The 72,089-nt window shown below is 38.0% G+C and overlaps 2 protein-coding genes across 2 annotated transcripts; both read left to right on the top strand.

Annotated features, from left to right (window-relative positions):
- Positions 1–33,759: 33,759 nt before the first annotated feature.
- On the top strand, positions 33,760–45,959 carry CYP71 (cyclophilin71). Its single transcript, XM_087125504.1, has 15 exons — positions 33,760–33,871; positions 33,902–34,156; positions 34,444–34,529; positions 35,323–35,411; positions 35,512–35,751; positions 35,896–36,017; positions 39,237–39,312; positions 39,402–39,509; positions 39,590–39,766; positions 40,402–40,619; positions 42,955–43,087; positions 43,896–44,119; positions 44,548–44,701; positions 44,996–45,152; positions 45,651–45,959. Exons 2-14 carry the CDS (start codon positions 33,999–34,001, stop codon positions 45,077–45,079), a joined length of 1,869 nt encoding a protein of 622 aa, XP_086981630.1. The 5' UTR covers positions 33,760–33,871; positions 33,902–33,998; the 3' UTR covers positions 45,080–45,152; positions 45,651–45,959.
- A 2,215-nt stretch (positions 45,960–48,174) lies between these two features.
- Positions 48,175–49,497, top strand: LOC111777691 (histidine-containing phosphotransfer protein 1). The gene is made up of 6 exons (XM_023657411.2): positions 48,175–48,296; positions 48,376–48,488; positions 48,576–48,644; positions 48,902–48,973; positions 49,047–49,119; positions 49,203–49,497. The coding sequence occupies exons 1-6, from the start codon at positions 48,231–48,233 to the stop codon at positions 49,230–49,232; spliced, it is 423 nt and encodes a 140-aa protein (XP_023513179.1). The 5' UTR covers positions 48,175–48,230; the 3' UTR covers positions 49,233–49,497.
- Positions 49,498–72,089: the final 22,592 nt, after the last annotated feature.

Genomic DNA, 72,089 nt, shown 5'->3' with positions numbered 1-72,089 from the left:
TCGTGCTTCTTTGGGTGTCTTGTCATCCCAAATATGCTCTAACATCTCTTCTCCGATTGTGGTCTTCAAGGCAAACATTGCTTTGCCTACTTTGATTCTCCATTTGTGCATGGCGTTGTTAGAATCATCCTCTGGGGGCGTAGTTTCGCACCCGCCAATGATCTTCCAAAGATCATGTCCTTGTAAATAGGACATCATGCATGTTGTCCACGTGTTGTAGTAGTTGTTGTTGAGTTTCTTGATTCCTCCAACGATTTGGAAATCACCCATCGTGTTGGCTATACCTCAGTAATACCAAACAAGTTCTTTCAACACAAGACTTGCAGAGTCACAGACTACTCACAACACAAAAGAAACTCACTCACTACTAATCTCAAGAAATCGTTTCTGATGTGGAAGATCAGACAGAGCTGCAACCACAGAGCATATTAAGAATTCCAAGAGATCAGATAACTTACACTAACCTTGCTCTGGTACTAGATTGTTGAACACAACTCTCTGTGGGAAACACTCACACACTTTATTAAGACCAATCGAGAAGAGATTTACAAAACACTCGGTAGAAACTACTGCTTGGGATTTCTTGAGACGATCAACTAAGTAGGATGGAGGGGTATTTATACCAGATGTAATAAATTCCTAAAATTTCTCAACCTTTTATGAAGTATTTAAATCATTTTCCTAAATTTATTCCTAAAATCCCTAAATCATTTTCCTAAATTTATTCCTAAAATTCTAAATCATTTTCTTAACATAAATATAGTCACTCTACAATGGTTGGGCTTAACCCTATTTGGTTAGTGATGATATTTTAACACTTCGTGGGTCATATACGAACAAAAACTCCGACATTCACTGGAGTTTTCGGTCTCGCCGATGACCGCATAATTTTTTTTTATCTGATCCATTATCAAATAAACCTTATTAAACATAAAAACTAAATTGTGTGTTGGTTAATATATTAAACTTTCCATTCATAACCTTCTAAACTTTCCCTTCATAATATATAATGCTATCTTCACTGAATATCTTATTTTCTATTATTACTGTTGTATGGAATATATTGTTACTCGACAAAATTTAATGGAGTTTCTTGTCCTCCAATATTTTAATTTTATTTTTAAATTCGATTCACAAAATCTTTCCTCAATCTTCCCTCCTAGCTCTTGATATAAATAGATTTTCATTCTCTAAGCTGACATTCCTCCTCCTCAGTATTTATTTTATAAACATAGATTATTGGCCAATTTTAATTGATTGTTTGCCAAATCCTACAGATTTATAGAATTGCCAACAACCATCTAATTAATTGGAAATGTGAAAATGAGATTTGATTATTAGTAAAATATTGGATAAAGGAAAGAAGATCTATCCTAAATTAATTTATTATAACTATAATTATAAAGGAAAAGAAAATCTGAAATAGGATTTTCCTGTAATAACCCACCAAAATCTCTAAATCTGTATGTTGAAAGCCAAATTACTTTTTCACAAATCTGACAATTGTTGTTTGTCGGTTTCTCCTCTAGTAACTGTTACTTCATGGCGTAAGGATGGGTTGAGGAGAGATAGGGAAGGGATGAGAGATGAGTGGAGAGAAGTGGAGAAAGGTTATCTCTTTTCTTATTTATTTATTTATTTATTATTATTATTATAACTATTTTTTTATAATTATTTTTATTTGTTTATCTATTTATTTATTTATTTATTTATTTATTTATTTATTTATTTATTTATTTATTTATTTATTTATTTATTATTATTATTATTATTATTATTATTATTATTATTATTTGCTATTACAACCTTATACTAAAAATATCTTTTAAGGAATATATTGATTTAAAGACATCCTAGAGTTTTGGTTTGAGTTTAGTAAGATTTATAATATATTGATTTTTTGTATGCTAAAATGAAAAAACATTTTTTATCTAAAAATCAGTATAAATAGTACCATGCAATCCTATCTAGCCCAAAAAAATAATATCATAGAATCATAAATAAACAAATATAAATAATTATAAAAAAAATAGTTAAATAATAATAATAATAAATAAATAAACAAAAAAAACAAGATTTTCCCACTTCTCTCCACTACCTCTCATCCTTTCCCACAGTTATCTCTCCTCAACCCATCCTTTACTCAACTGAAAAAAGAAACAGAAAAACAACGGTCTATTTGAGAAGTAAAATGACTTTCAACCTAAGCAATCAGATTTAGAGAGTTTGGTCAGTTGCTACGGTAAAATCCTAGATTTTCTTTTCCTTTGTAGTTATGGTGATTTAGAGAGTTTGGTCAGTTGTTACGGTAAAATCCTAGATTTTCTTTTCCTTTGTAGTTATGGTTATAAGAAATTAATTTAGGATTAAATCTTATTTCATATTTTACCAGGTCCTGTAATAATCTGATCACATAAATATTAGAGTGCAATGAACTCCGTTAAATTTTGTCTAACATAAATATCAAAATTTTACTATGGCCAATGTAAATTAGAGAAATAATTTTATAGAGTTCAAACTTGGAACTGATGTCATGGGTTCACATAGGTCGACTTGGATTTCAAAGGACGGAATCGAACTTTCATTAAGGATATATTCGTGACAACGATTTAAGCTAACCAGGTAAGTGGCTTTACTATCAGCATGATTATATTTGATGTTGACACGTGCCCGTGGTTCTGCACGTGTCATATATACTGATATGTGTGAATTATCTGTTAATCGGTATGCTTATATTATGTTTATGTTATGTTATAATATGTGAATTGTATGATAATAATTATGGTACAATGTGTTGAAGGATAGATTTGAGATAGGATACGAGAAGGATGCACAAAACGAAATGTAACCATAGGAGTAAGATAAGATCATGAAACGTTAAGGTTAGGTTACAAACCGGAGTGCTATGGATAGAGGAGATTGATGAAAGAATATGGTTAGAGTATGGGTAGAAAGAGATAGGTTTGTGATAGGTTGATAGAACGATAGCGTTAGATACGTTCTTGTGATGATATTACTAAGGTACGTTCACATAACGATATGATTGTGATAGGTATAAGAACGTTAAGGCTATGATAAGTTAGGAAACGATATGACCACGGAGTGTTTACGTCAATGTTTATGATACGATATATTGTGATGTGATGTGTCATGTTTAGATTGTTTTGTGTGACTGTAACGACACAGGAAAGGAAAAGAAAAAGAAAACGAAAAAAAAAAACTCAGTTGCCAAAAAACTCGCGAGTTTTCCAGCGACCGCCAAGTTTCGTGGACCCCACACGAAACGACGGCCACACCTCGCCCAGCCTTCAGCCCACGACTCCCAGCACCTATCAGCATACCTGCAAACAGAGAAAAGAAAGAAAATACGAGAGAGAGAGAGATTTCGGATAAACGTTGGCGAATTTCCAGTTTCTTTGACAGTCCCAAACCACCCGAAAACCGACACCAAACGATCCGTTACCACCACGAGAAGGATCCCTAATGAAAGCACAATAACTCAAGGTACGTTTTGTGCTTTTTCATAAGCGCCATCGTCGGTAACCGAGGTCGAAAAATTGGGTTTTCCTAATCGTTCTTAGATATGTGGTTTTAGGAACTTTTAGGCCGTAAAACTCCCAGAAAAGAAAGAAGGACGACAAATAAAGAGGAAAAGGAAGAAAGAGGACCGAAATCAGCAACGAAAACACCGCGGGAAGGAGAGAGAAAACTCGCTGAAAAATCGGCCGAAGTCGGGTAAGAAGACGAGATCCACGAATCCGGGTCAACCCGAACCAAAAACCCGAGAGAGCCAGCCCATTCTTTCCCTCGGCCTCTGCCTTCGGCCTAGCCCAACTACAACGGCCTAAACCTCAAACCAGCCCAGAAGCTACGGTTCAGTTGAACCAACCTAAGCCAAACCCACGGTCCAATCGAGCCGGGCTGCAACCCAAACACTTGCGGCCCAGCCCAGTAAGCCGAGGCCCAACGATTAGTCTTACCCAGTAGCCTTCTGCAGCCCGCAACCCAGACCACGACTTGAACCAGACTGCGACCAGCGCTTTGACCCGATGCTACCGCACGACGTGGCTCACTCTACCGCTGCCACATGTCACACAGTGGCGCAGGCGGTCCCTCGGCTTAGCTCGACGCAAACAGCTCGGGCTCCCTCCGACGGCTGTTCAGCTCGGCTCACCTATTTTCAGTCTGGTTTCCATTTTTTCGACCCTCCCGGATCTGTTTTCGGCTCTGTTTAAGGTATCCGAGGCCGTTTTAGAGCCGTATTTCACATTTATTGAATTGTTGGTAAATTAAGTGTGAAATACTAACGAAAAGTGGCGAACGGTGTGATAGGAAACAAATCTCGGTAATGTAGGAAGCAGCTCTCACGGAATGGGAGCTTACGTTTACCTATTTAGGGAGTACTTCAGCTAAGGCCAACCAAGTAAGTGGCCTTACTATAGGATAGGCAAAAGATTGTTTGAATTATGATGATGTGTGAGTATGACGTTGTGTTGTGATGTTTGTTAAATGTACGCTAGCCTTGCTATAGGATAGGCTAAAGATTGTTTGAATTATGATGGTGTGAGTATGACGTCGTGTTGTGATGTCTGTTAAATGTCGCTATTTATGTTTCGTATGACGTTGTGTTGTGATGTCTGTTAAATGTCGCTATTTATGTTTCGATGTACATGTTATATTTGATGCACTTAATGGCTTCTATGATGAGTATGATGTATGCATGACGATGTTATTAACATGATGATGTTTTCCATGTTGAACATGCCTTATGATGTTGTTTGCCATATTGCATCATGTCGTTATATCGACATAGGACACAACCTTAAGAGTATGAAAATGATATTAATGTAAATATCTACGAGTACGGGTTACATAGTGTAACCAAGAGATGAGATGTAACGGCCTAGATCCATCGCTAGCAGATATTGTCCTCTTTGGGCTTTCCCTTTCGAGCTTCCCCTCAAGGCTTTAAAACGCGTCTGCTAGGGGAAGGTTTCCACACCCTTATAAATGGTGATTTGTTCTCCTCCCTAACCAATGTGGAACATCACAAATCCACCCCCCTTCGGGACCCAGCAAACTCGCTAACACTCTTTCCTTCCTCCAATCGATGTGGGACTACCCCCAAATCCACCCCCCTTTGGGGCCCAGCGTCCTTACTGGCATACCGCCTCATGTCTACCCCCCTTCGGAGAACAGCGAGAAGGCTGGCACATCGTCCGGTTTCTGGCTCTGATACCAACTGTAACGACCAAAAAATTTCTACTTAATTTAAGGTCGCTGCTATATACGTACCATAAACATTTAATGCAGAAGACTTCATTAAAATTTCCTAAAACATAACCTTTATCTTAAAACACAGCCATGGACTTACATGTTTCGAAAACATCTTTAAAACGATACAACAAAAGACTAAATAAAACGAATAAGAGTTTAATTAAAAACATTATATTCTAGCCTAAGTCTAAGAAAATAAATATCACTATCCTATGCATGTGCCATGGTCTCGAGTTGCGATACCGTCGTCAGCCGTACATGAATGCCTTGTCTTAACCTGAAAAATGTAGTAGCACATGACTGGAGTATTTAAAGAAATACTCAGTAAGTGCCCCACTATTGAGGTTAAATGCAACAATCATATGCAATGAGATGATGAGACCTATCTTTCATTTCGTTTTCCCTACGGTGCTGTCCTAACGGGTAATTTTGGACGTGTACTATATACTCTACACACAACCCATACGTGCGAGTATGGGCTCACCAGCTAGTTCGCACATCGCTAGGCCACTTTCCTTATTTGGTGGGCATACTCTAGGAGCCCCTTAGGCCGAACACCCGCTAGAACTAGTAACCGTCACGGCAGCGCTATGCAAAGCATAACGATCGTTGTTCTGCCATTGGATGTACGCATCTGTACCCTCGTGATGGGATAGGGGTATCCCCCCAAATGCATGAGAACACATTATGCATGAGGTCCCAAAACTTTTTCATTTTCATTATCCTTTAATACAACTTCGCTAGCATTATGTACATATCATATCATTTTTCATATCATATCATTTTTCATATCGTTTCAAATATCGTTCATCATTCATGTTATATCGTTTCTCATTCTTTAGTTCTTAAATCATACATAATTCTAACGGGGTTATATTTCATGCCATTTATCGTAATTTCATGTCATTCATATCATGCTGTATACACACAATTTAAGAGACCTAACATAACGTTCTATGCTTTTAACATAACATTTCATCATATACACATCATACCATGACATATTGCATTACAATGTATAATATCATAAACAAGTCATAACGTAAACACTTCATAGTCATATCGTTCTCTAACTTATCATAGCCTTAACGTTCTTATACCTATCACAGACATATCATTACGTGAACATACCTTAGTCATCTCATCACAAGAACTTAACCTAACACTATCGTTCTATTAATCTATCACAAACCTATCCCTTTCTACCCGTAACCTAACCGTATTCTTCCATCAATCTCTTTTACCCATATCACTCCGGTATATAACCTAATCTTAACGTTTCATGAACGTATTTACTCCTATCGTTACATTTCGTTTTGTGCATCCTTCTTGTATCCTATCTCAAACATATACTTGAACACATCGTACTGTAATTATTATCATACATTTCACACATTATAACATATACATAACATAAAGGAAGCATATCGATCCACAGACAATTCACACATATCAATATATATGACACGTGCAGAACCACAAGGCACGTGTCAACATCAAAATATAACCATGCTGATAGTAATGTCACTTACCTGGTTAGCTTAGGCTGATGTTCCGTCGTTATCCTTAATGAAAGTCTATTGAAATCCAAGTCAACCTATGTGAGCCCATGATATCAGTTTCAAGTTTGAATTTCTACAAAACTGTTTCTCTAATTTAGGTTGACCCGTGTGTTATACTTCATGCGAACGTTAGAGTCTTGAACGTTAGAGTCTTGAACGTTAGAGTCTTTGCCTGAGTTAGGTCTTGAAATATTTATATATGTTTGTTATAGTATTATTTTCATACAAACCATTTAATACTCATTAAAATTTTCCAGATATTCTAGTTTCTCTTACCGTGTTTAATACCTTTTAACATTTTCCAGATAATTTCAATTATATTCACCATCTTCCCTCCTCCCTGTCTCTTACTATGTTTCCCTTCTTTTAATTATCCCTCTCTGTTTGAGTTTGACTTTTAATATCATTAAATAAAATAAAAGGAAAACTATTAAGCTCTCCAAATGCAATATCTCTTTCTACAAAATATCTCTTACTAGCAAAATTTAATCTCAACCTTTTTGTGTTTGTTTTTGTAGGAGAGAAGAAATTCTGATACGTTAAAATCTGTTTAATCCTTTCTTCTTATTTTTTGTTTGTTACCTTTTCTGTTTAATCCTTTCTTCTTATTTTTTGTTTGTACCTTTTCAATTATGTTAGCAATTACTTTTGGCCAATTTAATCGATTCTATTTTGTTTCTGCTATTGATCATGACGTATCTTTGTAACAGGTAAATTGCTTAAATAAAACTAAATAATTGGATAAAAGAGGAAGGAAGAGATTTGAGATATGAAATCTCAAATCTCTCTCCCATGTAAATCTTGATCATCTCTATCAACCCATCTCCTATAAATTTGATGTGAGGCATTTCTATTTTCTACATTTTTGATTTCTGTTACATTTGGCACGAATTGTGAGGTGTGTTGAGAGAGATTATTGGGGAAAAGTGACTACAGCTGTTGGGGGGAGAAAGAGGGCATAATTGTTTTTATTTACTTATTTATTTATTTTTACATAATAATAATTTTTTTGTTTATAATAATTTTTATTTATTTATTGATTTATTTATTTATTTTTGGCTATTACATCATATACTTCTAACACAAACTTTAGTCCTCGAAAGTGTTTTAATCTTGGAACAACTCAGGTTCTTATTCTAAGAGTTCTTTGTTAAGTCCTGAAGTACCACTAAGGAAAAATTCTTAAGAAGTACGCTCTCATTTGTATGGATCATAAACACTTCTTTACATGCATAAATCCTTCCTAAATTCTTTCATAAATTCTTAATGACCACCTAGTTGTTAAGAATAAAAATCATGAAAATGGTGGGAAAGTTTTATAGATGCTATACAAAGAGAGGTGTGAAGTAAGCAGCACATCATACGCTTTCCAAGATCCTTGTACATCCTTGAAGATTGTCCTATTTCATTGTAACTAGATGTTCCAAATGATATAAAAGAATGTTGCACAGATAAGTTTACTTCTATTTTTAAAGGGTTTTAGAAGGCAACATCTCATCAAGTTCCGACAACTCTGTTGGGAGCCAAACTGACACAAATTTTTTTTTAATAATCTCCCATAAACCTTTGTAGCAAAGAGATATCTCCATGAAACGTGATCCTTGTCTTCTAACCAACGTCCTTGGCAAGAAACGTACCTGAGTTTCAGAAACTAAGGATGAAGATCGCTGGACAAAAGCCATTGTATTAATCCTCCTCAAAGAACTAACTTGCAATAATCTTATGACAGAGTTTTAGCAAAGGAAATATATTAATTAGCCCCAACATTCATATGCTCATTTTGTTAATGTTAAGAATATTTAGTAATAAATTATAGTTTACCATATATATTATATTTGATATTTTATTATAAGGCAAATATTAGATATTTGCCTTATTACCATGGGTATCTTTACATTTATTGTTATTTCCATTTATTACTATTTCTATATCATTGTAATTTATTTGATTATAAATAAGATAACTTTCACACCTAAATGGTATGGTGAATTAATCAAACATTCACATGGTATTAGAGCCCTTCTGGTTTAGCAACCTTGATCCTTTCTTTTCAATGGCTTCTGAATCATCTACTATTCTTCTCCACCTGGCTTTGATGCCGCAGGCGCAGTCTCCATGGCTGCCGCAGGCAGAGCCGATTGATTACTCTTCGGCTCCTTTCTTTTGACCTCCAAATCACCCTTTGCCATACTCTCTACATACAACCTCACTTTTTCCAAACATAGCCTCTTTCATTTTCTTCCCAATTTTCCCTTCATCCTTCACATAAATCCTAACCTAAACCTATCAATCTTCTGCAGAGATTTACCTTTCGAATCTGGGCGCCGCACTGGCCTCTTCGCCAACCAAGTTGTCGCTGCCCTTCTCGCCAAAATTGGCTCCTTCGCCCAATGCGGCGACTCTTCTGGCTGCCCTTCTCGCCAAAATTGGCTCCTTCACCCAATGTGGCGACTCTTCTGGCTTCAACATTGTCTTTGTCCCTTGCTCTAGGTTTCCCCTTCTACTTCTTGGGGTTAGACATATTCTCACCAGAGCCAAGGCAGTATTGTCGCTAAGCGACAATCCCTCTTCATGGGTTAAGACATTTTCTCGCCGAAGCCAAGGCAGCATCGCCGCTGAGCGACGATCCCTCTGCAATTTTCGATGGCCAAGAAAGTGTTTCTTTACGCCTCCTCTGAACCAGGTTGTTGACATCTTCACGAAAAGTGTTTCTCAACCTCTTTGAATTTTTCAGATTCAAGCTTCACGTTCGTTCAAATCCGACGTTCAGCTTGCGGTGGGGTGTTAAGGATATTTAGTAATAAATTATAGTTTACCATATATATTATATTTGATATTTTATTATAAGGCAAATATTAGATATACCATGGGTATCTTTCCATTTATTGTTATTTCCATTTATTACTATTTCCATATCCTTGTAATTTATTTGATTATAAATAAGATAACTTTCACACCTAAATGGTGTGGTGAATTAATCAAACATTCACAGTTAACATTTTGTTTATTTGAAGTGCACGACAACTCATGCCTTTCATATTTGCTGTATTTCCAAGTCCATAATATATAAGTTTACTAATGTTCGATTTCGCATTAGAATATCAGTGAGAATACTACTATCCTTATATTTGTTTCCTAATGACATTGGTTGTTATCAATTGTCGGGGGAGAATACCGCTATCCTTGTATCTTTTCCTCTTGATTCATATCCCAAAGTTGTGTTAATCTCTTCCATACTCATCGTTAATATCGTATGAGTCTCATATAAATTTTCATAGTATTTTGAGTCTAAGGTCTTAAAAACATCTTAGAATTCTCATAAGGGTATTTTGGTCATTTACCACCCTAAATCTTCGTTTAACTCCTCAGCATATTCCGATGGCCTTGTAACTTTGTATAATCCTTTCATACATGACATAAGACTCCTCATCAACTTGAATGCTATTGAGAGATCACTTGGTACATAATTATAGGGGCATTTTAGTCATTTTACACATACCCTTGGTTTAGCCCATTATCATATTCTAATGATCACCAAAATTTCATAAATAACCTTATCGCCGTCATATTGATTCTTCTCATAAATTTCATGAGCAACAGAACTCTGGCTCAGACGCTTCATTGACATCAATGTTCATGTGGACACTAAGGTGGGCAAACTTACTCAATTTTAACCTCAAGACCCTCATTTTTTTTTTTTTTCTTTCGTGATGATTTCATCAACTGATCTATAGTTTTATAGTTTCCCACACTACACTGTTCTCCCAGTCAAATTCTCTCAACTTTGGTAAAGGTTCAATGATTGACCTCTTTGCCCATACATCCTCAAAATTTTATTTTTAACAATTGTCCTATAGCCATCATAGGAGGGCACCAAAACTTTTTTTTTTTTTTTCCAACTACCTCTTAATACCAAGGAGGCTTAGCAAAATTCTAAAAATTGGTATTACATGAGCATGATAGATATCCTAGATGCCATAAACTTGGGATACATAAAAATATCCAACTTAAAATTACCGTCTTGATACCTTAACTATGGTAATACCTTTTAACCATGTTGACATTGCTGGAAAGAATTCATTGATACTCTTTCTACAACAATTTATTTATGTTGAGCTTTTTGCAATGCATTTGTGTACGATAAAGAAAATTACCCAACACTTCTAGTTGATTTAGAGGCAATGTCTCACCTCTATAATTCTCGTGTATCCCCAACCCAAGTCCATCTTAAATCATGGTTTCTTAAATTTAAGGTATCTTGACAATCAAATACTAGAGTCCCTCTCCATATACCTTTAAAATTTTGACCATGATCGTAATGCCTCATCTCGAAGCTGTGGCCCATATTTTAAATCACCTCATAACTTCCATAACGGCAGTTGTATTTTTTTTATAAAAAAAAAAATTCAATTCGTATTTAAGGCATGAAAGTTTTATACATCTCACGACTTCCAAGCTGATCTTCCATTAAAGACACTTGTGCCATTGTTTTTTTTTTTTTTTCATACTGATACTTTAATTTCATATTTACATCATATTTATAAAATTTTCTTTCCGTTACTACCACCTTTATCTATAGCATATTATAAGATATTGTCATTTATCAAACTTCCTAGGTCATTTTCATTTTATTTGAAATTACTTACACATCAGTATACGTTGGTTTCCTTTCCATCTCTATGGTCCTACACTAAGTAATTTATCTATGTTCGAGTTGTCTAACTGAAGCATATGACATTTCTTAGCAAAATCATCTTCACGCATACACTAACATTTAGTAGCTTACTAAAACTATAGCTACTCATTCACAATAACAACCTCAGTAAATCAAAACATCATCAATACAACAATTTACATTCACATTCCATGCAAGGTAAAACATAACATATTCTACATTCTAATAAATATAGAATTAAGCCAACAATAATGTAGTAAATTATAATACAATCAATGGTGTAAAAGTCCAATTATGAGTTATATTTTATAATGACCAAGCAATAACAACATACACCATCAACGACATTTCATTTTTTTTTATCTTAAGTAAGACATACCTACGGAGACGGGGCATCAACAGTGGGACCATGGAACATGCCAAGCCTACATCGTAGGCTAGTCTACAAGATTTATAACCTGGCTCTGATACCAACTATAACAACCCTAAATTTTATCTATTTAATCTAAGGTCATTACTATACCTTGAAATGCGGAATTTACATTAAATGAGCTCCTATCATAAATGCGACTTACACTCGCCTTTTACTACCTCGTGAAAAATAAAACGAATAAAAGGGAAAGAAAAGAAAAAGAACAATACTGAAATAATTGTCTTAAACTACCCAATGGTTTATTATACAATTACAATTCAACCTATACTAACATATACTAATGATGCAAACAGAATTCAACCTATACTAACCTATACTAGGAAATGGAAAACAACTATCCTACGTATGTGCCACGGTCCCGGGGTGTACGATGCCGTCGTCGATCTCACATGGGTGCCTTGCCTTTATCTGAAAAAGTAAAGTAGCACGAGGCTTGAGTATTTCTAGAATACTTAGTAAGTGATCCCCTATCGAGGTTATGCAACAATCACATGCAATAAAATGATGAGACCTATCTTTCGTTTCGTTTTTCCTACGGTGCTATCCTAACGGGTAAACTTTAAACGTGTACCATATACTCTATACACAGCCCATACGTGCGAGTATGGGCTCACCAGCTAGTTCGCACATCGCTGGGCCACTTTCCTTATCCGGTGTGATGGAGTTAATATAACACATGCGGAAGCAATTTGGATCTTAGGCACTTTTAGAACATTAATTATAGTATATAACTAGCATGTTCAAAAGTATTAAAACTTAATGAGTTTAGATACTAACCTTTTGTAGTTCAAACTTCTTTTTCCTCACGAACCGGTTTCGAACCACCACTAGTGTCTTCTCCACTATCCTCCGGCCTTAGAACGGGATTGTGGAATCCGGTGAGTGACTAAACTTGGGAGGGATTTTGTATATGTGAAGAGAGTGTTTGTGACAGGTTTTTCTCAAGGTTTTCCACCAAGAAGAAGAAGAAGTTTCATGTACCATGATCACTCTATTTAAAGAGTGATGTTTGCATGTTCATGCAAATTTGAGATCACCAAATTTTGACACTTAAAATTCCACTCAAATGTTTGGGATTATGTAGCAAGCATGCATGTTTGAGTTAACCAAATTTTGACACTCAAAATTCCACTCAAACTTGTGGGTTTATTTGGCAAGCATGCAAGTTTGGTTAAACCAAATTTTGACACCTCAAAATTCCACTAACATGGATTTTTCCATGAAATGAAGTAACATTTTGACTTTCTTCATTTTAATTCAACAATTAATTTGAATAATGAATTTCAAATTAAAGTAACATTAAATGATTAATTAAACTATTTAATTAATATTTAATATTAATTCAAATGCCAATCTCAATAATTCCGACACATAATTGATTATTTAAATATCTTAGATTCTCTCTTTTTGTTTAATTCATAAATAAAACAAAAATGCGGTTAAATATATCGTATATATGTAGCACATATTCCCTAATTTGAATTCGAACACTTCGAACTCACTCGTCACACTATTCTATGGTTTAGTCCGATATGAGCTAGCAGAGGGACCTAATGGACCTATAGATCATGGGCTCCAACAATCCAAGATTAACCGGCTAAACTCATTAACCTTGTTAACCAACATTCGTTAACTACTAGAACACTCCACTATAGCCTAGTAGTTGCACTCCCCTCACTATAGATATATTTCTGTCCATTTGATATAACCATGATTAGTAAGTCGATTCTTCACAGGTTGTTCGTAACTAGAGCTGGGTCAATTTACCGTTTTACCCCTAAAGTTACTTCTTGTTCCTTATGACTCACTGATCCTCTAATGAACAATTGGTTTGTGGTCCAACCAGTAAACTGAATCCCTCTCAGGCCAATGAGAGGGTGGGGCCCCTTGTTCAAGACCTGGAGTCAGTGCTTAAGGGAACTACCTCTCTTCTATCCTAAAAGTGGGTAGGAGTGAATTCCATCTTGCACCCCACATCCCCAGCCATTTCACCTAGTCTTACCCCTGAAATGGGAGGCCTATTGAGTCGGCGAACTAGAGCCACTGTCACCCATGCAAATCTAAGGATAATTCCGAATAAACAGAAGTTCATGGTTAGCTCAGGATTAAAACCGAGTTACCTAGGTTATCGAATGAAAAGAAAATCAGTCTCAATAGTAAACGACATTATAAAGTGAGAGTGGTTTTCTTCATGGTCCGATCTTATGCAATACTCATTGCATAGGACGCCCCCACTCACATGTCTCCACATGTACAATTTAGTAATCACATTGTTTATATCATATACAAAAGTGGGCCGCATCCATAGTGTCCCCAGAATAAGGTACTCAGCCTTATCCTTATACTAAAGATCATTTTGACTATATACTTGAACTTGATCCACTCTTATGTCTCTACATATAGTTCAAGTAATCATACTATAGCCAGAGTGTTCTTAGTTTATTGGATTCAGATTAATGATCTTAAAGTTTACTTTATTCAATAACAATCTTTACTGAATAATTAACAATAATAACGTTATTGAAAATAGAATATCTTTTTGTTTACAAACTATGAGTTTTAGGACATAAAACCCAACATGGTGGGCATACTCTAGGATCCCCTTATGCCAGAACACGTTAGAACTAGTAACAGTCACGGCAGCACTATGCAAAGCATAACGATCGTTGTCCTGCCATTGGATGTACGCGTCCGTACCCTCGTGATGGATAGGGGTATCCCCCTAGATGCATGAACACACACAATGCATGAGGTCCCCATTACTTCTACATTTATCATTAATGAACATAACCCTCTGTCACGTTCCATGCTTACATGTCATTCTCATTTTCAATTTACGTATCATACATATTTCTATCGGGGTTATGTTTCCAGGCAGTTTACTGTATTTCATGTCATACAATTCATGCTATTTACATTCATATATTCCATACAATCATGCCATAATCATTCAAGAACAACATAATGTCACATGCATTACATATCACATCAGACTAAACAGCATACATAGCATACATTCACGTTAACATGATTACGTACTTAAGCACAACATTCTAGCATACAATTTAATGACACGTGCAAATCTACGGGCACGTGCCAACATACAACAAATAACGCATAACCTACGATGGGTGAGCCACTTACTTGGTAGGCTTTAGCCAAAGTACTCCCAAAAATATAAACGTAAGCTCCTAGCTCCTCGTAAACGTTCTACGCTCCTGTTGGTGGTTGGTTCTTATTGGATCATTCAATACCTTCTTTAGTATTTCACAAACATAATTAATTTCCAACTTGAATTTGTGAAATACGACCTTAAAAATGATCTATTTTACCTTAAACGGGGCCGAAACTAAGTTCGAGAGGGTTGAAACGGTGACAAACAGGTCGAAAACAGGTTTCCCAAGCCGAATAAGCCGCCGAGCCGATCAAGCCGCCGGAGTCGAGGGGTGTCGCGCTGCAATGTGCCACGTGGCACAACTAGAGGGCGACACGTGTGCAGCGGTCCCAGGCCGAGGCGCAGGTTGTCGGGTCGCTCGCGGGTTTTTAGGTCACGTTGCGGATGACGGGCCGGCCTGGGCTGAAGGAAACATGTAGGTGGGCTGGGCTGTGCGTGTCGGGCTTTGGACTGGGCTTGCGGGTCTCAGGTCGGTTGGGTTTTTGCTCTCGGGTTGTGGCTGGTGGGTTAGGCCGTAACTGGGCTTACAGGTTTGGGCTGAGGTGACTGGGCCGCGGGAGTCATCGGGTGTTGGACTAACTTACGGTGGTTGGACTCGGTTTGGGTCGCGGGATCTGGACCTCGGGTCGGACTTCGTCTTCTTCACCCGATTGCCTACATTTTTCCGGCGACCTCTCTCTCTCCTCGTTAGCGTCGTTTTGACGTTCTTTTCCCTCTTTTTTTCCTCCGTTCCCGAGTCCCTTTCTCCCCGTAATTCTGTTTTTGGTATTGGTTTGGTTCGTAAAGGCCTCACACTCCCGGATCTGAGAGGGTTCAAAAATTTGACGTTCTGTCTCCCTTGCCGACGGTGTACAACGTGTAGGACTCGTCTAAATCTACTCCTGATGTGTGTAAAGGCTCTGGGATTACTTTTGTTGCGTAAAATGGAGGTTTTGACATCGATTTCGTAGGGTTTGGCCTCGCTGGAGTTTCTTTGGATTTTCTCTGTCTTCTTCGTTTTCACTTATTTTTTTCCTTCTTTGCAGGTGTCTTAGGGTGGCTGAAGGTCGGGATCAAGTTTCCTTGGCGACCTAGACTTCGGCCGCCCTTTGTGGGAAGTGTGCGAACGAAAACTCCAGCGTTCGCTGGAGTTTTCAGTTCTACCGACGACTCCATTTTTTTTAATCCGATCCGTTACATGATACTAGAGGGTTGTGTCAGAAGAGATGTATAATTGGACGTAAAGGGACCTCATGCATATTGTATGTTCATAAGCATAGGGCTACTTTCCCTAGAGATGATGAGTGCGAACGCGCAACGTATGATGAGCGCGAATGCACACAGGTGCGAATGCACACAGATGAGGATGTTCATGAGGTGCATGACATTATGGGGTTCCGTTGACCTCCGGACGTCGCTACAGATTAGCTTGACCAGAGGGTCCAGGGGGTGTGTGAGCGCCCTGGGGATTCACACTCGCATGTGTGAGTCGTGTGTAGGAAAGTACTACACATCCAATTTATCCGAGACTGGAGGTCACCCTTAAGATGATTAGAGATAGGTCCCTAATTCATGATTGCATGTGTTTGCATTAGCATGGCCCCTATAGTGGGGTCACTTACTGAGTATTTCTGCCGTGTGCCATATTGTTTTTCAAGTAAAGGCAAGGCTCCCATGTACGGTGGCATTGTGATCAGAGACTGTGGGGCGTGCATAGGATAGTTGCATATTTAAAATTCCTAGACTTGGTTAGGATTGGTTGCTTGCATTTCATTTATTTAAATTATTTAATTTGTAATTGTTTTTATCTCATTTTGAACTCTAGTATGATGTTTGAAACACGTAAGTCCGGCAGTGTTTTCTAATGTTTTAACGTATTCTAAAGTTTTAAATTTTTCTGCTAATAAAGATGAGCATTCTTAGAGTTATATTCTGCATTAGAGATGAGCATAAGACGTTAGTAGCGACTCTAGATATGTGAAAATTTAGGGTCGTTGCAGTTAATTATGATGTCCCACATTGGTTGGTTCGAATAACGTCCGCGAGTTTCCAATTTTCCCGACGAGTCCCAAACCACTTGAAAACCGATGCCAAACGCTTAGTTATCATCACGAGAAGGATCCCTAACGATAGCACAATAACTCATAGGTATGTTTTGTGCCTTTTCGTAAGTGTCGTCGTCGGTAATCAAGGTCGGAAAATTGAGTTTTCCTAAACGTTCTTAGATCTATGGTTTTAGGAATTTTTAGGCCACAAAACTTCAAGGAAGAAAAGAGGGGCGACAAACAAAGAGGAAAAGGAAGAAAGGGGATCGAAATCGGCAACGGAAACGCCGCGTGAAGGAGAGAGAAAACACGCCAGAAAATTGCGCAGAAGTCGGGTAAGGAAGAAGGATCCATCGAATCAAGGGCAGCCCGTATCGAATACCCAGACCCGAGGCCCAAACCAATCCCAATCCAGCCTACGAAATCGAGGCCCAAATTTCAAACTGGCCTACAACCCAAGCACCTGCGGCCCAGTCCAATAAGTCGATGCCCAACGATCAGTCCAGCCCAGTAGCCTTCTGCAGCCGATGACCCGAACCGAACTGCGACCCGACGCTACTGCACGACGTGGCACGTTTCGCTACTGCCACGTGGCACACAGCGATGCAGGCGATCTCTCGGCTCGGCTTGGCCTCCTTTTGGCAAGGCTCCAGCGACTCCTCCGGCGGCTCCCAACAGCTGTTTCAACTCGGCTTCACAGATTTTAAACCGATTTCCACTGTTTCGTCCCGCTCGGACTTGTTTTCGGTCCTGATTAAGGTATTCGAGGCTATTTTAGATCTGTATTTCACATTTATTGAGTTATTGGTAATTTAATTGTGAAATATTAATGGAAGGTTGTGAACGGTGTAAACCCCGGCAACGTAGGAAGCACCTGTCAACGAACGTGAGCTTACGTTTAGCTAATTAGGGAGTACTTCGGCCAAGGCCAACCAAGTAAGTGGCCTTACTATAGGATAGGCTGAAGATTCTATGAATTATGATGATGTATGAGTATGATATTGTGCTGTGATGTATGTTATATGTACGTTATATATGTTTCGATGCATGACATACATGTTATATTTGATGCACTTAATGGCTTTTATGATGAGTATGATGTATGCATGACGATGTTGTTAATATTGTTAAGAATATTTAGTAATAAATTATAGTTTACCATATATATTATATTTGATATTATTATAAGACAAATATTTAATATTTCACTTCTTACCATAGGTATCTTTCCATTTATTGTTATTTCTATTTATTACTATTTCCATATCCTTGTAATTTATTTGATTATAAATAAGATAACTTTCACACCATTTAGGTGTGGTGGATTAATCAAACATTCTTATGGTATCAGAGCCATTTTGGTTTAGCAACCCGATCCTTTATTTTCAATGGCTTTTGAAATCTTCTACTGTTCCTCTCCACCACCACGGTTGGCTTTGACGCCGCAGGGGCAGTCGTCATGGCTGCCACATGCAGAGCCGATTAATTACTCTTTGACTCCACCCTTTTGACTTCCAAATCATCCTTCGCCATACTCTGTACATACAACCTCACCTTTTCCAAACATAGCCTCTTTCATTTTCTTCCCAATTTTCCCTTCATCCTTCATCCTTCACAAAAACCCTAATCTTAGGATCTTCATCAACGTTCTCTTTGGAAATATACAGAATCTCGATAAGCCCATCGACCTTATGCAGAGATTTACCTTTGGAATCTGGGCACCGCACCGGCCTCTTCGCCAACCAAGTTACCGCCGCCCTTCTCGCCAAAATTGGCTCCTTCGCCCAATGTGGCGACTCTTCCGGCTTCAACATTGTCTTTGTCCCTTGCTCTAGGTTTCCCCTTCTACTTCTTGAAGTTAGACATATTCTCACAAGAGCCAAGGCAGCATCGTCGCTAAGTGACAATCCCTCTTCATGGGTTAGACATATTCTCGCCGAAGCCAAGGTAGCATCGCCACTGAGCGACGATCCCTCGCAATTTTCGATGGCCAAGAAAGTGTTTCTCTACGCCTCCTCTGAATCAGGTTGTTGACATCTTCACGAAAAGTGTTTCTCAACCTCTTTGAATTTTTCAGATCCAAGCTTCACGTTCGGTTAAATCCGGCTCAGCTTGCGGTGGGGTGTTAAGGATATTTAGTAATAAATTATAGTTTACCCTATATATTTTATTTAATATTATTATAAGGCAAATATTTAATATTTCACTTCTTACCATAGGTATCTTTCCATTTATTGTTATTTCTATTTATTACTATTTCCATATCCTTGTAATTTATTTGATTATAAATAAGATAACTTTCACACCATTTAGGTGTGGTGGATTAAACAAACATTCTTAAACATGATGATGTTTTTCATGTTGAACATGCCTTATGATGTTGTATGTCATATTGCATCACGTCGTTAGATCGACATAGGACACAACCCTAAGAGCATGAAAATGATATTAATGTAAATATCCACGAGCACTGTTACATAGTTAACAAAGAGATGAGACTAGACGGTTGTGTCAGAATAGATGTATAATTGGACTTAGAGGGACCTCATGCATATTGTGTGTTCATAAGCATAAGGCTACTTCCCCTAGAGATGATGAGTGCGGACGTGCACCGTATGATGATGAGTGCGAATGTGCACAGATGAGGGTGTACATGAGGTGCATGACACTATGGGGTTCCGCTGACTTACGGACGTCGCTACAGATTAGCTTGACTAGAGGGCCCAGGGGGTGAGCGAGCACCCTAGGGATTCACACTCGCACGTGTGAGTCATGTGTAGGGAAGTACTACACATTCAATTTGTCCTGGACTAGAGGCTACCCTTATAATGATTAGAGATAGGTCTCTAATTCATGATTGCATGTGTTTGCATTAGCATGGCTCCTATAGTGGGGTCATTTACTGAGTATTTCTAGATACTCAGGTCGTGTGCCATATTATTTTTTTAGGTAAAGGCAAGGGCCCCATGTACGGTTGACGGCGGCATCGTGATTAGAGACTGTGGCGCGTGCATAGGATAGTTGCATATTTAAAATTCCTAGTCTTGGTTAGGATAGGGTGTTTGCGTTTCATTTGCAATTGTTTTTATCTTACTTTGAACTCCACCATGTTGTTTGAAACACGTAAGTCCGGCCGTATTTTCTAGTGTTAATGTATTCTGAAGTTTTAAATTTTTCGCTATTTAAGATGAGCATTTTTAGAGTTATATTCTGCATTAGAGATGAGCATGAGACGTTAGTGGCAACTCTGGATATGTGAAAATTTAGGGTCGTTACAATTGGTATCAGAGCTCTAGGTTTTAGATTTTGTATACTAGCCTACGATGTAGGTTTGACACGCTCCATGGTCCCAACATCGATGATTCGTCACCGTCAGGTACGCCTTGAATAAGATAAGAAAGGAGAAACGTTTTCAACTCGCATGCATTTTCTTGTTAATATTGCTGAAATTGTTGTATAATTTAAGTATTTATTAATGAGTATGATATGATGTATAGCATGTTGAGTGTTTACTTCTGTGGCATTATGATGTATTGTATAGTGTGTATATTGTTATTTATTTATGCATAGAATTAAGGCCTTAGGCTTAAGGAACCTTATGTTGGTTTATAGAACCATGCCCAGAGGACGAAAAAGAGGAAGAGGAGACGAGGATGGGGGCGACCCCGTCTTAGAGGAATAAGACGAGGTGTGGCAGTAGAGGGCCCACCTCGAAAAGGATCAGAGGTTGGGTCTGTAACAGTTATGCTGCCCCCAGTCTTACCACCAGTTGCACTACCACCTTTAGCGCCTCCACTACAAGCTGAGCTTCCACCACAAGCTGAACCTCCACCCCAGCCTGCTCTACCTCACCACAAGCTGAACCTCCACCCCAGCCTGCTCTACCACCACAAGCTACACCTGAGGTTGCACCCCCAGCGGCTGGGGTAGATGCTAATACTAAGCTAATGTGTGAGTCTATCCAAGCCTTAATTCAAACCTTGGTAACCACTCAGCAAGCCAATCTACTAGCCAGCCAACATGCCCAGGAACAGGCCCAAGCACAGGCATAGGCACAGGCACAGACACAGGCCGATGCTCAGGCCAACGTCCTAATAAACCTTCCATAACCTATTAGATGTTCAAAATGGATAAATGATTTCAAGAGATATGACCCTCAACAATTCGTCGGTTCCTTAGAAGATCCCATATAAGCCGAAATGTGGATTGCAGCGGTAAAAACCACCTTTGAGACTATGGAGTGCCTAGAGAACCAAAAGGTCGCCTGCGCAACATTCGTCCTACAGAAGGACGCAGAAATATGGTGGAGAGATAACAAAACCCTTCTTAACCCAGAAGGGGGACCTATGAACTGGAAACGATTTAAGGAGACCTTCCTTAAAGAATACTATCCTAAGTCAGAGCGACTTAAGAGGCAGTAGGAGTTCGCCCATCTGGTACAGGGCGGACTCACAGTGGAGAAATACAACCGAGAGTTTAAGAGACTCAAGAGATTTGCACCGTCCATGGTGGACACCAAAGAAAAGATGACAGAGAAGTTTGTACCGGGTCTGGAACCAAGAATCTGCCACATGCTGGAAGCGTTCAACCCAAAGACCTATGAGGAAGCCTTGAAATCTGCCAAGGCTTTAGAGAAACTAAAGGATGATAAACGATGTGAGGAGCCGGTAGTAATTGAGCAGAAGCACCGACATAAATCAAGAGGCTCTAACCGTCCGCCACTAGCACATAGGCACCGTTCTAACAATAGGCCTGCTCCAAGATGGAATGAGCGACACTCTCCTCGACGTACTGACAAGAACCCAGGAATCAAGATGGGGCTAGAGGAAGGATAGAAGTGGGGTGCACTAACTGTGGAAGAATACACGGTGAGAGGTGCATGGCTGACAGTGGAGCGTGTTACAGATGTGGTCAAGAGGGCACATCGCCGTGAACTGCACAGCCAGAAACGCTGAAGCACAACCAAACTCGCCTAGAGTAGTAAAGCAGACGGAACAACCAGCACCACCGTGAGCTCAAGCTAGGGCCTACGCATCTACGAGCAAGGACACTGGGAGGTTCGACGCCTTGGTGACGTGTACACTATCTATTTTAGGTCATTTCGCTTTTACCTTATTTGATTATGGTTTACGCATTCCTTTATTTCTATGCCTTTTGTTATACAAGTAGGGTTTGAGTTAGAACCCTTATTGCATGAAATGTCTGTAAGCACCCCTTAGGGGTAGACTTAGTAGCTTAGGATAGAGCAAAAAATGACCAAGTAATCATAGGAAACCAATCTCTAAGCGTTGATCTGATGGTCGTAAACATGACGGATTTCGACCTCATATTAGGCATGGATTGGTTAGACGAAAACTGTGCTAGTATAGATTGTCGTAAAAAGGAAGTAAAATTTTCACCACCGGTGAGACCTACCTTTAAATTTAAAGGCACAAGTACCAGGATCACCTCTAAGATAGTCTTGATGTTGAAAGCAAAGAGGCTAGTCCAACAAGGCGGATGGGTGATATTAGTGTGTGCAGTAGACATAAGAGGAAAAGAAAATACCCTAGAAAACGTGCCAATAGTAAACGAGTTTCCAGATGTATTCTCGGATGACCTACCTGGAATACCCCCTTCCTGAGCGGTCAACTTCGTCATCGAACTCGAACCGAGAACTGGGCCTATTTCCAAAGTACCCTATCGCATGGCGCCCGTAGAGTTGAAGGAACTCAAGGCGCAATTGCAAGACTTACTAGATAAAGGGTTCATTCGACCTAGTGTATCCCCCTAGGGTGCGCCAGTGTTGTTTGTTAACAAGAAAGATTGATCGATGCGTCTGTGCATCGATTACAGAGAACTAAATAAGAGAACCATAAAGAACAAATATCCTCTGCCTAGAATAGAAGACTTATTTGATCAACTTAGAGAGGCAACTGTATTCTCCAAGATAGATCTCCGGTCTAGTTACCACCAAATTAAGATCAATGAAAAAAACGTATCAAAAACAACGTTTAGGACAAGGTCTCACACGAGTTCGTAGTGATGTCATTTGGCCTCACCAATGCCCCAGCTGTGTTTATGGAGTTAATGAACTGGGTATTCAAGGAATGTCTAGACACGTTCGTAATCGTGTTCATTGACAACATCTTAATTTACTCGAAAACAAACCTAGAACACGAGGACTACCTCCGAAAAGTCCTAACCACCCTAAGAGAGAACAAGTTGTACGTCAAGTTCTCCAAATGTGAATTTTGGTTACTACAAGTCTCTTTCATAGGACACGTGGTGTCAAAGGACGAAATATCTGTAGATCCCACAAAGGTCGAAGCTGTCACAAAGTGGGAACGCCCAACTACGGTAACAGAAGTAAGTAGTTGCCTAAGATTGGCGGGATACTATCGAAGGTTCGTGCAAGATTTCGCTAGGATAGCCTCGCCTTTAACAAAGTTAACAAGAAAAGGGGTACCATTTATATGGAATGATGCTTGTGAGACAAACTTCCAAAACCTAAAAGAGAGATTGGTAACCGCCCCGGTACTCACAGTACCCGAGAGCTTAGAAGGGTATGTGATACATAGTGACACCTCCATGAAAGGACTGAGATGTGTATTAATGCAACATGGCAAGGTTGTTGCATACGCGTCCCGTCAACTAAAGAAATACGAAAAGAACTACCCTACCCATGACTTAGAGTTGGCCGCTATAGTGTTCGTGCTAAAAATTTGGTAACATTACCTGTATGGAGATAAAACTCAAATTTTTATTGACCACAATAGTTTAAAATATTTCTTCACCCAGAAAGAGTTAAATATGAGGCAGAGAAGGTGGTTAGAATTGGTGAAGGATTATGATGTAGATATCCAATACTACCCTGGAAAAGCAAACATGGTCGCAGATGCTTTGAGTAGAAAGACGGTCCACTCGTCGGCCCTCATTACGAGGGAAGTAAGAGTATAAAGAGAATTCGAGCGAGCCAACATAGCTATAGCGTCCGAGGGAGTCATACTACAACTGGCCCGATTCACAGTACAATCTACGCTTAGGCAGAGAGTTATTACCTCCCAACCAGAGAATTCTAACCTACAAAAAGTCTTAGGACAGCTAGACGAAAGTCCAGTAGATGGATTCTCGAAGTCCTCAGATGAAGGACTATTATATCAGGGACGCCTATGTGTTCTGGTAATAGAGGATTTAAGGAAAGAGATATTGACGGAAGCTCACAACTCACCATTTTTCATGCATCCAGGAGGTACTAAGATGTACCAAGATTTAAAACAACATTTGTGGTGGAAAATCATGACGAGGGACGTGGCCGAGTTTGTGAGAAAGTGCTTAGTTTGTCAACAAGCGAAAACTCCTAGACAAAAGGCGGCGGGGTTGTTGCAGCCTCTAAGCATACTGGAGTAGAAGTGGGAAAACATAGCAATGGACTTCATAGTAGGATTACCCAAAATGCCCAAGGGCTATACAGTGATCTGGGTAGTTGTCTATAGGTTGACCAAGTCGGCACACTTCCTACCTGAGAAAGCAACATATACAGTTGACAATTGGGCACAACTGTATGTGAAAATAGTAAGACTACATGGAGTCCTAATGTCTATAGTGTCAGATTGGGATCCACGCTTTACGTCAGCATTCTGGCGTGGACTTCAAAAAGCGTTGGGTACCCGCCTTGACTTTAGTACCGCCTTCCACCCCCAAACAAATGGACAAACGGAGCGTTTAAACCAAATTCTAAAGGACATGTTACACGCTTGCGTACTAGATTTTAAGGGAAGTTGGGATTCCAAACTAAACCTTATGGAATTCTCGTATAATAACAACTTTCAAGCCACTATTGGTATGACACCGTTTGAGGCCTTGTATGGGAAATGGTGTAGGTCCCCACTATGTTGGGACGAAGTAGGCAAGAGAGAGTTAGTAGGACTTGAGCTTGTTCGACTCACCAATGAGGCTGTCCAAAAAATTCGAGCGAGGATGGGTACCGCTCAAAGTAGACAGAAAAGCTACGCCGATGTAAGGCGTAGAAGCTTAGATTTCGAGATAGGGGACCTAGTATTCCTCAAGGTGGCACCTATGAAAGGTGACTTGAGGTTTGGACGTAAGGGCAAGTTAAGTCCTAAATTATTTGGACCATTCGAGATTCTAGAGCGAATTGGTCCAGTAGCGTATAAGTTAGCCCTACCTCCCGCCCTCTCAGGAGTGCATGATGTATTTTACGTGTCGATGCTGAGGAAGTACATTATGGACCCTATCTATGTAATAGGCTACGAACCACTTCAACTCAATGAAGAGCTACGAGGAAAGACCAGTAAAAATCTTAGCCAGAGAAGTAAAAGCCTTACGCAATAGGAACATTGCGTTCGTTAAGGTGCTGTGGCGGAATCACCACAACAAGGAAGATACATGGGAGCGTGAGGACGAAATAAGAGAAAATACCCCGAGATAGTACAAGAATTTGAGACTTTCGAGGACGAAAGTTCTTTTTAGGGGTATATAATGTAATGACCCGGGAAAAAAAAAAAGAAAGAAAGAAAAAAAAAAACTCAATCGCTAGAAAACCTGCGAGTTTTCTGGCGACTGCCAAATTTTATGGATCCCACGCGAAACGACAACTGCACCCTCCTCAGCCTTCAGCCCAAGACTCCCAGAACACCTCAGAATACCAGCAAACAAAGAAAAGAAAGAAAATACGAGAGAGAGAAAGATTTCAAATAACGTCGGCGACTTTCCAATTTTTCCGACGAGTCCCAAACCACCTCAAAACTGATGCCAAATGTTAAGTTACCATCAGGAGAAGGATCCCTAATGATAGCACAATAACTCAAGGTATGTTTTGTGTCTTTTCGTAAGCGTCGTCGTCAGTAACCAAGGTCAAAAAATTGGGTTTTCCTAAATGTTCTTAGATCTGTGGTTTTAGGAATAGTTAGGCCACAAAACTTCGAGGAAGGAAAGATGGACGACAAATAAAGAGGAAAAGGAAGAAAGGGGACCGAAATTGGCAACAGAAACACTGCGGGAAGGAGAGAGAAAATGTGCCAGAAAATTGCGCAGAAGTCAGGTAAGGAAGAAGCATCCATCGAATCTGGGGTAGCTCAAATCGAATACCCAGACCTGAGACCCAAACCAATCCCAGTCAAGCCTGCGAAATTGAGGCCCAAATTTCGAACCGGCCTGCAACCCAAACACCTGTAGCCCAGTCTAGTAAGTCGAGGCCCAACGATCAGTCTGGCCCAATAGCCTTCTACAGCTGACGACCCGAACCAGACTGAACCGGCGCCTTGACTCGATGCCACAGCACGATGTGGCACGTTCCTGTTGCCACGTGGCACACAGCGGCGCAGGTGGTCCCTCAGCTCGGCCTGGCGCAAACGGCTCGGCCTCTATCTGGTGAAGCTCCGGCGATTTCCACCGTTTCGACCCTTCTAGACCTGTTTTCAACCCCGATTAAAGGTATTCGAGGCCGTTTTAGAGCCTCATTTCAGATTTATTGAGTTATTGGTAATTTAATTGTGAAATACTAACGGAAGGTGGTGAACGATGTGATAGAAAACAAACCCCGACAATGTAGGAATCACCTCTCAAGGAACATGAGCTTACGTTTAGTTAATTAGGGAGTACTTCGGCCAAGGCCAACCAAGTAAGTGACCTTACTATAGGATAGATTGAAGATTGATGATGTATGAGTATGACATTGTGTTGTGATGTATGTTATATGTACGTTATTTATGTTTCAATGCATGACGTACATGTTATATTTGATGCACTTAATTGCTTTTATGATGAGTATGATGTATGCATGACTTTTGTTGACATGATGATGTTTTCCATGTTGAACATGCCTTATGATGTTGTATGCCATATTGCATCACGTCGTTAGATCGACATAAGACACAACCGTAAGAGAATGAAAATGATATTGATGTAAATATCTACGAGCACGTGTTACACAGTGTAACAAAGAGATGAGATTAGAGGGTTGTGTCAGAAGAGACGTATAATTGGACTTAGAGGGACCTCATGCATATTATGTGTTCATAAGCATAGGGCTACTTCCCCTAGAGATTATGAGTGCGGACGCGCATCGTATGATGATGAGTGATGACGCGCATGAGCAGTTCGCACATCGCTGGGCCACTTTCCTTGTCAAGCGAGCATACTCTGGAAGCTCCTTAGGTTGAACACCCGTTAGAACTAGTAACCATCACGGCAGCATTATGTAAAACATAATGATCGTTCCTCTCCTCATTGGTGTACACGTTCGTACCATTGTGAAGGCATAGGGCTATCCCCCAATGCATGAGCACACAATAATGCATGAAGTCCCAATATTTTTCCATTTTCAATATCATTTAAATATAACCTTGCTATCGGTTTTCATCCATATCATATCATTTCTAATTTTTCAGTTCTCATATCATACATAACTCTAACAGGGTTATATTTCATGTCATTCATATCATGTTGTATACATACAATTTAGGAGACATAACATAACGCTTCATGCTTTTAACATACCTTAGTCATATCATTACAAGAACGTATCCTAATGCTATTGTTCTACCAATCTATCATAATTCTATCCCTTTCTACAAATAACCTAATCTTATTCTTTTATCAGTCGATCGTGACCCTATCATTTTTATCAATCTCTCATATCCATAGCACGTCGATACGTAACCTAACTTTAACGTTTCATGAACATATCTTATGTTTAGTGCATCCTTTTCGTATTCTATCTCAAACATATCATTGAACACATCGTACCGTAAGTATTATCATACAATTCACATATTATAACATATACATAACATATCATAAGTATATCGATTCACAAATAATTCACACATATCAATATATATGACACGTACAGAACCACATGACACATGTCAATATCAAATATAATCATGCCGACAGTAAGGCCACTTACTTGAGTAACTTAGGCTGATGTCACCAATCTGTCCTTAATAAAAATTTGATTTTGTCGTTGTATCCAAGTCAACCTATGTGAACTCATGACATCAATTTTAAGTCCAATTCTCTGTATTTTATAATGCTCCAATGTTAGAGTTCATGTGAGCATAAAAAAGTTTATCTTAAAATATATATATATCATCACCAGAAGGCATGAAAAGATGCAGCCATGTTTAAAAGTATTCATTTTTGCTCAAACTTAATGATTTGTTATTTTAATTTGGCCTACTTCTTCCTTCTTGTATCCCAAGGGAAATTGATTTAGTTCTAAATATTATTAGTAACTATTTTACCATTTACAGACAGTTCAAAAATGGTAAGAGATAAAAAAGAAATAAATGAAAAATATCTCATTTGCAGAATTACATGGATATTCAAATTTATACATGGAAGGAATGAAAAATAGATTAAAAAAATTTATTGTCATTTATTATACATTGAATAACCAATAAATTAATAATGAAAAACCGAACACTTTCAATATATATACAAACTATCATTTCCATTTTTTCTTCATTTTTTTTTAATAAATTTGATTGATATCTTCCTTTTTAAAATAAATTTGATTGATATATCTGAAATAAAATATGTAAGTTAGATTTTTTTTTTTTTTAAATATAATTTTTTTTCAGTTGTTTTATATATTTTTTCTAAATTTATCAAGATTCTGACGTCGATGTTAACTTCCACTCGACTCTTTCTCCAAAACAGCAACAGTTCGAGAACTCGCTGAACAACAAAACTACCTAGCGAACCACCCACACGTTTTCCCGGCTAACACTCGATTTTTCCGTACTCTCAGACACCCTTGAAAACACAAACAAGTTTGGAGAGCAAAAGTCGTTTTCAAGGAAGGAAAAGAGTTCGAATATAGGAATATAAAAGGTATTTATGACTTTTCCATTAAGGTAGTAACTTCCTGGCTGAAAATTGCACCTTTTCCGGGAATAAATGCATAACATAATATCTTGTCATTTATAGAAATAAAAATAAAATCTTAACCAAATAAGGCAAAAATGGAAAATCTATTACATTATCCCCTCCTAACAAGGACTCTCGTCCTCGAAAGTCTTTGTATCCAGAAAAACTCTATGTAACGACCCGAAATTTTCTACTTAATTGAAGGTCACTAGTGTATACATACCATAAACATTGAATGCGGAAGACTTCATTTAAATTCCATAAAACATAACATTTATCTTAAAACACATCCATGGACTTACGTGTTTCGAAAACATCTTTAAAACGACACAACAAAAGACCCGTAACTTCCCCTACTAGTTCCCAAAATCCTATGTGCCACCTCCCGAGCAATCCTTGGTCATGTGGTCCTCCTTCCACACCGAAAACAGGCTCTTATGTGACTTAAACATTGACCCCAGTGATTTTTCCCACACTTATTACACTTAGGCTTGTCATCTAATTTGTTTTCATGTTCATGACGACGCTTTTGTCCCACTGATGATGCAGGGGTTCCACGAGAACTATCAAGTAATTCCATAGACTTAGCTACTCTTAGGGCGGCAGCGTAAATGGTAGGTGCAATTGCCTCAACAGTGTTACGAATCTTTGTGTCTAACCCCCAGCACAAACCATCTTGCTGTCCTGTAGTCCGTGTTCACCAACTCTGGGGTAAATCGCTTTAGTTTAGAAAATTCTCTAGCATAAGTAGTAACACTACGCCCCCTCTGACTCAATTGAGTGAACTCTTGTTGTTTTCGCAGCTGAACGTCCTCTGGATAATACTCTTTAGTAAAGGCACTCTTGAATTCCGCCCACGAGACTACACCTCGCTTAGGACTAATAATATCACGGGAAGCCTGCCACCACAATTCCGCATCCTCACGCAACATAAACGTAGCACACTCCACCCCTATGGGCCTCAGGGCAGTTGGTCAACCCAAATACCGTCTCAATGGATCTCAACCACATCTGTGCCACAGTTGGATCGTCAGATGTCCCCTTAAATGTTTGAGGGTCACCCCTCTTGAAATCTTGTAGGTACTTAGCTTCCATGGTTGATGTAGAAGCATTTGCTTGATGGTTGACAGTCAAATTTCGTATCACAGCTTGAAATGCATCTACTAGGGCAGTTATAGAGTTTGGTGCGACCTGAGGTGTCGCTGGTGGTGGAAGAGGCTGATCTACAGAACCCTCACGTCCCAAACTCGTCCCCTTCCACCCCTTCCTCTACCCTTAAGCGGGGGTCATCCCCTACGACCGCCTCCTCGAGTCCTAGGTGGCATCTAAATAGTGAACGTAACTATTAAGTCACATACTCCTCTAATAGATTCTATAAACATTTGTAATTATGCAAATCATTCATACATTCAACTATAGCATCATCATAACTAGCCGGCGGTACATGACATATCATAAATCATGCCAACATATAACGCATGTATATCATATCATTCACCACAAAATACACATTCACTACTGCATACATCATTTAACTAAGAAGCTTTATTTCTTAAAAAAGGCGTACCTGACGGTGACGGCGCGTTTGCTGGAGGACCATGGAAGTACGTTAGGCCTACATCGTAAGCTATTCTACAAGATCTATAACCTAGGGCTCTGATACCAACTGTAACGTCCCTAATGTTCTAAATGTTAAGGATATTTAGTAATAAATTATAGTTTACCATATATATTATATTTGATATTTTATTATAAGGCAAATATTAGATATTTGCCTTATTACCATGGGTATCTTTCCATTTATTGTTATTTCCATTTCTTACTATTTCCATATCCTTTTAATTTATTTGATTATAAATAAGATAACTTTCACACCATTTAGTCGTTGTGGATTAATCAAACATTCTTATGGTATCAGAGCCCTTCTGGTTTAGCAACCCTAATCCTTTTTTTTCAATGGCTTCTGAATCATCTACTATTCTTCTCCGCCAGCCCTGCTGGCTTTGATGCCGCAGGTGCAGTCTTCATGACAGCCGCAGGCAGAGCCGATTGATTACTCTTCGGCTCCTTTCTTTTGACCTCCAAATCACCCTTTGCCATACTCTCTACATACAACCTCACTTTTTCCAAACATAGCCTCTTTCATTTTCTTCCCAATTTTCCCTTCATCCTTCACATAAATCCTAACCTAAACCTATCAATCTTCTGCAGAGATTTACCTTTCGAATCTGGGCGCCGCACTGGCCTCTTCGCCAACCAAGTTGCCGCTGCCCTTCTCGCCAAAATTGGCTCCTTCACCCAATGTGGCGACTCTTCCGGCTTCAACATTGTCTTTGTCCCTTGCTCTAGGTTTCCCCTTCTACTTCTTGGGGTTAGACATATTCTCACCAGAGTCAAGGCAATATCGTCGCTAAGCGACAATCCCTCTTCATGGGTTAAGACATATTCTCGCCGAAGCCAAGGCAGCATCGCCGCTGAGCGATGATCCCTCTGCAATTTTCGATGGCCAAAAAAGTGTTTCTTTACGCCTCCTCTGAACCAGGTTGTTGACATCTTCACGAAAAGTGTTTCTCAACCTCTTTGAATTTTTAAGATTCAAGCTTCACGTTCGTTCAAATCCGACGTTCAGCTTGCGGTGGGGTGTTAAGGATATTTAGTAATAAATTATAGTTTACCATATATTTTATATTTGATATTTTATTATAAGGCAAATATCTAATATTTGCCTTATTAGCATAGATATCTTTCAATTTATTGTTATTTCCATTTATTACTATTTTCATATCCTTGTAGTTTATTTGATTATAAATAAGATAACTTTCACACCATTGGTGTGGTGGATTAATCAAACATTCACACTAAACCTAATTAGTGACGTCACCCATGCATACATAATTCATTACGCGGAAGCTCATCGTAAGTAATTAAAATTTAAATAACTGGGCAATAGATCTGATTCTAAATAATTAGATAAAGGAAAAGTGATTCCGACCTGATTTCTTGTAATGCAATTGGATATATGAAAAGAGATCTGAAAAATGACACAAAGAAGATCTTTCTCCAATTAAATCTCCAAGATCTATCTCTCCAATTAAATCTCCAACATCTATCTCTCCAATTAAATCTCTAGCTCTCCGGATAAACCTTGTTGTTGGTATTTTTTTTCTTTTTTTTAATTGTTGCACGAACCACTTATGCATCTTGGATTCTGAATTTTGACTAGTTGAGGAGAGATAGTTGAGAGGAAGGAGGGGTTGGTAGAGAGTAGTTTAGAAAAAATTATTATTTTTTATTATTTTTATTATTTTTATTATTTAATTATTAATTATTGCCATTATTTTTTTTGTACGGTTGTTACACCTGAGATTGTTCCACTAGTGCATACACGGTCATTAGTATTTATTTTGGTCCTCTCATCCAGTTGCTCTAAGTTCTTTTATGAGTTAATGATTACCTTAAACATGCTTTTTATGAATTATACATTTAATGGCCTAAGCCCATCGCTAGCAGATATTATCCTTTCTAGGCTTTTTTTTTTCGGGCTTCCTCTCAAAATTTTTAAAATGTGTCGGCTAGGAAAAGATTTTTCATACCCTTATAAACAATAATTCGTTCTCTTCCCCAACCGATGTAAGATCCCACAATCCACCCCCTTCGAGGCCCAGCGTCCTCGCTGACACTCGTTCCCTTCTCCAATCGATGTGGGATCCCCGGATCTACCCTTCTTAAGGGCCCAAAGTTCTTGCTGACACACCGTCTCTAATTATAAAATGTGACACGTGGAAAAGTTGCGGACTATACAATTATAAAATGACACGCATAAATAAACAAACAACAAAACATAAACATAGGGCGGTTAAAAATGGTTTGAACATGCGGCCATAAGCAAACATCACTTTGGACAAACATGCCCTCTAATGACATGTTGTTTGACCGTGTGATGACATGCCTGGGCCTATAATATTTATGGATATGTCTACTAGTTAGAACTCTAAAAGTTTAGAGACTAGATTCACATTAAATGTACTAATTATGTATTTTGAGGTAAATCATCTAATATCGTTTTTATATATTTTGTTATTTGTGTTGAAAAATAACGCTGGATTTTGCAAAGTTAGAGGTATTTTTAGTATTTCTACAAACTTTCATAACGAGTAATTCTAACTAAGAGCAGGTTAGAAGGATGAATAACTTTTAGATCGAGCTTGAAATCTATGATAGTCACTCTTAAATCCTAAGACAACTCACTCCAGATTAGCTTGATCATGACTCATCCAATAAATCGATTTTAACATCAAACTTAAAGCAATGTTTGAAAGAAAATAACACTCAAAGTGTTTCAAACACAAGATTTTTGTATTCTACCATAATTTCAAACTTGAATATTACCAAGTACAAACTATCAATAAAGCTATTAAATACAAATGGAAGAAAATAAGGAATGACATAAATAATCTTGAATGTAGTTCAACTATCAAAGACAAATGTCTTTGCTTAATCCGAATGTAAAAATTGCGCTCTTCCATACTTAAGCCGTCTACTGATACGAACGTGCTTGTCTTGAATTTCTTAAATCTTGTGATAAAAAATAAACTTAAATTTGAAGGTTTTAGCACTTTGTATTTAATAATTCAAAATTTAAAATCTAAAATGTAAATGTTGGTTAATTTCTTTTTTGTTGCTAATATTAATTAATTATTCATAAAAAAAACCTAGTAAGTATTTTGAAATCAGTTTCAAATAAGTCGAACCCTTCTCACTATTGGTATTGACTATAATCGAACGCTTTGCAGTGGGGAATTGGGCTATCGGGGAACAGCCCGCCTACGCTACCGTCGTCGGCACAAGGTGGTTGGGCACAAGGTGGTTGGGCACAAGGTGGTTTGCTCTGTACATTCTACTTCGCAACCTTCAACAAGCCTATCTTCTCTCTCCGACCTCCCAATTCTGAAAGAAACCCTAGCAGTAGAGGACGATGGAAGAACCCCTCAATGGCAATGTCGATTCGGCACCAGCAATTCCAGAGACCGAGGAAGAAGCGGCCATCGGTCCCGGTCCGGCTCCTCGCTCGCGACTCAAACGCCCGCTCCAGTTTGAGCAGGCCTATCTGGATACCATCCCCTCTGCTAACATGTAATTTTTTTTCTTCCTTTCTTTATAGCTTCAGACCAGTTCAAGCGAGATTATTCATCTTGAACTTTTCTGTTAATTATTGGGTACTTTCATGACTGCTATGCGAAGTAATGGAAAATTTAGGTATTGGGATAACTTAGTTAGCTAAGTTTGGTCGATAATATTGTCGCCTGTGTACGACATGAAAGGTTACTAGAGTTTGAATTAGGACTGATACTTTTTATGGATATTGTCAGGGAAATTGGAAGATAGATAGTATCTCATCCATTCTTGGTTTCCTTTAACAGGTACGAGAAGAGTTACATGCACCGTGATGTGGTTACTCATGTTGCTGTGTCTTCTGCAGACTTTTTTATAACTGGGAGTGTTGATGGTAAAATTCTAAGCATCTTGTGTATGTTTAGTGTTTGTTGTGACTATCATTAACTGATTGAATTATTGATGTGCTAAGACAGAAACATTAGTCCTGTGTAGAATTTCTTTGTTTTAGCCTAAAAAAAAGACCTTTAGGTTGTATTATCATTATCTTTTCTGTTTATCGTCAATAATGGCATAAACTTTATTCTTCTCTCCACCACATATGGCCTTGATTCGTTTCTCAAGCAAAAGATCCTCCTGGGAAGTTTTCTAAAGGAAAGCTAAGTTCTTTTAAAGCTTATATGTGGTAGCTTTTGACGGATTTGAGTAGAAAATGGCTGGATTTTATATGCTGGTGAAAATGAAAAATGTTTACAAGTTTGGTTTTCTTTTGCATGTCCCCTTATATACTTCTCTTAGTTTATGTTAATTGGAGAGTTTATTTTCCTTGTTAATCTCTCTCTCTCTCTCTCTCTCTCTCTCTCTCTCTCTCTCTCTCTCTCTCTCTCTCTCTCTCTCTCTCTCTCTCTCTCTCTTCTCTCTGTTATTCTTTTACTAGGAAGCAAACCATATATATTTACCAACAAGAGGATGCCTTTTGTATTCATGTATTTTTCTACTCTAATTTACTGATTATTTTCTCAATAATATAAATTATAATCTCTTTCTTTTCATCTATCAATGAAAAGTTTGTTTTTTATTAAAAAAAAGGGACAAATGAAATAGTTGCTTATTTATGCCACTGCAATAACTTAACGGTCTCTCCCATTATTTCTTCTCTCTCTCACTCTGCCCCCCACCCCGCATAGGGCATTTGAAGTTTTGGAAGAAAAAGCCTATTGGTATTGAGTTTGCCAAGCACTTCAGATCTCATCTTGGTCCTATTGAAGGCATTGCTGTGGGTTATTCTCTTGCCTTCTGTTTCCAGGCTTCAAATTCTTTTCCTGAGTCGTGTTCTCCAACCATTATCAGTCTCATAAGTTGTTCCGGTTTTGCAGGTTAGCGTTGATGGTTTGCTTTGCTGTACAATATCAAATGATCATTCTGTGAAGATATATGATGTTGTTAATTATGATATGATGGTCATGATACGGCTTCCTTTTATTCCTGGCGCTGCTGAATGGGTCTATAAACAAGGAGATGTTAAGGCCAGGCTGGCTATCAGTGATCGGAACTCAACGTTTGTGCACATATATGATGCACGATCTGGTTCAAATGAGCCTATTGCTTCTCGAGAGGTTTGATTGCATCTTTAAGCATCATAGAAGTAGATGTTTTACTCTTTATTACAAATTAGAATAAGTTACATGCAGGGGGCACGTTTTCTTTTTGGGTGATGACCGTCCAACCTCAACTATTATTATGTTTTATGTTGCTTTCAGATACATTTGGGGCCAGTAAAGGTTATGAAGTACAATCACGTATTTGATGCAGTTATATCTGCTGATGCCAAGGGAATTATTGAATACTGGACTCCTGACACACTCCAGTTTCCAGAAAATGAGTATGTTTTTTCTACATGGTTTTTGATTTTTTTATTGAAACTACATGCTTTTTTTTTTTAGTTTTTATTTATGTTTATGATATAAGAACGTTTTATTACACTCAGTTCACGTATACATATATGTATACGTATATGCATGTGTGTGTATTTTAGTTGAGTTACATGATACATAAATGGTTATAAAGAGGGTTACCTGATAGTCATGGAGGGGATTCTCTGCATGGTGCTGCTATAAAAATAGTGTAATGGCAAAAAATCTTTGTTTGTTTTCACCTTGAAGAGAAATGCTCATTCTTGTTTCTACTGAAGACATGAATTATAGTCATAGGAAAGGAACTTGTCATCGGTGATCAATAGCACTCAACACTTCTTAAATGAAGCATTTGTTTGCATACACATTTGTTTTGAGGTAAATAGGATTGTGTACTGTAGTAGTAGCAACCTCATGATCACATTGGAAGCACATAGGTCGTATAAATCATACAATTATCAAAGCAATTTACTAACACGTAAATAAGGGCAACAAGGTACGTGTTATTCATGCAACAAACAATATCATCCAACCTAGCCTGCAGGTATTCCAATAGTAAATTAGTAAGTTCACTTGCAGTAAAAGTTTAATCGGATGTTCCTAAACCTTCGTAAGCTGACCATCACCTAAGCTCAACCATAATGCGGTTCAATTTCACCTTTGTCGGTCTTAATTGGTAAAAAAAAAAAAAAAAAAAAAACCTTCAAAGAGGGTTCAAAATGGGTATACAAGCCAAAAACAAATGGTTGGAGCTGAGGGAAGTTGGTTGAGCCGATTGGAGGAAGATCTGCTAGAGGGAGCCAACTGCGCGCCATGCACAACCATGTTATTAAGACAATAGGTTGTGACCCCCACACGCACACTAACAAGGTGGTGACCCTCAAGTGGCGCTCATCCGACCATGTGAGGGTCGAGACAAACAAGTACCATGATGCGACCAAGGAGGATGGTGCATCATCCAACACACTAAGAAGAGTGTGCATTAATTAAAGACAAGTTGAGGCATAAGCAAGGTTGGAGAGAGCGAGGCAAAACAAATGTCGAAGACAAGCTCAAAGAGGTTGGATAAGGCCCTAGACCATAACCTCAGAAGTCGAGGTTTTGATATGAGTTTCGGTATGCGGCTTTGGAGTTAAGTTCGTCTATATGAAAGATAAAAGCTCACCAAATTTGGTGTCAATTGCACTCGACGAATTCTCCGCAAGGCCGTATGACTGCTTGCCAAAATCACGTCTACTCTAGAAATATTAGAAATGCCTCAAAATGTACTATGGGGGGACACATGATGTCAGCTCTTCACCATCTCTGGGTCCTATGGCCTAAGCGAGCTACCATGTGGCACATATGTGTGTCACAGTGAGGGTGAGCGTCGCGCGACGAGTGTCTCAGGTGACTTCCTTTGGACTTTCAAGGGCAATGTCAGACGACATGGGTGTGCTGACATTGCGCCCTCGCCCATGTGTTAGAGGTTGGTATATGCATCTGCTATTTGGTATGGAGTCCATAAATGATTTTAGCATGGACACGGGAGGGTCCATACCTTGATAAAACCTGGATGGATGGATGGATGTTCGGGAGACCCCAATAATATGAACGACATATGAGTTCGTTATCGATGAACATGTTCAAGTAAGCTTCGATGGCCGATGACATCCTGGGACTTGCGATGATATCAAGATATGTTGCCGTGTTAATTAGGAACCAAGATGACAAGATGAGATGCGACGTTGCATGTGAGAGACCTTGGCCCCGTGTAGAGGCAAGGTTGAGTCGGATGACTTGGCCAATTGTAGAGGCAAGTTGGATAGAGTCGCAAGATTGAACATGCATACATGGGCGACGTGTATTGCCGAACATGTAAGATCCCACATCGATTGGAGAGGAGAACGAGTGCCAGCAAGGACACTGGCTTCGGACAGGGGCGGATTGTGAGATCCCACATCGGTTGGAGAGGGGAACAAAACATTCTTTATAAGGGTGTGGAAACCTCTCCCTAGCAGACGTGTTTTAAAAACCTTGAGGGGAAGCCCGAAAGGGAAAGTCCAAAGAGGACAATATCTGCTAACGGTGGGCTTAGGCTATTACAGAACAAGCTTAGATTCTGCCTGAATTGTGTTTGGTTGGCGAGCCTAAGGTCCAATGAAGCCACAAAGCTAGGCAAAAAATGTACATGGAGCTTGGGTTCTCCTTATAGCTTGTCATGAGTGTGTCAAGATCATGATGCCACACAGTTAAAAATGTATGATCGTGACACGCCGCATGTCAGGAGATCGACTGGCAACGACTTGGACTCGGCGCAGGTGCATGTGGATATGGGCAAGAGTTTGTGGGCTTGTGATTGGGATGTCGTCTGCCTGCATTCGTGGGCCTGGGTGGACCAAATTGGCCTTTGTGCTTGCTGGGACTTGGCTTTGTAGATCAGGCTGCTGGAGTTTGTGCTTGCGTGGGCTGCTGAAGTGTATGGGCTGTGTATTGCCGAGTTTCGTGGCTGCTGTTTAGGGTTGTGCAGCATGGATCTGGATTTGACTTGACCCCAACCCCGACCTGATGATCCATGGGTCTGTTCTTCTTCACCTAAATATGAAATTTTGATTTTTTTTTTCTGGCAAACATGGTGGTGGCATTTCTGTGGTGGATTTAGGCTTAAACTCCCTTAAAATTGTAGGCAATTCAATGGATGAACGGTTGTTAGAAGAATTGCGGGATGATTCGAGTTAAATTCAAGGTAATCTCTGTGCAAAGAGCTACCACCCCCGGTAAGAAGAGCAAGACTACTTAGAAAGGAAGAAATTTAGAGAGAACTTCTTTCTAGTTGAGAATAAAATGGTTTTGGTGTTATCCCAAAGGTTCTATTTATAGAGACTTTGAAGGCCTAATCTGATTAGAATTCAAATTCAATTTTCAACTCCCGGATAGGATATTCTAATTTTGAATTTAAATTTCCAATAGAAACTTTTAAAGATAATTCCAAATTGTCATAGGATTTTTTTTTTAAATTTTTATGGTTACAATATGTCACTTCTTTTTAGTTATTATTCTTGAATCTCTCTCTCCTTTCATTATTTGAATGGAAAATCCACTGGGCGGGAGGATAATTAACAGTTGTTTTATCATTGCTAGATTTTCTTGTGTTCTTTTGTCTTTCCTACCTAATTCATGTATATGTGTATTTTGTCTGGCTTTTGCAGTGTCAACTTCAAATTCAAAAGTGACACCAATCTTTTCGAAATTGTGAAATGCAAAACAACTGTTTCTGTTATAGAGGTAACATATAGGTGTTACTCTGTACATATAAATGCCTATAACACTAAAGTTGGTATCATCAGGAAATCATTCTTTCATTGTACTTACAGGTCAGCCCAGATGGTAAACAGTTTTCAGTTACATCACCTGATCGGAAAATACGTGTATTTTGGTACCGCACGGGTAAACTAAGGCGAGTTTATGATGAATCTCTAGAGGTAATGTTATGTTACAGTGAGCTTTTTGTAGTAACATTGGTGTTGGTCATTTATGATATTTTTGATCTTTCATTAATTAGTTTGCCCAAGATCTGCAAAGAAGTGATGCACCGTTATACCGATTGGAAGCAATTGATTTTGGGAGGAGAATGGCCGTTGAGAAGGAAATGGAGAAGACAGAAAGTGCTCCAGAACCAAACGCTGTATTTGATGAGAGCTCTAATTTTCTTATTTATGCGACTCTTCTTGGAATCAAAGTAAGATGCCAATGTTGGGTAATATCTGCAATTTTTTTACCACCAGTTTATCTTTCTCAACTCTGCCTGCAGAAGAAATATTTAAATACTTAGTACAACTATGCCAAAATACAAGTTCTATTGATGATAGGACAAATTTGAAGTAGAAACAAAATTTTTCATTGATAAAATGAATGAGACTAATGCTTAAAAGATACTAACTTCACAAGGGAGTGAATATAGAAAACATTAATAAAAATGCATCCCAAATAAGACATAAAACATAGAAGGAGAAAACAACAAGGGCCTGGTGAGAGAAAACCTGATGAAAATTGAATTCTTGCGGAATCAAACCAAATAAAGAGATGAACTGTGCTAGAAACAACTAACCAACCACTAGACTACTCATGCTGGGATGAAACCATCATTTTCTGCAACTTTCTTATATAACTAAGCAAATGCAGGACTGAGACAACCAAAAATGGAAACTCCAATGAACTTCAAATTTCTGGCACAATCCGTGAAGTGCATATCCGAATAGTGATGATAGGGGACGGATGAATATGTATAGATTTAAATCTCCTAAAAAAGTACCACACTTTCTTCTTCTAAAATTTTACCGCTAACTTGTGTGTATGCACGTGCATATATATTAGGTAGTAAACTTGCACACCAACAAAGTTGCTCGAATCCTAGGGAAGGTGGAGAACAATGACAGGTTCTTGAGAATTGCCTTGTACCAGGGTGACAAAAGCAGTAAAAAGGTTAGAAAAATCCCCTCTGCTGCTGCAAATGCTAATGAGAGCAAGGAGCCTTTGACAGATCCCACTCTGTTATGTTGTGCTTTCAAGAAACATCGAATATATTTGTTCAGGTAAATTTCTGGGACATTGCTGTGCAGCCTGCATACATAAATTCTTTTGCGAGTACTTTCAGTTTGTTATGAATAGATTATTCTCATCATATTCATGTTGAAGTTCCACTCTTTTTTTATTATTTATTATTTATTTTTTCCTTTTCTTTTTTGGTTTAACAAACTATTTCATTAAAAAAAGAAGACAAAAGATCAAGCAAAAGTAAAGCTAAAAAGAAGGCCAGACTAAAAGGTGAACAAAACAAAAAGGAATGTTTAAGTGAAACCTTGAATGGTTGGTAATCAAGGGAAAGTAAATGTCTCAAAAGCTGGAAGAAAGAGTTCACGAGGCATTGAAGTGTGTTTGACTCCAAACCTCCTCGCACTTATGATTGATATTGATGAATATTGTTTTGGAAGTGTGTAAACAATGGGTGGACTTTTGATATCTCGCCTGGTGTTAGGCTAGTTACCTCACTCTAGCATGGTGTGCGAGTATGATCCAAATTATGTTGAGGTAGATTAATTGAGAACAGAGACTCAATTGTACAAAAGTTCCACATGTAGACTGTAGAGCATGGTCAAGCTAATATGTTGATGGAAAAGTAGTTGGTCAAGGTAAGGAATATTTTCATTGTAAACCAAACATATTCTTAATTTGTCAAATCAAACATGAAAGACATGAAGCCAGGTCTAGTGGCATCCATACTGACACAGTTTACATATTTGTTGATGGTGGTTGAAAGTTATTTTAAGATGTGTGTTGTATGAAAAGTTAAGAGTTCAATATCATCTATTTTTTAGTTGTTCCTAAAAAAAAAACTCTGGTAGGGATAATAAATCAATTGTGGTGAGTCACAGACTTAAAAAGAGGCAAAGACATTGGGTGTAATGCGATGGAATATGGCTGGAAGGAAACCTTAGGCTTTTAACTGAAAAGTTAATGGGTTGGGATATGGTTTCAAATTTAGCCGAGTATCCTGGCATTTGTGAGCTCCAATTGGTGAGACTGTTGATAAATTTGGTTGTACTTTTTCACTAAGTTAAAGCAGTGTTCCATTTCAAAAGAAAGCTAATAGAATATGAATCTATATGGCACGTGTAAGACCTTGAATTATCTTCCTAGTAGAGAAATAAGTCAATTCATGTAGGTCAAAATGTCAAACGATGTGATATATCAAATTATTAAGGACTTGAATGAATATTTGGTAAAAGAAAGCATGCAGTCTAAGGATGATAGTCTTAATATTGAGGGATATGTGGCTCAATCAATGGTTAGAGATAACATTCCAGTTTATTATTTTGATTTCGTTGAAGGTCTGGTTAAAGTATCGGTATAATTCAATCTGATGGGTTGAAGGTCTGGTTAAAATATCGGAATAATTCAATCTATGGTAACCCATCGGCTTAAGCTTTTGGATTAATTGATGATGTAACATGGTATCAGAGGAGGAGGTACTTTGTTTGAACTCCCATACACACCTTTAATGTCATTTGCTCCCCAATTAATATTGATTTCTAAGTCTTTTACAAATTTCCAAGCCCACAAGTGAAGAGTGCTAAAGTATTGATATAATTAAATTAAATTTACCATGACTCATCCACTTAAGAATTTGGTTGAAGTAGGGAGAGGGGGGAACATGTTGCCTCACTCCTACAGATGACTGGGCTTTCTAGGAAACAACCTCAATCGACTTTTACAATGGAAGTTGAGTGATTACAAAATAAATTGTTACGGAGATTTGTGAATAAATTACCTTTATTCTGTATTTCTTTAATCGACTTCAAATGGGTTCATGCAGTGCTGAGGCCAAGATCTTGTGGTAAAATGCTGACAAGGCTCCCCTTTAAATTTTTTATTAGGAAGGAATTTGAGAATTTATAGGGATTTGACAAGAGAACTAGTTAGTTTTGGGAGATAGTTAGCATTGGAGTTTCTAGCTAAATTCTTTTATGGTTGATCACATATTTTGATTAACATCAATTGTGTGTTGGTATTCTCTTTTTTATCAGCTGTTGGTTGGGAGGATATCTTGGCTTCCTTTCCACCTTCTAGTTTATTTTATTTCTTAAGAACCGAAACCATACCCTTCCACCTTTTATTCATGTTTCATTCTTCAATGGTTTTATAAGTTCCTAATTCAAAAATATAAAAGGGAAAAATTTACGATGATGTATACTTGGCCTTGGAGATTTTTGAACTATACTGTCTTTCATGTTATTTTGATGACAAATGCCCGCTTTGTTTCCATATCTTTCATTGTTACGTGTGTTTTTCTTACAACTATATACATACACGCACACATTTCTCCTGTTCTTTTGTTCTTTTGATCTAAAGTTGTTTTATTTTATGAAGTCGAAGAGAGCCAGAGGAACCGGAAGATGCAACAAAGGGAAGAGATGTATTTAATGAAAAACCTCCTGCTGATGAATTGTTGGCGGTATCAGATATTGGCAAATCGGTTACAACATCTCTTCCTGATAATGTGGTAAGTATTCGCTTCCTTCTCTATCTGCTCCAAAGTGTTTTTGTTGCAAAATTAAACCCAGTTCAAAAAGATTCTAGAACAAGGCATTGTTTGATTCTATAATGCCCTAGGGAACTACTTACCAGAATTGGACGAGGCTAATTAGTCATTGCTTCTGTCTTTCTAGGGTTTCCTGAAACCCTATCTCTTGACACTACCTGTTCTAGTAACGAAATCTATTGTAGCCAAAACTCTCATTTATCCCTTCTTGGGTCTCTTGAAACTGTGTCTTGGCACGTGTCCTGGGAAGGGCATCTGTTGTGGCCAAAACTTGCTATAGAGAATTTGACATAAAATTGATTCACCCTTAAGGTTGCCAAAACTGCTACAAGAGATGCCCTTCCTAGGACATGTGCCACGAGACAAAGTTACGGTACACTCTACAAAGGTAGAAATAGTGACCAATTGGACTTGTCCAACTACTGTTTTGGGGCGTTACAATTTCCTTATCTACTATGTTTTTCTTATAAATGTAATTGTTATGAAAACAAAATAAGAATTTCTCCATTTCAGCTCTTATATATATATATATATATTGTTGTAGATTTTTTTCTAGTAGGTAAGTGGACTTTTTACCTTTTGAGATACACAGCTATACATGGTATCCAACTATGTCGATGTTTATACCAAGTTCTGTTTTCCAACCCATTTTAATTACTGATTCATTTATCTATGTATTATTTTATTGGTTTATTTCTGTTAGAAAAGATTTTATCTTTTTTCCCTCTAATAAAGAGACTACTGATTTGTCTAATTCATGCTTCCTCAGATATTACATACCACGATGGGAGACATCCATATGAGATTGTATCCTGAGGAGTGTCCCAAAACAGTGGAGAACTTTACAACACACTGCCGGAATGGCTATTATGATAATCTTATCTTTCATCGGGTCATCAAAGGCTTCATGATACAAACAGGAGATCCTCTAGGAGATGGAACCGGTGGACAGTCTATTTGGGGAAGAGAGTTTGAAGATGAATTTCACAAAAGGTAATATTCATTTGTCCGGATTACTTATAATGGTTTAATGCAGTTGCTGGTGGCGGTACTGCTACGATGATGATGTATATGAACAGTGTTTGCTGGTAGTGATTTTCGATCGTTAAGATCGAGTATATTCTTCTGGAAAAAAACATATTCTCCCCTCTATTATCTCCTATGCCTGCAAAAGCTGCCATATAACTAATTTTCCCTTTAATTTAAAACGATATGTACTATTTTCAATCGATAAGCAACGGAGAACGAAATTATGATTCGTGATACCTCTTTAGTTTATTGGTTGGAGAAGGAGAAGTGTACTAATACAATCCAACTAGGGACTTCTCACTGTTTAATTTGTATGGTTTGTGAGGTTTGGAGCTACTGCTTACAGGTTGCACATATTAACCTTCTTGTTTGGGCACTTTATTTCTTTGCAGTTTACGGCATGACCGGCCTTTCACAGTTTCAATGGCGAATGCAGGCCCAAACACAAATGGGTCTCAGTTTTTTATCACAACAGTAGCCACTCCTTGGCTGGACAACAAGCACACCGTGTTTGGAAGAGTTGTTAAAGGCATGGATGTTGTACAGGTATGGTTTAGTTGTCATGACCATTGGCCTATCTTTCTGTTCAGCATGGGATTCTTTTGTTTATTAATTCTATTTATTACATTTTTCATTTTATTAATAAATTCTATAAATCGTATGTTCATAAAAGTTGGATGATCTTAAACGACATTAGAAAACTAAAGATAATTATGGCTTTTTAGAAATGAATTAATGAACATCAGGGAAACGAAATTGACATTTTTGTTGATAATTCAATGAGAATGTGAGCAGTAACTTATGAAGTAAGAATATTTTAAATTCTTGTGGTTTTAACAGACAATTGAGAAAGTGAAGACAGACAAAGCGGATAAGCCTTATCAAGATGTGAAAATTTTAAATGTCTCCGTCCCGAAGCCTTGACGTTTGAATATCGAGACCATCTTATCAACAGCTAAGCTCAGGACTCTTTATCCCCTGCGCATGTTGTGTTCAGGTAAATACATGTCCATGTCCTTTTGACTTTTAAGTTTCAACCACGGGCAATGGTGTAGTAGAAGTTTTAGGTATTTCGTATTCATTAACTATTTGGATGCATATCGTTTGGTTGAAATATTAGGCCCCGTTTGATTGCCATCTAGTTTTTTTTATTTTTTATTTTTGACAATTAAGCTTATAAATACTTCCAGGCTTATTTTTTTTTTTTTTATCTAGTTCTACACATGTTCTCAAAATTCATGAACCCCAAGTTTTTACCACAAAGAAATGGGGAGAAAACGAACACAATTTAAAAAAAAAAAAACAAACTTCATCGTGTTTTCAAATAGAGCAGATCTAGCATTTTAGCTAGCATTTTAGCCTCCAAAGATGTCACGTTTAGTCTCGATATAATCTTCGTTCTCATAGGTCTTAGATTGTCAATGTACATTCAAATATTTTTATGAATTGTAAGAACCTGAAAATTCATTATCTGCAGTTTTTTTTTTTCTTCCAGATATTATGTATAAGGAACGCCCCCCGCCGCGGCTTCATTTTAGCCTCCAAAGATGCGTTGAAATCTGAAAGGTTCTCTTTTTCTTTTCAGATGTCTCACCCAAAGAACAGAGTCATTTTCATGAACAAGTTTACTCGGTTTTGTAGTCATCTTCCTCTCCATAGTTCATATCATTCACTCATAACCCTCGAGCCCAGAATTGTAGACTAGATTATTATCTTTATTACATAAACAAAAAAACATGTAAAACTAGGGTTTCATTTGTTTGTATTTATGGGATGAAGTAGGATACCAATGGACTCTCTCTCTCTAATATTTCATTATCTAAACTAATCTTATGTTATTTTTTCTTTTTCGATTGGGTTTCGCTCGGGTTTGTCTGAAGGTAATCCGAGTTTTGAAAATGCAACTATTGATGTCCGGAAACCAAATTAAAGTGATGGTTTCGCTCGGGTTTGTCTTAAGGTAATCCGAGTTTTGAAAATGCAACTATTGATGTCCGGAAACTAAATTAAAGTGATGGGATTAATTACAAAACTTCAACCATATTCATTTGTTTCTCATTATTGTCTATTCTAGCAAAATCACTTATTAGAGTTATCATTAACGAGTAAGAGTTATCATTAACGAGTATTCTTAAATACCTATATTCTGATTTGATTTGGTAATACGTCAACGTGACAATGTGTAACTAAAATTATTTCACCAATTTGTCAACATTTTGTTAAATGCTAAAATTATTTCTTCCACAATAACTAAAACTAACTAAAATCATTTTCTTTCAAATAACCAAAACTATAATCTTTTCAAACATTTTATCAAGTTATTAAAATCATTTCTTTCAAATAACCAAAACTATAATCTTTTCAAACATTTTATCAAGTTATTAAAATCATTTCTTCCATTTCTGTATCTTCTTCTCAAATAATCAGAACTATAATTTTAACATTTTGTCAGTATCTTCTTCTCAAATAATCAGAACTATAATTTTAACATTTTGTCAGTATTTGTAAATAAAATTATTTCTTCCATTCTGTATTTCAAATATCATTTCTAGTATTTCACTCCCATCTAAACTATAATCGAATATAATTGAAAGTCCAAATAATTCGATTCAGGACGATAAGATTTAATCACCACCCTATCCCATTTCTTAATTCGTAGGACGATAAGATTTAATCACCACTCTATCCCATTTCTTAATTCGTACCCAATTACCTCTAAAGGACACTAAGATAATAAAAGAGACACTAAGATTTAATCATTTTACCTCATTTATTAGTTCGTATAAGAGACACTAAGATTTAATCATTTACTTCATTTCTTAGTTCGTAGCCTTTACCTCCATTTCTTAGTTCGTATCACTTTACTTCATATCACTTTACTTCATTTCTTAGTTAGTAGCCTTTACCTCCATTTCTTAATTCTTAATAAGAGGGGACACTAAGATTTAATCACTTCTTTACTTCATTTCTTAGTTCGTAGCCTTTACCTCCATTTCTTAATTCGTAATAAGAGGGACACTAAGATTTAATCATTCTCTCCATTTATTAGTTCGTAGACCAGTATCATCGATGTTACCACCATCTAATCCTTTGGAGATTAATTTAAACCCTCTGATTATTTTGGCCCGGCCAACGTATTTCCACGAGTAACCGGTAAATACTTATTATTATTATTACTTTAGAAGTCTATGAAAATGAGTTACCTGCAGGATTGTTCGGGTAGACCATCTAATCCTTTGGAAAGGATTAATTTAAACCATCTAATTATTTCAGTGAGGCCAACGTATTTCTGCGACGAGGAACCGTAAATACTTATAAACCCTCTAGTTATTTCGGCCAGGCCAACGTATTTCGGCGAGTTATAAACCCTCTAATTATTTCGGCCAGGCTAACGTATTTTCGCGAGTAACATAAATACTTATAATTCTTCAACTTGTCATGGTTAGTTTATTGATGGTCTGTCGGACTTTTGTAACGATTTCCTATTTCTTTCTAAAAATTCGAATTTTATTCTATTTAATCAAATTATCATTACTATTATTATTCATATAGTTTGCATTTATTTCAATTTTTTAATTGAAAAATAACCCAAAGTTCTTATATTTTGCAATTCATTTGATTTCAATTTGATGTTATAATTTTAACATTTTCAATTTGGTATTAATTAATGAATTACTTCAATCTATGAATAAAATATGTATGATTATTACACTAATAAATTAGAAAAAGAAATAATTTTATCTTTGACAAAGGTTTTAATAAAATTATTAAAAATTATTTTAAAACTAGAAAAAATAGAATAAGTAACAACGATTAAAAAGGATAATTTTAATATAAAAAAAAATAATTCGTATTAGCCAAAGACGATTTCAATGTGTAACAGATTTCAGTCTCTCTCTAACTACTTATTTATTTATTTATTTATTTATTAGGTTTGAATTTAAAATCTTATTTTTAGAAGCTGTAATTTTTCACTATAAATACAGATGTTTATAAGCTGCTGTGATCATCTGCAAACTGTGTGTGATTTTCGGAAACAGACTTGGAAGAAGAATCGATCCATCGAAAACAAATTATGTCGGAAGCCGAACATCCTCAGAGACACATGCTCAACAAGTTCATCAATGCTTTGCGCGACCAGGTCATCCTCTTCAATCCAAACTCTCTGTTTTTCTCTTCAGTTATCGGATTAAGACGATGAGTTTCCGTGTTTTATCCAGGGATTTCTTGACGAAAACTTCAGCAGCCTTGGAAATTTATACGATAATCGAAATATGTTGGCTCTATTTTGCGATGATGCCGAACCAAAGCTAGATAGAGTCGAAAAATCTCTGTAACGATTCGGATCCCTACACATTTCGCATTTCATCGATGCGTAGTTCTACTTTCCTCTTCGATTTCAATCTTTTGTTTCCTGTAGGAAAAACGAGAATGTGGATTTTCAAGGTTTGGCAACCATCATAGAACAAATCAAGGGAAACGCCGCTCGGTAATTCACTCAATTCCGTTTTAGTTTATGAGAATCGGAGTAATTTCTCCCGTATTTCTGCACTAGAAATCGTTCCTAAAAATTTGTTGAATCTAGATCCATCATCATAATCAGCCTGTTTGGATTGAATAAATAGAGGAGGCGTTTTTCAATTTCTTAAGAGAACTCTGTGATTAGGTTGAATAATGTTATTTTCATAAAGATGTGTACGAAAATAGAGCGGAATTAACGGATGGTGATGTGTAACAACATAACAGCCTCGGTGGAAAGCGAGTGGCAGAAGCCTGTGCAGAGCTGCAACGCTCTTGCGGGACCAGCGACGTCGAGCGGTAAGGGCGTCGTACGTTGATTTCGGCGTATCTGAAGGAAATAAAATCTTCATATTTTATTAATTGCTTGCAGTTGCAATGAAGCCTACAAGAAGGTTAACTGGGAATACTACATTTTACGCGACTGTTTCCACCACATTCTGCAGGTTCTTGAAATCCTTGATTTGCTTTAATAGATAGGCATCTCATATACATTGATGCTATATTACTACTGTTATTGGTAACACAGGCGGAGAGGACAATCCGATCTCGTGAATGAAGAAACCGCACAGTCCAGCGTGATAGAGTAATAATAATAATACATGGCGAAGGCTTGATTTCTTTTTTTTTTTTTTTCTTTTTTTTCTTTCTTCTTTTGATAGCTTTGATTTTTGTGTAAAGCAAGCCTCTTCGGATAACAATTCTAATTCGAATGCTTTCAATATTTTTTCTACCTGATTTATTTATCGTGAGGTTAGTAATTGAATTTCTTCTTTTAGATCTGATGGAATTTTAGAAATAAAGTTTATGAGCCCTTGATCCAACTGATGTGTTTATTTGTTTTGTTGTATGATTTTGTTTAAGAAAAAATTTCAAAATTAAGTTATATTTTGAAAATAATTTTACCAATCAACGTCTATAACCCCTAGCCTTCCAAGCTAATGATGCGGGTTTGATTCCCGCTATCCGCTTATCTTATTCTTATTATATATATTTTTATATATTCTGTAAATATGATATACTTAAATTACTTAATTTTAAGTTTCAAACTAATTCAATTAAAAAAACTTTTAATTATAATTATATATATATAATTATACATATAAATTAATTATCTTATCAATTATAATTTCATAGTGCCTTAATAAAGGCGGGTTGTAATTTATGTCATAAAATCTCATAATTAATTATCTTATTTATAATTTATAATTTAATACTATCTTATATAAGAAAATTAGATAGGGAAGGATCCTAAGAAAAACATATAGTTGACTTAAAAAAAAAAAAAATTAAGATTATTAGTGTAATCTTAAACCATATGTATATTTGACATAGGTGTTAACACGAACCACTTTGTAATTATCATAAATGATTTGATTCAAATTGTGAGGGAAGGTATCATATATTATGAGTTTGTATAAAGTTGGACTAAAAAATATTTAATTTGTATAAAATTGGACCAAATACTATAACTCGATTTTAATATAAGTGAGTTATGATAACCGATTCAATAAGCTTACCATTTTGGACAGTTGACATAATGAAATTTATTCCTTTCATATATGATAAGTATGAATAGTTTTATTGAATGTTGATTTTAGAATTTCGAACAATCAGGCCACACCCTCTAATTGGCCCGATAATAGTTGGAAAAAGTATTAGAAATAAGCATTTCATTTGGAAATTTATATTAAGGAAATAGGGAAAAAGTTCTAGCAAGCCTTTAATTTCTTGCTCCCATATTCTGAATCTTTTCCATAAAATATTTTGAGAGATTAGAATAAAATTTTCGATTTTCCCCCTATGTCGTAACTAGAATTAAATTTTCAATTTTCTTTTAAGCTCGAACTTCCAAAATTTTATTGAAAGCATTAGAAAATGAATTTTAAGATAAAAGAGAAAAATGCTTAGAAAAAGAACCGAATCCAAAAAAATATAAAAGAAGATATTAAAAAATTTAGAAAATAGTCGAAGTGAATCTGGTGAGGTATTTTTGTCATTTCAGCCTCATTTCCTAATGGAGCAGGATAGGATGAGAGGGTAGTGAGGAAAGAAAAGAAAATGAAATAAAAGAAAAAAAAAAAAAAAGGAAAGAAAAGGAGAAATTGCCGTTGGTACTATAATCTAGCCATGAGAAGGCACTTTCGGACCATGGTCCCTCCATGAGACCTCCTCACAATATGGAGGAGAATAGGTTTGGACTCTTGGATCGTCCTAACTGTCAAAGAACGAGGAAGAATGAAATTGAGAGAAAAAAATAGTGAAAAGGAGAATGAAATTAGAAAAAAAAGGAAAGAAAGTAGGTTGTTTGACCCGAGAGGTTAGAAGGACAATATTTTCACAAAAAAAAAAAAAACAACCACATAAATACTACAAAAAGTATGCTTGGTCTCTAACGATAACAACTTGTCTTTGCCTAGTGCGTTTCAATATAGGAATTTGAGGACGTGTTCCAAGATGAAGTACCTAAAAGGATTACCTCTCATTACGAGTATTGAACATAAAATAGACTTCATTCTAGGAGTTGTCATTCATAACAGGGCAGCTTATAGAGCCAACCCAACTAAGACAAAAGAAATTAAGAGACAAGTAGAGGAGCTCATGGAGAAGGGCTATATACGAGAAAGTTTGAATCCATGTTCTGTATCAGTCTTATTGGTGCCAAAGAAAGATGGAACGTGGCGCATGTGCGTTGATTGTAGAACCATCAACAAAATCACTGTAAAATATCGACATTCTATTCTTAGGCTAGACGATATGCTTGATGAATTGCATGGTTCATGTCTATTTACAAAGATTAATTTGAAATCTTGATATCATCACATTAGAATGCATGTAGGAGATGAATGGAAAACAATTTTCAAAACTAAGTTTGGATTGTATGAATGACTTGTTATGTCTTTTGGGTTGACTAATGCTCTTAGTATATTTACGCGCTTAATGAATCATGTTTTGAGAGAATATTTGGGAAAACATGTTGTTCTTTATTTTGATGATATTTTAATTTATTCGAAGAGTTTGCCTAAGCATGTGGAGCACGTTAAGTCAATTTTGATTACTCTTAAAAAAAAAAAAGAGAAAGCTTTATGCTAATTTTAAAAAGTGTAGTTTTTGCACGGAAAAAATTAACTTTCTTGACTTCATAATTGGTAAAATTGGGGTAGAAGTAGATGAAGAGGAAGTTTTAGCAATCAATGATGGACCAAAACCAAAAAAAATGCAAGTGAAGTTCTAAGGTATCATGGGTTAGCTAGCTCCAACACTTTACGTTTGATTTGTTTGGAGATTTTTCCTGGTTCTTTGATTTTGATCGCCCATGTTTGTTTGGGCTCCTTAATTTACTTCTTCCCTTTCGATCAACACTGAGAGCATTGCCGGATGAATCTCCAATTTTCGTTTGTGAATACTTTCATTGAGAACTACATCTCGAATTTCATCAAACTTCAGTTTCTCAAATCCTCCAAAACTGCTGATCGCGACAACAACAATATCCCACGACTCGGGTAAAGATCACATCAAAATCAATGCTTTAATTTCATCTTCGAAATTAATATCCACCAAATTCAGTTGATTGACAATCATATTGAATTCTTTATATGATCAACAACATATCCACCTTCAGACATTTATAGATTGAACAATCTCTGTATCAAATACACCTTGTTCATAGCCGACAGTTTTTCGTACATATTTGACAACGCCTTCAACAGATCTGACGTTGTCTTCTCCTTGATCATGATGAATGTCACGTTCCTGGACAACGTCAATCGGATCAACCCTAAGGTCTGTCGGTCCTTGAGCTTCTACTGCTCCATGATCATGGTATCTAGTTTCACCCACTAGGGTTCGTGAAGATCTATAATGACCCGAAATTTTCTACTTAATTTAAGGCCGATACTGTATACATATCATGAATATTGAATGTGGAAAGACTTCATTTAAACTTTCATGAAACATAACCTTTATCTTAAAACATAGCCTTGGACTTACGTGTTTTGAAAACACCTTTAAAAACGACCCAACAAAAGGCTAAATAAAATAAATAAACGTTTAAATTAAAAACATCCTATCCTAGTCTAAGTCTAAGAAAATAAATACGACTACCCTATGCATCAATTGTCTCGAGTTGCGATGCCGTCGTCAGCCGTACAGGAATGTCTTGCCTTAACCTGAAATAGAAGTACCACGTGGCTTGAGTATTTAAAGAAATACTCAGTAAGTGACCCAATTATTGGGGGCTAAATACAAGAACATGCGAATGCAATGACGGGACCTATCCTTTCAATCTATTTTCCTATGGTACTGTCCTAACGGGTAATTTGGATGTGTATCATATACTCTACACACAACCCATACGTGCGAGTATGGACTCACCAGTCAGTTCCCACACCGCTGGGCCACCTTCCTTGTCGGGGGAGCATACTCTGGGAGTTCCTTAGGCCAGACACCCGTTAGAACTAGTAACCGTCACGACAACATTATGTAAAATATAATGATCGTACCCCCTGCCCATTAGTGTTCACGTCCGTACCATCGTGGTGAAATAGGGGTATCCCCCAATGCATGAACACACATAATGCATGAGGTCCCAATATTTTTCCATTTTCGACATCATTAAATATAACCCGCAATCGTCTTACATTCATATCATATATTTCATGTCATTTATCGTGATATCATGTCATTCATAACATGTTGTATACATACAATTTAGGAGACATAACATAATGCTCTATGCTTTTAACATATCATTTCATAACGTGCGACTCATACAATATGGTCACACAAAACAATCTAAACATAACATATCACATCACAAAATATCATATCATAAACATGTCAATCGATCACATGTCTCGTACCATAACGTATTTCATATCATTTTCATATCATATCACAAAATATATATATATATATATATATTCTTCCCATTACTTATCATAATCATATTATATCATAAACATTTTGTGGTCATATATTTCCCTAACTTATCATAGCCTTAACGTCCTTAAACATATCACAATCGTATTGTTACTTGAATGTACCTTAGTCGTAACATTATAGGAACGCATCCTAACGCTATCGTTCTATCAATCTATCATAATCTTATCCCTTTCTACCCACAACCTAATCATATTCTTTTATCAATCGATCGTGACCATATCGTTGTTATCTATCTCTCATACCATAGCATTTCGATACGTAACCTAACCTTAACGTTTCATGAACATGTCTTACTCCTATCGTTACATTACATTTAGTGCATCTTTCTCGTATCCTATCTCAAACATGTCATTGAACACATCGTACCATAAATATTATAACATATCATAAGCATATCGATTCACAAAAAATTCACACACATGAATATATATGGCACATGTCAACATCAAATATAATCATGCCGATAGTAAGGCTATTTACCTGGTTAGTTGTTATCACCAATATATCCTTAATGAAAGTTCAATTTTGTCTTTTGAAATCCAAGTCAACCTATGTGAGCCCATGACGTCAGTTTCAAGTTTTTACTTATAAAATTATTTCTCTAATTTACATTGGTCTATTGTTAAAAGTCTTGAAATGTTATATATATATATATATCTAAAATGCTATTTTCACTAAATATCTTATTTTCTATTACGACAATTGTAGGGAATATATGGTTACTAGACAAAATTTAATGGAATTTCTTGCCTATTTTTAAATTATGTTCACCAAATCTTTCTTCAATCTTCCCTCCTATTCTGTATTTAGTTTTAAACAAATATTATTAGCCAATTTTAATCGATTGTTTGGCACTGATCTTACAAATTTATATATGACCTAAATTAATGACTTTTAAGGGACTGGTAGCATTCCGTGACCATTGGATTATGTTTGGGGCTCAAACCATAAGTTAGGTAGAAAATGACCATATTGCCCCTAATGTCTATGACTATAAACTTCCAGAATTTAAGTAATTCATTTGGTCATGTTATCCTTATGACTTATATACATGATATTATTGGTACTTACAATTTATTTAGACGTGATTTTGCCTTAACTAACATATGCAAAAAAAATTAAAATAAAACATTTTCAAAAGGAAGTCATGGACATCCCCATCAAGTTTAAAACAAGAAAATAGAAATAGCATAGTTGTTGCATGCAAAAATAAAGATCCACGTATCATTAAATAAAAAATAAATACTACTATCCTATCTTTAACTTATATTGCCATTCCAACATTCACCATCATTCGTAAAGAATACTCAGTAAGTCATCATACTGTTGGGTTAATAATGTAATCACATACATATAATGATGAGACCTATTTTTTAAAACCGCAACATGACCATGGACTCTTTCAATTTCAGATAGGATTGGATGTATAGTACTCCTCACACACGATCCATGCATGCACACGTTGACTCACCAGGCGGGCTCGTTTACATATTTCTTAGGTCTAACTTGGTCGGGCACAATATGCTAACGCGTCATCAGATGCCACCAAAAAGGAAAGGCTCGCATGATATTATGGCGAACATTAATATTGAAGGTACGCATCCATACTAATATAACATAACGGATAAGCATCCCGATGCACATGACATAGATACATTTATGTTGATAATCTTTTATTTACTAGAGATGATGACATTGGGATTTATACCCTAAAGCCTCGTAATTAATTATTTAGTTTCTAACAATAATTTTTATTATTTTATTTCTAATTAAATTATTATCCATGTCATGAAAATCCAAGGTTATTAATGTAATTTTGAACCTGACATATAAGAGAATCGTGTTCAAGTAATAACCTAAGGAATCTATAGTATATGAATAAGGTTGGGGGCCTTATCTAGTAACACTATTGATAAGACCCACTTTTTTATAGTTACAAATGACTTGATCCAAATTGTTCATGTGGAGACATGTAAGTGGGGGTACCCATACAATGAGTTTGTATAAGACTTGACCAAAAAATATTTAATCTCTCCTTATAAATCTGTTAATTGAGAAGATTAGTATTTTACATGATTATCATACGCGGCTCAATCTTAATCTTAGAGTGAGTTATGAAGAGCCTGTGAGGGTTTGTCCTTTAATTTGCATGGGTGAGAATGACTCTTTTAGTTGATTTATTGCCTTCGATTTTGGAGACTAGACCAAATAAGGAGTTGTGAACATAATATCATGAGATGAAATTCACTCAAGGAAGAACTTGTGGGATTTTCTTTGAAGCAGCTGCCACAAGTCTTGGCCTTGTGTTCGAGTCACAGTGTAATAGCCCAAAAATAAATAAACAAATAAACAAATAAAAACAATTATAAAAAAAAAAGTTAAAATAATAATAATAATTAATTAATTAATTAAAAAAAAAAACATTTCCCCACTCCTCCCCACTAACCTATCGGTAATATTAGATTAAATTTTTATCAGTAGCAAAATGAATAGATTAAAGATAGAATGACCAATGAGAACAGAATTAAAATGCAACTGATAAAAAAAAAGAAGAAAGAAAGAAGGAAGATTAAGGAATTAAAAACCACAAACTAAAAGGAATTAAAAACCACAAACTAAATATAGAGGTAAACCCAGAGGGTAAATACAGGAGTAGTAAAACCCAGAATAACTCGAAATAGCTTAAAAACCACAAACTAAGAAGAAAAGGTAAAAGCAGAGGTTAAATAGAGAGAGTAGTAAGCCGAGAATAACTTGAAATAACTTATCTATTTTCTTATACAACAGTCACCATGAAAAATAAGATTCTTACTAAAAATATAATTATAGATATACAACATTTTAAGACTCTTAACAATGGACCAATGTAAATTAGAGAAATAATGTTGTAGAGTTCAAACCTAAACCTCAAACTAATGTCATGAGCTCATATAGGTTGACTCGGATTTCAAAAGACGGAATCGAACTTTCATTAAAGATATATTCATGACAACGACTTAAGCTAGCCAGGTAAGTGACCTTACTATCGGCATGGTTATATTTGATGTTGACACGTGCCCTGTGATTCTGCACGTGTCATATATATTGATATGTGTGAATTGTCTGTGGATCGATATGCTTCCTATGTGTTATGTATATTGATATGAACCAAAAGACATCAATCATACAATATGCTTCAATGAAATGTGAAGAAAAGGTTGTCAAAATTATCAAAAGATGATTTCAACAATATTTTCTTCACATCTTCATTGAAGCATATTGTATGATCAATTGATTGATGTCTCTTGGTTCATATCATAGATCGATCATGTCTAGCTTCAATGATTCTTGTTAATCAAATATCTCAAGACAAGAACACTTGATTGAGATTCGAATCACTCCACAAGCAAGATTGATCGTGTCGAGCTTGAATGATTCTACATGCAACCTAAACTACATAGAATTGCAAAGAAACGTAGCCATTGGCTAAAGAAGAGTACAAATGCTTCTTTTACTATATTTTCCAAGTCTACCTTACAAATACAACATACATGGCTTTTGTAGCCTCAAAATGAAACTATTAAAGGCATTCCAAAAGTTGTAACATTCATACTTAATGGCCATAATTAGCCATTATGTAAATGTAACCTAAAGTAAATAAAATGTCTTAAAATACAATAACTCTAAATTACTCTAAATTGTAACCCACCCAAAATTTATAACCATCAAACTTCATTCATCTTCAATGTGACATCAATTGCAACCTCTTTTGATAATTTTGACAACATTTTCTTCACATCTTCATTGAAGTATATTGTATGAATGATGTCTCTTGGTTCATATCATTCTCCACTTCTTCAAGAGGATTCGTCCTCGAATCTATTTGTGAAACTTTGCTGCAAAACGTAAGATATGAAAATACAAAGGCCCTCACAACAATCTCTCATGTGTATACACTCAAGGATTTTTTTTTAGGCCACTCTGTTTGCACTCATTTACACAAATGAAGCTCTCAATCTCACCTCTCAAAATTTTGAATAGAACAAAGATTGAATTTTGAACTCTGGGTCGATTAAAATCTAAAAACATGAAAGTAAATAAAAATCAAATTGAAAAAAAAAATGCAAAGGAAACATATATCCGGTCTTGAGCCTGAAGCTCTGATACCAAATGATAAGATAAGGAATCACTACAAGGGGAATAAGATTCGGATTACCTTGTTGATCGAATATCTCAAGGCAAGAACATTGTTTGAGATTCGAATCACTCCAGAAGCAAAATCGATCATGTCTAGCTTCAATGATTCTTGTTGATCAAATATCTCAAGACAGAACACTTGATTGAGATTCGAATCACTCCACAAGCAAGATTGATCATGTCGAGCTTGAATGATTCTACATGCAACCTAAACTACATAGAATTGCAAAGAAACTTAGCCATTGGCTAAAGAAGAGCACAAATGCTTCTTTTACTATATTTTCCAAGTCTACCTTACAAATACAACATACATGGTGTAACGACCCTAAATTTCCACATACTCAGAGTTGCTACTAACGTCTCATGCTCATCTATAATGCGGAAATATAACTCTTACATGAACATAGTTGATAACGTAAACTTCAAAAAATGTTTAAAACAACTTCTTCTCTGGAAAACACAGCCATGGTCTTACGTGTTTAAATATGAAATACTGAAATTTAGAGAAAACAAAAACAAATACAAAATAATTTAAAACAATGAAATGCAAAACAACCTATTCTAACTTAAGACTAGAAATTTAAATATGAATCTACCCTATGCACGTGCCACAGTCTCTGTTCGCGATGCCGCCATCCTCCGTACAAGTGCGCCTTGCCTTTACCTGAAAAATGATGTGGCACACGGCCTGAGTATTTCAAAGAATATTCAGTAAGTGGCCCCGCTATAGGGGCCATGCAAATGCAAACACATGCAATCATGATTTAGGGACCTATCTCTAATCATCTTAGGGGTGGCCTCCAGTCTCGGACAAATTGGATGTGTAGTACTTCCCTACACACGACTCACACGTGCGAGTGTGAGTCCCCAGGGCGCTCGCACACCCCTTGGACCCTCTGGTCAAACTAATCTGTAGTGACGTCCGGAGGTCAGCGAAACCCCATAGTGTCATGCGCCTCATGAACACCCTCATCTGTGTGCTTTCGCACCTGTGCGCATTCGCGCTCATCATAAGGTGCGCGTCCGCACTCATCATCTCTAGGGGAAGTAGCCCTATGCTTATGAACATACAAAATGCATGAGGTCCCTCTAAATCCATCGTAATGTCTCTGCTGACACAACCCTCTAGTCTCATCTCTTTGTTACTCTAGGTAACGCATACTCGTGGATTTTTATATTAATATCATTTTCATGCTCTTTGGGTTGTGTCCTACGTTGATCTAACGACATGATGCAATATGGCACTCATCATCATCTAGCATGCTCAATATGGAAAACATCATCATATTAAGGTAAAAATCATGCAATCATCATGCTCATCATAATGCCACAACGTGCGTCAAACATATCAAGCGTTGCTCAACAAAATATGTATATACCGCACATATCATCAAGCATCATAATCCACACATCATCATAACTCATACAATTATTTAGCCTATCCTATAGTAAGGCCACTTACTTGGTTGGCCTTGGCCGAAGTACTCCCTAAATAGCTAAACGTAAGCTCCCGTTCCTTGAGAGCTGCTTCCTACGTTGCCGGGGTTTGTTTTCTATCACACCGTTCACCACTTTCTGTTAGTATTTCACAATTAATTTACCTATAATTTAATAAATGTGAAATACGGCTCTAAAACTACCTCGGATACCTTAATCGGGGCCGAAAACAAATCCGGGAGGGTCGAAATAGTGGAAATCGGGCTGAAAATAGGTGAGCCGAGCCGAACAGCCGCCGGAGGGAGCCGAGTCATTTGTGCCGAGCCGAGCCGAGGGACTGCCTGCACCGCTGTGTGACACGTGGCGGCAACAGAGAGAGCCACATCGAGCAGTAGTGTCGGGTCGAAGCGCGGGTCGCAGTCTGGTTCGGGTCGTGGTTCGGGTCGCGGGCTGTGGAAGGCTACTGGGCCAAGACTAATCGTTGGGCCTCGGCTTACTGGGTTGGGCCGCAAGTGTTTTGTTTGTAGGCCGGCTCAATTGGACCGTGGGTCTAGTCTGGGTTGGTTCAACTGAACCGTAGCTTCTGGGCCTGTTTGAGGTTTGGGCCGCTGTAGTTGGGCTGGGCCGAAGCAAAGGCCAAGGGAGAAACGGGCTGGCTCTCCCGGGTTCTGGGTTCGGGTTGACCTGGAACCGTGGATCTCGTCTTCCTTACCCGACTTCGGCCGATTTTTCGGCGAGCTTTCTCTCTCCTTCCCGCGGCGTTTCCGTTGTCGATTTTGGTCCTCTTCCTTCCCTTTTCCTCTTTGTTCGTCGTCCTTCTTTCCTTTCTGGGAGTTTTGCGGCCTAAAAGCTCCTAAAAGCCACAAATCTAAGAATCGATTAAGAAACCTAATTTTCCGACCTCGGTTACCGACGACGACGCTTACGAAATAACACAAAACGCACCCTAAGTTATTGTGCTTTCATTAGGGATCCCTCTTATGGTGGTAACAGGTCGTTTGGTGTCGGTTTGAGGGTGGTTTGAGGGCTCGTCGGAGAAACTGGACACTCGCCGACGTTTGTTCGAAATCTCTCTCTCTCTCTCGAAATTTTCTCTCTTTTCTCCCTTTGCAGGTGTTCTGAAGATGCTGGGTGTCGTGGGCTGAGGGTGGGCATGCTGTGACCGTCGTTTCGCGTGGGTTCCGCGAAACTCGGCGGTCGCCGGAAAACTCGCGGGTTTTCCGGCGACTGAGTTTTTTTTCTTTTTTTTTTTTTCGTTTTCTCGTTTTCCTTTATTTATTTATTTATTATATATATATATATATATATATATATATATATATATATATATATTTTTTTTTTCTTTCTTTCTTTCCCGGGTCGTTACACATGGCTTTATATAGCCTCAAAATGAAACTATTAAAGGCATTACAAAAGTTGTAACATTCATACTTAATGGCCATAATTAGCCATTATGTAAATGTAACCTAAATTAAATAAAATGTCTTAAAATATAACTCTAAATTACTCTAAATTGTAACCCACCCAAAATTTATAACCATCAAACTTCATTCCTCTTCAATGTGAGATGAATTGCAACCTCTTTTGATAATTTTGACAACATTTTCTTCACATCTTCATTGAAGTATATTGTATGAATGAAATGATAAGATAAGGAATCAACTACAAGGGGAATAAGATTCAGATTACCTTGTTGATCGAATATCTCAAGGCAAGAACACTTGATTGAGATTCGAATCACTCCACAAGCAAGATCGATCATATCTAGCTTGAATGACTCTTGTTGATCAAATATCTCAAACACTTGTTTGAGATTCGAATCACTCCACAAGCAAGATTGATCATGTCGAGCTTGAATGATTCTACATGCAATCTAAACTACATAGAATTGCAAAGAAACTTAGCCATTGGCTAAAGAAAAGCACAAATGCTTCTTTTATTATATTTTCCAAGTCTACCTTACAAATATACAACATACATGGCTTTATATAGCCTCAAAATGAAACTATTAAAAACATTCCAAAAGTTGTAACATTCATACTTAATGGCCATAATTAGCCATTATGTAATTGTAACCAAAGTAAATAAAAAATCTGAAAATACAATAACTCTAAATTACTCTAAATTGTAACCCACCCAGAATTTAGAACAATCAAACTTTATTCTTCTTCAATGTAGCAGAATTGAAACATCTTTTAATAATTTTGACAACCTTTTCTTCACATCTTCATTGAAGTATATTGTATGATTGATGTCTCTTGGTTCATATCACCAATTAAATCAGTAACTCCTCCCTTTCTTGCTATCTTCAATGTCTCCAACATAGTCACCATCAACAAATCCAATTAAATCACTAACTCCTCCCTTTTTGTAAAATAAACCATAATTTACAGTACCTTTCAAGTATCTTAAAACACTTTTAACTACAGCAAGATGTTGTTGTGTTGGACATGTCATAAAACAACTAATCAAACTTACAAAAAACATAAGATCAGTATATGTGGCTGTGAGATACATCAGACTTTCCATTATTTGTTTATATTAAGGTACAGCTACTTTTGCACCATTTTCATCTTTGTCAATTTTTCTATTCTAGAATAATGTGTAATTTTCTATGCCAAATCGATTTAAAATTTCAGCAGAATACTTTCTTTGACATATAGAGATACCATCTAACATTTGTATTACCTCTATTCCAAGAAAAAATCTCATCTTACCTAAGTCAGCCATATCAAACTTTTCTTCATGGAACATTTAAATTCCTTAAGTTCTTCCTTTCTATGTGTAACGACCCGAAATTTTCTACTTAATTTAAGGTCGCTACTGTATACATACCATAAACATTGAATGCGGAAGACTTCATTTAAATTCCATAAAACATAACCTTTATCTTAAAACACAGCCATGGACTTACGTGTTTCGAAAACATCTTTAAAACGACACAACAAAAGACTAAATAAAATGAATAAGAGTTTAAGTTAAAAACATCCTATACGAGCCTAAGACTAAGAAAATAAATACCACTACCCTATGCATGTGTCATGGTCTCGAGTTGCGATGCCGTCGTCAGCCGTACAGGAATGCCTTGCCTTAACCTGAAAAATGTAATAGCACATGACTTGAGTATTTAAAGAAATACTCAGTAAGTGACCCCACTATTGGGGTTAAATGCAACAATCACATGCAATGAAATGATGGGGCCTATCTTTCGTTTCGTTTCGTTTTCCCTACGGTGCTGTCCTAACAGGTAAACTTTGGATGTGTACCATATACTCTACACACAGCCCATACGTGTTGATATGAACCAAGAGACATCAATCATACAATATACTTCAATGAAGATGTGAAGAAAAGGTTGTCAAAATTATCAAAAGATGTTTCAATTCATGCTACATGGAAGAAGAATGAAGTTTCATGTTATAAATTTTGGGTAGATTACAATTTAGAGTTATTGTATTTCATTATGTAAATGTAACCTAAAGTAAATAAATAGTCTTAAAATACAATAATGAAATACAATTACTCTAAATTGTAACCCACCCAGAATTTACAACAATCAAACTTTATTCTTCTTCAATGTAGCAGAATTGAAACATCTTTTGATAATTTTGACAACCTTTTTCTTCATATCTTCATTGAAGTATATTGTATGATTGATGTCTCTTGGTTCATATTAATTGGATTTGTTGATAGTGACTATGTTGGAGACATTGAAGATAGCAAGAGTACTTCAGGCTATGTGTTTATGATGAGTGAAGAACTAGTAGCTTGGTTTCTCATAAGCAGCCTATAATCACCTTATACACCACAGAAGTTGAGTTTGTTGCTGCTAGTGCTTATGCATGTCAAGCTGTTTGAATGAGGAAGATACTCAAAGAGATTAGTCACTCTCAAACATAATGAACAAAGTTGTGTGATAATACTTCAACTATTAAGTTGTCTAAAAATCTAGTTTTACATAGACATTCCAAGCACAATAAGATTTCAGTTTCTTAGATATCTTACAAAAGGAACTGTTAATTTATCCTTTTTGGTATCTGAAATCAACTTGTTGACAAAACCTCTTAAATTAGAAATATTTCATAAATTCCTTGTAGGGTCTGACATTAACTAATTCTTAAGAATAAGTATAAGTATTTGATTCTATCAAAAGACATTAAATAAAGATGGTCTATTTTGGGATAGTTAGAATATTTTTTACCTACTAAGTTTAACTATTGATAATATTTGTGACTAGTTAAGTTCTGTATATCATATGAAAGTTTTTGGCTTAGTTATTATTTTGAAAGTTTTTGACTTAGTTATTATTTTTTTCAAAACCTTACCATTTTTCCATTCTTGTGCTTCTTTCTCTTTCTTTATCAGAAATTAAAAATCCTTAAAATCCCATAAATTAGAAAAATGTCAACAACAAAATTTGAACCTAGTGGAAGAACTCAATTGATTTCAAACTTGTCCCATTAGCCAGTCAAGCACATCAATATTTGTTAAAAAAAAAAAACTATGTTTAATTTGATAAATTATATAAAAGTCAAATGGTCAATTTGACTTATTCTTTATGGAGATTAAAGGGGATCGGGAATAAATCCCGTCCACAAACGTCTTTTGTCGGGAGACTATAAATACCCACAATATGTTATCTAAAATTTAGATTCGTGGATGAATGTATTTCAGATCTCAAATTGAGACGTTTCCCTTAGAAATCCGAGAATCATATTTGCCATTTCTAAGTTTCAAGCAATTCTTGTGGTAGAATTGCACCCGAGCCATTCAATCAAGCCTTGATCAAGTTAGATTGTGGAGTGACTCAATTTAGAACCAGGTTTCCAAATCTTGCTTCTAGATCTTCGATCGTAAGATCTAATTCTAGCCTTATCTCTTGGTTGATCCAAATTTCGTATAGGGAGGTGTTAATTACTTTGATTCAAAGGTTCTTGCTTCAACAAAAACTTGGATCGTTGGGCTGAGGATTAGGGTTGCCTTATCACTTGAAAATTAAAGAAAATATGCCTTCAAATCCTAAATTCATTATTTAATCTGACTGTTCACACAGAAAATGAAAGCATCCCCAATATCTTTTGCTATTTACAAGATAATTATCACCTCAAGATTGGTGGTTTTGCTTCTTCTTTGATTTTTCATCTTCTCCTTGAAGATGCTGAATGCTACGTTTCTGGACAATGTTAAATCAACCTTAGAGTCTGCCGATCCTTGAGCTTTCATTGTTTTGTTGTAATGGAGTCCGACTTCACCCTGAGCAAGGGTTCGTGAACATCTTTCTGATACAAATATTCTTCAAACTGCATATTCCAAAAATTGAAATCAGGTCTATCAAACTTCTTAATTCCAATATTTTAAGTTTTCATCTTCACAAATCGTGATGAATCTCTCCTACCTTTGATACGAGCTGTTAGGATGGCACAATTCAGATACTCGATCTAGATGAAAAATACAAAGAATAAGAGAGAGAGCACAAAGAGAAATATTTATGATAACGCCACGATGGTAAATATTATGATTGTTAAAGGTTTATATGGATGATTTTTGTAACGACCCTAATATTTTACCTGTCTAATCTAAGGTCATTACTATACTTTGAAATGCGGAATATACATTTAATGGGCCCTGTTCATTAATGCGACTCGCACTCGCCTTTTATTACATCAGAGAAAAATGGTTACAAGGTAAAAAGAGAAAATTGAAAGAAAGGAAAAGAAACAGAAACCAAAAATGCATATTTTATTCTACCCTAAGGTTTATTATGCAAATACATTTCATCCTATACTAACCTATATTAATGATGCAACCAAATTCGGCCTAGACTACGAAATGGAAAAAGAACAACCAACTACCCTATGCATGTGCCACGATCCTGGGGGGTACGATGCCGTCGTCGTTGTCACATGGGTGCCTTGCCCTTATCTGCAAAAGTAAAGTAGCACGAGGCTTGAGTATTTCTAGAATACTCAGTAAGTGACCCCCTATCGGGGTTATGCGACAAACACATCAATGAAATGATGGGACCTATCGTTTCGTTTCGTTTTCCCTACGGTGTAATCCTAACAGGTAATCGTGGACGTGTACCATATACTCTACATGCAGCCCATACGTGCGAGTATGGGCTCACCAGCTAGTTCGCACACCGCTGGGCCACTGTCCCTAGCCGATGGGCATGCTCTGGGGGCCCACCGGGACCCGTTAAAACTAAAACCGTCACGGCAGCGCTAAGCAGGGCATAACGATCGTGGTCCTGCCATTTGGATGTACGCGTTCGTACCCTCGTGATGGGATAGGGGTATCCCCCCAAATGCATGATCACACAATATGCATGAGGTCCCACTAGTCCTACAGTCATCATTTAATGAACATAACCCCGTGTCACGTTTTCATGCTTACATGTCATTCTCATTCTCATTTCGTTACATATCATACATATTCCTAGCGGGGTTATGTATCATGCAATTTACCGTATTTCATATCATACAATTCATTCAGTTACATTTCAATACTCATACAACAAGCCATAATCATACAAGGGTCACACATCGTCACATGCATTCATATCACATCAACTAAGCAGCATAAACAACATACATTCACGTTCACATGATTTCGTACTTAAGCACATTAAGCTAGCATACAATTTAATGGCACGTGCATAACCACGGGCACGTGCCAACATACAACAATTAACGCGTAACCTGCAACGGGTGAGCCACTTACTTGGTAGGCCTTAGCCGAAGTACTCCCTAGAATATAACGTAAGCTCCTAGCTCCTCGTGGACGTTCTACGCTTCCGTTGGTGGTTGGTTCCTATTGGTTCATGAGTCACTTCCGTTAGTATTTCACAAATAAGAATAAATTCCCAACTGGAATTTGTGAAATACGACCTTAAAATGTTCTCTTTTACCTTAAATAGGGCCGAAACCAGGTCCGGGAGGGTCAGAACGGTGTCAAACGGGCTGGAAATGGGTTTCTCGAGCCCAATAAGCCACCGGAGCCGCCGAGCCACCACCGAGCCGATGAAGCCGCCTGAGCCGAGAGTAGCCGCGCTGCAGACGTGACACGTGGCACAATCCGAGAGTGACGCGTGTGCAGGTGTCTCGGGTCGAGGCGCGGGTTAACGGGCCGCTTGCGGGTCTCGGACCGAACGCAGGTGACGGGCCGCGCGGTGATGGGCCGGCTCGCGGGTGACGGGCCGTGGGTTGATGGGCCGGCTCGCGATTGAAGGTCGGGTGTTTGGGCTGCGGGTAATGTGGGTTCTGGGCTGACCGAAGGTACGGGGTTCGGTTTGGGTTTTCGGATCTAGATCGCGGGTCGGACTTCGTCCTCTTCGCCCGACTACCTGCGCGATTTTCCAGCGGTCCCTCTCTCTCTTCGACAACGTCGTCCCGACGTCCTTTTTCCCTCTTTTTTTCTCCGTTCCCGAGCTTATCCTTCACCCTAACCCCGTTTTTGGTACCGATTTCGTTGGTAAGGGCCTCGCACTCCCGGATCTGGAGAAGCTCGGAAGTCCGCCGTTCCGTCTTCCTTGCCGACGGTGTTCAGCGTACGGGATTCGCGTAGAACCTACTCCTGATGTGTGTAAAGGGTTCTGGGATTACTTTTGTGGTGTGAAATGGGGGTTTTCGACGTCGATTCGTACGATTCGGCTTCGCCGGAGTTCCGTCGGTTTTCTGTTCTCTCTCCTTTTTCCTTACCGTTTTCGTTTCTTTGCAGGTTCTTTCAAGGTGGCTGAAGGTCGGGGACACGATTTTGTGGCATCCCAGCCCTCGGCCGCCCTTTGTGGGTCGTGTGTGAGCGAAAACTCCGGCGTTCGCCGGAGTTTTCGGCTCTACCGACGACCATCATTTTTTTTTTCCGGTTCCGTTACATTACCTACCCCTAAAAGGGACTTTCGTCCTCGAAAGCCTCGAACTCGTGGATCAACTCGGGATATTTTTCCTATATTTCCTCCTCTCGTTCCCACGTAGCTTCCTCGACTTGGTGGTTACGCCACAATACCTTAACGAAACCTATACTCCTATAACGTAAGGCTTTCACCTCTCGGGCTAGAATTTTAATCGGTTTCTCCTGGTAACTTAAATTTTCCTCAATTTCGAGAGATTTGTAGTCTATTACGTGCGTCGGGTCTGGAATATATTTTCTTAACATGGACACATGAAATACATCGTGTACGCTTGAAAGTGAAGGTAGTAAAGCTAGTTTGTAAGCTACCGGACCTACTCTTTCTAAAATTTCGAACGGTCCAATGAATCGGGGGCTGAGCTTCCCCTTGCGTCCGAATCTTAGAATACCTTTCATGGGGGCAACTTTTAGGAACACTGGGTCCCCCTCTTCGAACTCTAAATTCCTACGCCTAACGTCGGCGTAGCTCTTTTGCCTACTCTGCGCATTCTTACTCTGATTTTCTGGATTGCTTCGTTGGTGACACGGACCAGCTCGGGTCCGATCAATTCTCGTTCTCCTACTTCGTCCCAACACAATGGGGATCTACATTGTTTTCCATACAACGCTTCAAAGGGTGCCATTCCAATGGTTGCTTGGAAGCTGTTATTGTAAGAGAATTCCATTAAGTGCAGTTTGGTGTCCCAACTCCCTGTGAAATCCATAACGCATGCCCGAAGCATGTCTTCCAGAATTTGGTTTAATCGTTCTGTTTGGTCATCCGTTTGTGGGTGGAAGGCGGTGCTAAAGTCGAGGCGGGTACCCATCGCTTTTTGGAGTCCGCACCAAAAGGCCGACGTAAAACGCGGGTCCCGATCCGACACAATTGACACTAGTACTCCATGCAACCTCACAATTTCTTTAACATACAGTTGTGCCCAATTGTCTACTGTATATGTTGCCTTACCCGGTAGGAAGTGAGCTGACTTTGTCAGGCGATCCACGACCACCCAGATTACCGTATAGCCCTTTAATGTTTTGGGTAAGCCTACTATGAAATCCATGGCAATGTTTTCCCATTTCCATTCCGGTATACTTAGAGGTTGTAGTAGCCCGGCGGTTTTCTGCCTAGGGGCTTTTACTTGTTGGCACACTAGACACTTACTCACGTACTCCGCGATATCCTTCTTCATACTTCGCCACCAGAAGTGTTGTTTCAAGTCTTGATACATCTTTGTTCCACCTGGATGTATCGAGAAGGTTGAGTTGTGTGCCTCCGTTAGGATTTCATTCTTTATTCCGCTCATGGGTGGGACACATAAACGCCCTTGGCATAATAATCCGTCATCTGTTGATTTAGTGAATCCGTCCACTGGGCCAACTTTCAATTGGTCTAGGATTTTACTTAGGCTTGGATCCTCACGTTGTGAGTCTATGATTCTTTGTCTGAGCGTGGGGCGCACTGTCAGTCGGGCTATTTGGGCGGCAACTTCTTTGGTTACTACCGCGATATCAGCCTGTTCGAAATCAGTTCACACTCGTGGCTCCCTGGTGATGAGGGCCGACGAGTGTACTGCTTTTCGACTCAGTGCATCAGCGACTACGTTTGCTTTTCCAGGGTGGTACTAGATGTCTATGTCGTAATCTTTTACCAGCTCTAACCATCTACGTTGTCGCATGTTCAATTCTTTTTGGGTGAACAAATATTTTAGGCTTTTGTGGTCCGTGTAGATCTGGGTCTTTTCGCCATACAGGTAGTGTCGCCAAATTTTTAACGCGAACACTACTGCTGCCAGCTCCAAAAATCATGTGTAGGATAGTTTTTCTCGTAATCTTTTAGTTGGCGTGACGCATACGCAACAACCTTGCCATGTTGCATCAGTACACAACCTAATCCCTTTTTGGATGCGTCACTGTAAATCGCGTATCCCACAGAACTTTCTGGAACTGTGAGCACTGGGGCGGATACTAGTCGTTGTTTTAGTTCTTGAAAGCTGGCCTCACAAGTATCATCCCAAACAAAAGGTACACCTTTTTTTGTTAATTGGGTGAGAGGCGTGGCTATTCTAGCGAAGTCCTGGACAAACCTTCGATAATAACCCGCCAATCCCAAGAAACTTCGTATCTCGGTGACCGTTGTTGGGCGTTTCCATTTCGTGACCGCTTCTATCTTATTGGGATCTACGAAGATTCCGTCTTTAGACACTACGTGCCCCAGAAACGAAACCTGTCGTAGCCAAAATTCACACTTGGTGAATTTGGCATACAACTTGTTCTCTCTTAGGATAGTTAAGGCTTTGCGAAGGTGTTCTTGGTGTTCTAGGTCCGTTTTCGAGTATATCAGGATATCGTCTATGAACACGATCACAAACAAGTCTAGGCACTCCTTAAATACTCGGTTCATTAGTTCCATAAATACCGCTGGGGCATTAGTGAGACCAAAAGACATCACCACAAACTCGTAGTGGCCATATCTGGTTCGAAAGGCTGTTTTCGGTATGTCTTCATTTTTAATCTTAATTTGATGGTATCCTGATCGAAGATCTATTTTAGAAAACACTGTCGCCCCACGTAGTTGATCAAATAGGTCCTCAATACGGGGTAACGGGTATTTGTGCTTTACCGTCCTCTTGTTTAATTCCCTATAATCAATGCATAAACGCATTGAGCGTCTTTCTTTTTAACAAACAACACTGGCGCACCCCAAGGGGACACGCTAGGTCGAATGAAGCCCTTATCTAGCAGGTCTTGCAGTTGTGTTTTAAGCTCTTTTAGTTCTGCTGGTGCCATGCGGTATGGGGCCTTAGAGATGGGTCCCGTTCCTGGTTCTAGATCTATTCCAAAGTCTACCTCTCGCGATGGAGGAATTCCCGGGAGGTCCTCCGGAAAGCCATCCATAAATTCGTTTACTACCGGTATTGTATCTATGGGTTTTTCCTTTCCTTTTGTATTTACTGCATAGGCTAGAAACGCCCACCCCCCTTGTTGTATCAGGCGTCTCGCTTTCATCATCGATATTATTTTTGGGGTGGTACCTGTGGAGGTTCCTTTAAACTTAAAGGTAAGTCCGTTAGGAGGTGTGAATATCACCTCCTTCTTATGGCAGTCTATGGTAGCAAAGTTTTCTGCTAACTAGTCCATTCCTAGTATGACGTCAAAATCCGTCATATCCACTACCTTTAAGTCTACGTGGATGGTTTGTCCAGCTATTACCACTTGTTCGTCCCTTACTCTATCTTTCGTAACTAGGTCTACCCCTGCCGGGGTACCGACCGACAACGCATGCATTAAGGGTTCTATTACGAACCCTGCTTGTTTAACAAATGGTAAAGCAACAAAGGAATGGGTAGAACCAGAATCAAACAATATCAACGCAAAGTGTCCTAGTATAGAAAGCGTACCTGTCACCACGGTGCCAGATGTTCCCGCCTCTTCACTGGTCGTTACATATGCCTTGGTCTGTGGACGGGTTTGTAAGGTGGGCTCTCGGATGACCGGTTCTCTAAGGGGTTCCCTTGGAATTTCCGGGCTCTTTGTAGGGCAAGTTCTGGCCACATGACCTGCATGACCACAGATATAACACATACCTGAGCCCGCCAAACATCTCCCAACATGTTGCTTTCCACAGTTACGGCACAGGGGCTTCTCCATTGCTAGGTATCGGCCTATTGGAGGTGGAGCAGGTGGCCTACTCTGATATCGAGGCCTTTGGGACGGTGGTTGGAATTCTGTGGTATCGACCTCGACAGGGCGTTTCCTCCCTGTGGCGACTGTTGGCTCTGTTTTCTTTTCCTCTTGGGGTTCCTCTAGGGCCTTGGCCGTCCTTAGGGCCTCTTCATAGGTTTTTGGGTTAAAGGCCTCTAACATGCGGCGGGTTTTCGGATTCAATCCTAACACAAATTTTTCTGTCTGTTTCTCTTCAGTGTCGGCTAAAGACGGTGCAAACCTTCTTAATCTCATGAAGTCCTGCTCGTACTGATCCACCGTGCGATCACCTTGGGTTAAGTGGTTAAACTCTTGCTGTTTCTTTATACGGGTTTCCTTTGGATAATAGTATTTTAGAAAGGCTTCCTTAAAGGTCTCCCATGTTGTAATTCCCCCACCCGGGTTGATGCTCTGTTTATTATCCGACCACCACACTTCTGCATCCTTTTGTAACACGTATGTCGCACATGCCACCTTATGTTCATCAGGGCATCTCATTGATTCAAAGGTCGTTTCCATGTTTGCGATCCACATCTGAGCCGTTGTGGGATCTTCCTTTGAACCGACAAAAGGATGGGGGTTATACCGCCTGAAATCCTTTAACCAATTCGCGCCCCTATCCGGGTGCGGGTTGTTCACCGGTTGGATAGCTACCGCATCCACCGGTTGCGGGGCCACCACGTTGGCTGGTTGCGTGGCCACCGCGTTGGCTGGTTGCGTGGCCATCGCATTGGCTGGTTGCGTGGCCATTGCCGCGACTTGTTGCGTAGCCAACAACGTGGCCTGTTGTGTGTCTAGCATAGTTTGCATTGTTTTTTGGAGGGATTCCAACAATAACCTTGTGGCGGGGTCTAACCCGGCCTGTGGTGCAGCGTGAGGGGGTGATGCGTATTCAGGAGGGGGTACTGCTTGTGGGGGAGGTGCATATTCAGGGGATGGTACGGTTTGGGGGGGAGGTGCGTATTCAGGAGGTGGTACAAACGCATATGGGCCGGTAGTCGACCCCTCTTGGGAAGAGCTTCTATCGGCGTCTCCTCTTCCTCCTCTCCTAACGAGAGGTCGTCCTCTTCCTCTCCTACCTCTTCTACGTCCTCTGTGCGGCATGGTTCTAGAAACCAAGAAAAGGATTCTAGCTAAGTTTATGATTTACAACATTCCCTACATCCTACCATATAATTCATATGTATACATATATATAAAAGAAAAACATAAATATCATACCATAAAGACATGCATTACATCAAATCACATCCACATCAGATAACAT

This window comes from Cucurbita pepo, chromosome 7 (assembly GCF_057944985.1).
Source record: "Cucurbita pepo subsp. pepo isolate OVF chromosome 7, ASM5794498v1, whole genome shotgun sequence".
NCBI classification, from domain to species: domain Eukaryota; kingdom Viridiplantae; phylum Streptophyta; class Magnoliopsida; order Cucurbitales; family Cucurbitaceae; genus Cucurbita; species Cucurbita pepo.
The sequence above is the reverse complement of the archived record's forward strand: the minus strand, read 5'-3'. Positions and strand labels throughout refer to the sequence as shown.

What these genes read in the sequence shown, in the direction of transcription:
- CYP71 (XM_087125504.1), top strand. Translation starts at nt 33,999, where the DNA reads ATGGAAGAACCCCTCAATGGCAATGTCGATTCGGCACCAGCAATTCCA. An exon ending in CTCCAGTTTCCAGAAAATGA is followed by an intron (nt 36,018 to 39,236) that starts GTATGTTTTTTC and finishes TGGCTTTTGCAG; the next exon opens with TGTCAACTTCAAATTCAAAA. An exon ending in CAACTGTTTCTGTTATAGAG is followed by an intron (nt 39,313 to 39,401) that starts GTAACATATAGG and finishes TTGTACTTACAG; the next exon opens with GTCAGCCCAGATGGTAAACA.
- LOC111777691 (XM_023657411.2), top strand. Translation starts at nt 48,231, where the DNA reads ATGTCGGAAGCCGAACATCCTCAGAGACACATGCTCAACAAGTTCATC. An exon ending in TCAATGCTTTGCGCGACCAG is followed by an intron (nt 48,297 to 48,375) that starts GTCATCCTCTTC and finishes TGTTTTATCCAG; the next exon opens with GGATTTCTTGACGAAAACTT. An exon ending in GATAGAGTCGAAAAATCTCT is followed by an intron (nt 48,489 to 48,575) that starts GTAACGATTCGG and finishes TGTTTCCTGTAG; the next exon opens with GAAAAACGAGAATGTGGATT.